General features: G+C 40.3%; 6 protein-coding genes across 9 annotated transcripts in view; 5 read left to right on the forward strand and 1 right to left on the reverse strand.

Moving 5' to 3' along the window:
- The first annotated feature begins 2,259 nt into the window (after nt 1–2,259).
- tpm4a (tropomyosin 4a) lies at nt 2,260–25,370 on the forward strand. Of its 4 annotated transcripts, none has more exons than XM_063892047.1 (9): nt 2,260–2,590; nt 4,409–4,534; nt 19,540–19,673; nt 19,818–19,935; nt 20,027–20,097; nt 20,186–20,261; nt 21,692–21,754; nt 22,101–22,170; nt 22,787–23,018. In XM_063892047.1, the coding sequence occupies exons 1-9, from the start codon at nt 2,477–2,479 to the stop codon at nt 22,867–22,869; spliced, it is 855 nt and encodes a 284-aa protein (XP_063748117.1). In that variant the 5' UTR covers nt 2,260–2,476; the 3' UTR covers nt 22,870–23,018. The 4 variants fall into 4 exon arrangements, with proteins under 4 accessions (XP_063748117.1, XP_063748115.1, XP_063748118.1 ...); XM_063892045.1 differs by lacking the exon at nt 22,787–23,018 and adding an exon at nt 23,975–25,370 and having other exon boundaries at nt 2,262–2,590; XM_063892048.1 differs by lacking the exons at nt 2,260–2,590; nt 4,409–4,534; nt 22,787–23,018 and adding exons at nt 9,063–9,619; nt 23,975–25,370.
- Nucleotides 25,371–25,438: 68 nt separating this feature from the next.
- LOC134870049 (small ribosomal subunit protein eS27-like) lies at nt 25,439–26,927 on the reverse strand. Its single transcript, XM_063892050.1, has 4 exons — nt 26,748–26,927; nt 26,227–26,332; nt 26,027–26,137; nt 25,439–25,740 (listed from the first exon to the last, which is right to left on the reverse strand). Exons 1-4 carry the CDS (start codon nt 26,751–26,753, stop codon nt 25,712–25,714), a joined length of 252 nt encoding a protein of 83 aa, XP_063748120.1. The 5' UTR covers nt 26,754–26,927; the 3' UTR covers nt 25,439–25,711.
- An 818-nt stretch (nt 26,928–27,745) lies between these two features.
- LOC134869470 (ras-related protein Rab-8A) lies at nt 27,746–35,459 on the forward strand. The gene is made up of 8 exons (XM_063891116.1): nt 27,746–28,000; nt 29,072–29,132; nt 29,920–29,980; nt 30,609–30,686; nt 30,788–30,877; nt 30,992–31,057; nt 32,153–32,203; nt 32,992–35,459. The coding sequence occupies exons 1-8, from the start codon at nt 27,877–27,879 to the stop codon at nt 33,079–33,081; spliced, it is 621 nt and encodes a 206-aa protein (XP_063747186.1). The 5' UTR covers nt 27,746–27,876; the 3' UTR covers nt 33,082–35,459.
- A 6,857-nt stretch (nt 35,460–42,316) lies between these two features.
- Nucleotides 42,317–47,203, forward strand: hsh2d (hematopoietic SH2 domain containing). Its single transcript, XM_063890776.1, has 6 exons — nt 42,317–42,403; nt 43,011–43,144; nt 44,855–44,944; nt 45,104–45,269; nt 45,559–45,807; nt 45,895–47,203. The coding sequence occupies exons 2-6, from the start codon at nt 43,038–43,040 to the stop codon at nt 46,318–46,320; spliced, it is 1,038 nt and encodes a 345-aa protein (XP_063746846.1). The 5' UTR covers nt 42,317–42,403; nt 43,011–43,037; the 3' UTR covers nt 46,321–47,203.
- Nucleotides 47,204–48,074: 871 nt separating this feature from the next.
- On the forward strand, nt 48,075–53,674 carry tax1bp3 (Tax1 (human T-cell leukemia virus type I) binding protein 3). The gene is made up of 4 exons (XM_063891622.1): nt 48,075–48,315; nt 50,606–50,725; nt 51,474–51,551; nt 51,896–53,674. Exons 1-4 carry the CDS (start codon nt 48,274–48,276, stop codon nt 52,046–52,048), a joined length of 393 nt encoding a protein of 130 aa, XP_063747692.1. The 5' UTR covers nt 48,075–48,273; the 3' UTR covers nt 52,049–53,674.
- Nucleotides 53,675–59,420: 5,746 nt separating this feature from the next.
- slc1a6 (solute carrier family 1 member 6) overlaps nt 59,421–70,409 on the forward strand; it is a 14,007-nt gene continuing 3,018 nt past the window's right edge. The window contains exons 1-9 of the mRNA XM_063890457.1: nt 59,421–59,603; nt 59,735–59,811; nt 65,543–65,809; nt 66,737–66,874; nt 66,951–67,158; nt 67,715–67,757; nt 68,497–68,625; nt 69,382–69,566; nt 70,269–70,409. The exon at nt 70,269–70,409 is cut by the window's right edge and continues 93 nt beyond it. Of these exons, the coding sequence (XP_063746527.1) occupies nt 65,587–65,809; nt 66,737–66,874; nt 66,951–67,158; nt 67,715–67,757; nt 68,497–68,625; nt 69,382–69,566; nt 70,269–70,409 (1,067 nt within the window). The 5' untranslated portion in view covers nt 59,421–59,603; nt 59,735–59,811; nt 65,543–65,586. The remainder of the gene's footprint in view (nt 59,604–59,734; nt 59,812–65,542; nt 65,810–66,736; nt 66,875–66,950; nt 67,159–67,714; nt 67,758–68,496; nt 68,626–69,381; nt 69,567–70,268) is intronic.

Consider the following 70,409-nt stretch of genomic DNA (forward strand, 5'->3'; position numbering starts at 1 on the left):
GCGTCCAGGTGGCTTCCTCACTAGGTGCCCGAACCACCTCAACTGGCTCCTTTCAGCGCGAAGGAGCAGCGGTTCTACTCCGAGTCCCTCCCGGATGACTGAACTTCTCAGCTTATCCCTAAGGGAGATGCCAGCTGCCCTGCAGAGAAATCCCATTTCGGCCGCTTGTATCCGCGATCTCGTTCTTTCGGTCATGACCCATCCTTCATGACCATAGGTGAGGGTAGGAACGAAGATGGCCCGGTAGACAGAGAGCTTTGCCTTCTGGCTCAGCTCTCTTTTCGTCACAACGGTGCGGTAAAGCGACTGCAGTACCGCTCCCGCTGCTCCCGATTCTCCGGCCCAAAAAAAAATATGACAAGTAAAAGAAGTAACTTGGGAATATGGTTTAAATGTCTGACCTGATAGCTAATCAAAAATACACAATAGGCTACCTCAATTTCCAAAATGTTATGCTAATAGCATAATGATTCCAAGTGTTGGTTAGGTTAGCATACATACAAAAATACATTTTATAAAGTCGAAATACAAATGTTTCAAATAGTAATAATAATACAATAGTCATTTACAACGTTTTCTATTTTGTTTTGAAGACCTTATTGTTTCTACCTCCCCAGAATACATCTATTTGAGGGTGTTGCTAGCTTGTGATGCTATATGGAGCTACAAATGCAAACAAGCAACAGATTTACAAATTATGAAACTGTTTACAATTTGAGACATTTCTTATGTTGTCGTTAAAACCCGACTGACTAATTAGTTAGTCTACTCTAGTTTGCAATTAGACAGTACCTGACACAAAGTTGCTGGTAGGTTTAGCCTAGCTGGTGTCAGGGGTGGGGAAACAGGACCCAAGTGCAGGTAAGGGTCAAAAACAAAAAGCGAGCTTTATTCAAAAGCTGTTGATGAAATCACGAAGCGAGGGGAACACAGGACATGAAAAACACTTAGCTTCAGGCATGAAGGGCGACAGGAACAGGCAGGTAACATGGACAAGATTAGGGAAGAAATGACGACGACTGAACAACAGACAAAAGGGAAACAGGGACTAAATACACAAGGGTAATCACAAGAGGAGAGACAGCTGGAAGGGGGAGGAGAAACACAGGGGCAACAGGTGAACACAATGACACAATCAGGCACAGGAGGGAAACGCAGACAGGAAGTGAAGCTTAATGAGTGACACAAGAGAGGAAAACATTTCAAAATAAAACACAACACAAGGATCATGACAGCTGGTGCAACTCCTTTGGGAAAGGTGTGTCTTCGTCATTGAGTGCATACATTCATATCCATGGATCTCTTCCTTTGAGAGTCATCCATCTTTTAACATAACCCCTCTATCTCTTTGTGACTGTAAGCAATGGTGGACACTGGTCTCCATTATTCACATACACTTTGATTCTTAGTCTGCTTCAAACCATCACTCATCAAACTCAAATATCAGGTGCACAGCATTCATGGCTCACATTTCAGAAGCTGTTTTATAACCTCTTACACCTGATGATAATATTAACCATACAGAAGCTCATAAAACCAAAACAGCTCGGTGGCACCACGGCAGGGGAAAGATATTTCAGGATGTGAAGGTACCATTTCATTACCTTTAGGATACATTTAAGTTACACAAACTAATCCCAGACATACTGTAATAATGCTAAATTAATTCAACCCATAGGTGTCTATGTTTACATACTTTGTCCTCACCTTGTTTTATTTTTTCCCTCAGACCACTTAATGACCTCTGTTTAGGTAGTTTAAGCCTATTTGAAGTAACAGAGGACTTTAGGTCAACACCTACGGCTTTAATGCCCAAATATTATGACGTGTGTTTACATCATGGGAACTCTTTCTCTATATCTTACTCCCTCCCCTTACTTTGCATTTTACACCCTCGTCCTCTAACATACACACTCTTAAGGGCCTTCAAGAGTGTGTATAGGTTAAATGTGGAAACTGGACCTGCACTTCTCTCTCTCTGTGCAGCTCTCTGAAAACACAACAACCCAAATAAGGAGATCAGCCACATTTGGAGAGCGAGTGGAGAGACCTTGGACGACTGGTTTGATAGGCTGGAGAATGAGAGATAGTCAGGGAGTCTGGCTGGAGTGAAGGCAGAGTGGTGAGTGAAGGAGCATTGGATGGAGAGGATGGAGAGAAAGGATGAAAATAGGGAAGGAGGGAGGGGTGAGAGCATGGGAGGAGGGTAGGGGTGATCACAGATTGGAGGCAGGTTCAGTTTAAATAACTACCCATATAGGGATCAACTCTCCATGTCTATCCAAAGCTCTTTCTGTCTCCTTCCTACTTCTCACTCTTTCTGTCTCTCCCTCTCCTTCTCTATTTCTCTGCAGCTTTGTTTGACTCTCTCCGGCACTGAACTGAATCTCCTGCATCTCAGCTCAACAGGAGAGCTTTTTTCGAAGCTGCACTTTCACGTCTAAGAAAGAGGAGAAAATCCAACCAAGCAGCCACCATGGAGGCCATCAAGAAGAAGATGCAGATGCTGAAACTGGACAAGGAGAACGCCATCGACCGGGCGGAGCAGGCGGAGACGGACAAGAAGGCAGCGGAGGACAAATGCAAGCAGGTGGGAATAAAAGAGGAGAGCAGAGAGACATGGATGTGTCAGTAGAGATGTCAAAGACCACTGCGCAGAATTAGGAGACAGACTTCAATGATTCAAATGCTTTATTGTGGTACAGTAGCTACAGTGTATTAAATGCAATGGAAATCTTAAGTCCCAGGCTCTCCAACAATGCAACATAAATATATATAAGACATACAACAATACAAATAGTGCAAAAAGAAACAGAGTAGAAAAGAAAAGTGCAAGAGAATGTTGCAAGAAAGTGATGGATTTTACTTTCTGGATGAGTTACAAAATATATTTGTAGTAAATGATGCATACAAAGAATAAGGCATACTTAAATGTTTCCTATTAGGCTTTTTCTCTTAATCCAAGATAATCATCATACCAGACATGCCTTTGAGGAAACTGTAAACACATTTCCAATTCATCCAAACTACATTCCTCACATCTAATTTACTGTTATACTTGGCCGTGTGTCACAGCTGAAAGAAATATTTGATGTTTCTTTTGGACATCGCTTAGAGACTTCAAGGCGAATTCTCCTAGTGACACTATGTGAAGCAAAAACACGTCCTTACAAGGTCAGGCGATGCTCTCAGGATAAGCTCTCGTAAACTATTGAGTGTACACTTGCTATTAGAGTCAAGCTTTACAAAATGTAAATGCCAACTTTTGGTCGCCATGGTTGATGGTTGATTGTTGTCATTTTTTAGGGTGAAACAACATTTTTCACCACCTCAGTGACTCCAAGTAACAAATACTGTAAGGCACCTGAATGTCAAATAGGTCAGTCTTAATGCTGTTTACAATGGGGCTCATAGAAAGTTCATCATGGTGCTTTTGGCCCCTTCAGGTGATTAGACCACCCAGCATTTGGTCTTTAGGGGAGGAAAAAGTACTTACATCCCTCCCTTAAGGACCCATTTGAAGAGAGTTAATGGAGCGTCTTGCTGTCTGTCATAAAGCCTCTTTGACAGGTGCATTCATCCAACATCCAACACAGGAGACAACTCACAATGATAATAAGCATGCAAATGGTTACATGTGGACACACAAATGAGACACACACACACACACACACACACACACACACACACACACACACACACACACACACACACACACACACACACACACACACACACACACACACACACACACACACACACACACACACACACACACATAATGTCCCAGGCGTCTGTGTGTTCTCACTGATAACAGCCATATTTTTAGACACCAGGAGAGAACGACCCAGTGGAATTCAGTAGGATTATCAGAAGTACTTCTGAAAAGGGAACACTGATTATTGGGAACACTTAGCCTGGTGTGTGTGTGTGTGTGTGTGTGTGTGTGTGTGTGTGTGTGTGTGTGTGTGTGTGTGTGTGTGTGTGTGTGTGTGTGTGTGTGTGTGTGTGTGTGTGTGTGTGTGTGTGTGTGTGTGAGTGTGTGTGTGTGTGTGTGTGTGTGTGGCTATGGCTAAAGGCTATGTATAGGGCATAACCATTTAAAGGTTCCTCAAACATCATAAACACAATTAGACTCCCAAATCAGCATTGCTGCTTTGTCACTGCTCTAAATTCAAACACCTTGGCTTTTACGATGCCCATCAGGCTGAATCATTAATAAAAAAGCAGTACAAACTGACTCTAATATGTATGTATGACTCCATAAGGTTCTTCCCAATTAACTGATTACTTATTAAAAGTAGGGAAAAGTGTTGGTGTTAAAAACAAGGCTAATCAAATATAGTTTGGATAAAATACAAACTAGAGACAGTGCACTAAACTGGACTAATGGTCTCTCCTGTTGCAGCTGGAGGAGGAGCTGATGGACCTGCAGAAGAAGATGAAGCAGACGGAGGATGAACTGGACAAATTCTCTGAGGGCCTGAAAGACGCTCAGGAGAAACTGGAGCTGTCCGAGAAGACGGCTGCAGACGTGAGTGCAGGGTGACACACTAACTGTAGTCACAAATTAACAGGGGGGTCTTTCAACAGATAGCCCTGTCTTTGAAGCCCCTGATAGTGGTGACAGCCAACAGCCTCTGTGCTGTGCTTGATGATGGCACTTCAATGAAGAAACAGACACAACGGATGTTGATTCAAAGGCTTTTATCTACTTAAAAGCAGAACGGGATCTGGGTGAAACAACCCTGGTCTGAGTAAACTATTCAGTATATTAAATTCTAATAAAGGTTTTTTTTAAATGCAATACTAATGAATGATTTAGCTCAACTGAACTAAATAACTTACAGAACCAGATTGACCAGGATTCAATTTCACTTGAAAACTGTCTATACAGTCATAACGATGCAGCACTGTGTCTCATTGAATCCCAATCACAAGTTTGAGTATTGACCAGAGGCTTATGCTGTCTTTTTTTCCCTAAACTTTGACACACACTCACGTAACCATGGTGCTATTAAAGACCAAAGCCCATTAGTCCCCAGCTGGATGGTTCTCAGACAGACCCAGCTGTGGGTTCACTTTGATCCACAGAGAAGAAGCACATCAGAGACAGGTACATTCCTGTGCAGCCACTCCTGATAGATGAGCACACGGATAATCTGTAACCGCCTCAACCAAACAAACACACACACACACACACACACACACACACACACACACACACACACACACACACACACACACACACACACACACACACACACACACACACACACACACACACACACACACACACACACACACACACACATCTTCACTCAAAAGATTTGTTTTATGCTACTTCATACGTCTACTTTTCAAAAGGGAATATTGAAGACTAGAACATTTAAAAAATATTTTGCTAATAATACTTGCACATTGATTTAGAATTACACTCCCAGTGCATATACATACTGGACAGTTGTTTTAAAGATCAGTTTTATTCAACACATCTGCTTTCTTGGCAAAACCTTGCACCTACATTACCCACAATGCAATTCAACACGGTCAACAATTATGTGAGAGATGCGGGTGTGTTATGCTAGTAGAGGTTAATACCCTCAAGCAGAGCAAAGGTAGCCTTCAGAGGTCTGGTAAGCCCACTTCTTTTTAATTCAACACCCCCAGACTTTTTTTGTTTTCAACCAACATGGCCTCAAGTAAGACTCAGGGCCATTCATCAGCTCCAACTTGAGCAACGAAGGCCTGTAGTACACCCAAACACCTTCAAAATCCATGAAGCTCTCCTTTAAGTTACCAATTATACTAACTAACTCTCTATACACAAGTAAAACATTTCAGTGAATTAAACCTAACATTGTTCATGTCTGTTTTCCCTTGGCAAATCATCTGCAATCTGGAAAAAATGATCATATTACAGATAGTTGGCAACGACGCAAACCATACAGTATACAGTATATCTGTCAGCGGCGGTTCGTCTGGCATTTGACTGCATTCACAGACGTGTGTGATTACTTGTGTACGTGTGTGTGTGAGAGAGGGGAACTCATATATAAACAAATTCCTTACCCTGGAGTCAATTATGTACAAGAAAGGCATTCTGATCATACCAGTTCAGCAGTGAAATGCCCCTTTAATGGCAATATAGCAATCCAGTAATTCCACATTACAGAACAAACCGTGCAGGGTAAAGCATCACCAGGAAAATCTCCCAGCTGCCACCAAGATGTGGTATTGTTTGAGTCTTGTGGAGGATATCCCAGGGAAATGCAGCGTTGTACTACACACAAAGAGAAAGGAAGTGTCTGACACACAGAGGGAGGCTGAGACATGCTGGATTACACTCATGCAATGATTAAATAAACTCTGAGTGGTTCTGAGAAGCCTCACGTGTAAAGTGGGTCAAGCGGCACTGGAAAAAGAAGTTGTGGTTTGACTAGGTGAAGCTTTTGCTCTGGGGTTTTGTGAAAATACATATTTAGTATAACCAGAGGTGGAAAAAGTACTCCCATCTTTAACTCTTTTTAGTATAAGTACATAAGTATTGGCGTCAAAATATGCTGAAGTACTAAAAGTAAAGTACTTGTTGAGCTGAGTGGCCCATCTCAGAATCAAATATATATATTATAGAGGACATATATCATGATCATTTCAGGTTCATCTTTGTATTTTCTGCCTCTACTGTGACATATACCATGCTTTAATGTTCAAAAAGCTCTTTATGTTTCTCATACTGCCTGTGCTGCAGCACCTCTTCTCATCCTCTGTCTGAAACCAGAGCCCAGTCTGCTCTGATTGGCCAACCACTTAGAGATGTGTATATTTTGTAGAAGCTAATAATAATTGTCTGAATCTGTAAAGTAACTAAATACTGTATGTTAGAGTAAAATGTGCAATATCGGCTGTGGAAATGTAGTGAAGTTGAACTAAACTAATGGAAATACTCAGGTGAAGCACAAGTACCTCAAACTGAAACTCAATACTTGAGTAAATGTACTTACTCTTTTCCCCCACTACAGAATAAGAGATTGTCAGTTAAGCCGTACACACACTCTTTTAAAGCTGCTCTACTCCACCTCCATGAATCCCCCCTCCACATGTCACTTATTAGAGGCAGCAGTCAAGCCATTACACATCTCAATTCACACAGAAAGCTCGGACAGATTGCAAACCTGGAGGGGGGCTGGGAAAGTAGAACAGTAAGCCATAGACACTGACAAGAAAGCGGTTGTGATTTGTGAAAAAATAGTCCCTGCAGCAGCACTCATAATTAGGTCAGTGTCAGTTCACGTAACCAGACCAAAAGTCTGTTTTAAAGAGAGCTAGGTCAACATATTAGCATAGAGAGCTAAAGGGTGGGAGTCAACCAGGGGGCACCATGTTGTTTTATTACAGGTATTGATAGCAGCAGCAACAGTAACAGTTTTTAGGGGGAAAGCGGTGCTGTGGGGGCGGGCGGGGAAAGTGGAGAGCAGGCAGGGGGGGCTGTGGTATGTGAGGAATGCAGCTAAGGCAAACAGAAAGCCCCACACTCCTCCTGTGTCTAATGAAATCAATGCTTCCAGCTTTTCCGGTGCAAGGGGCAAATCAGACAGAGAGGCTCAATCAACAGATGAGATTGATTGTGAGGGATTTGTTCCCTTCTTCACAGCGAACAGCAGGATTGCATTTGAACCTGAACTGGAGCGAGCTGAGAAAAAAAGAATTTGGCCTACTTACTCGTCCAGCCAGAATGTCCTGCTAACAATGAATGTGAAAAGGAAGGGTAAACACGGGCAGGGCCGGCGGAGAAACATGCAGCCTAAATCTGATTTACACCCACACTATGAACATCCTCTACGAGCACGCAGGTGGTGGATGATGTTTGTTGGCTTACTCCTGCAAGACAAGACTGTCACACAGATCCTCAAACATAGAAACATTTATGAATCTTTTAGCTAATGCATGATTATTGAAGTTCACTTAAAGTGGAACTGACCTTTTTAACTCTTCCACCCTATAGGGTTTCTAGGTGGTCATATTGTTGGCCAAAGACAAACAGATCTGTTTCCGTTTACCTCAGAGAAAATGCAGGACACACTGCATTTGTCTTCAAATCATTTATCTACTTATTCATAAAGTTAGAAACATGGCTTCCCCTGCAAGTCGAGCTAACATCACTTTTTAAAGCAAGAAACAACTGCAAGAATCCTAAAAATACTGCTCAGTGATATGATGAAAAGATATAGTAAACCACTGTTAGTATTAAAGGGGTTATGCTCTTTTCAGGTTCATATTTGTATTTTGAACCTCCCCTAGTTCATGTCTCCATGCTTTAGTGTCCAAAAAGCTCATATTTGTCTCTTACTGCCTGTGTTGCAGCCCCAATTGGTTAGCTGGTTGGCTCTGTTTTGATTGGTCTACCGCTTAAAAATGTTTCGCCCCTTAGCCTATCATGTACAATGTGTTGGAGCGCTGGCCAATAGAAGAATGAGCATTACATGGTGATGTCACTATATCGAGTAAGTCCAATGGAGGCGTTTCAGGCAGGGGGGGGGGGGGGGGAATTCCCTCTGGAGGGAACTTTGTCTTTTAGGCTCTGCAGACCATTTACATGCACAGAAACCTATATCACACACTACAGGAAAGGGAAAACCACCCCAAACAATAACAGGGCCCTTTTGGAGGATTTTAAATGTTCTGAGTTGTTCAAACACTCAAAGACACATTTCATATGATGTTTTCAAGTAGAATGGAAATGTTAAACTTCAGTCTAAGTTGAATTTCACTGTCAAATCAATCAGTGTGTGTGTGTGACATTTAAACTGTGGGCACCTTTTTAACTGAAAGTAATACATCCCGGTTTTCTCATTTTTTCAGTGGAGCAGTGATCGCATCAGTCACAGGGATCAGTTTTTACACACACTACCACACTACCACACTACCACACACACACACACACACACACACACACACACACACACACACACACACACACACACACACACACACACACACACACACACACACACACATATACACGCCCCGCCCTCTCTGACCTCATCATGCCGATCACTGCTCTCCTCCTCCGGCTCTCAGTCTGGCGCTCTCCGCTCTCCTCACCGCTCAGCTTTTCTAATTCCTCCTCCTCAAAAAAAAAAGTGTCCGGACCAAAAAACTGCAACATTCCTGAGGACTACTTTTTAAAGTGCTGGTGAACGTATCATTCCCACAGAGCAGAAGAGACACTTTGGACAAACACCTGGGCAGCGTTTACTTCCTGGTTATATAACTTTTTTCTTTGCACTTGAACGACTCCTTTACATTCCAAAAAGACTTTGGACCAACATTTTGTCTTTTTCTAAATCACCAGAGTTCTTAGTGTTTGATTTAAAATAAGCAGGTCACTGTAGCGACTTTTTTGTATTGCACAACCCAGAAATATTCTTAACTGCGGTTTTTTCCTTTGCGCGTAGTGTTAAATTAAGTGACCAAACAGGCAATAATGGCAGGTTTGAACTCTCTGGATGCTGTCAAGAGGAAGATTCAGTGTTTGCAGCAGCAGGCCGACGATGCAGAGGACCGGGCTCAAGTCCTACAGAGAGAGCTGGACAGTGAACGCGAACTCAAGGGGAAAGTGAGAAAAATACTTTTAAAACATCTCTCTTCCTGGGTCTCTAAACCCAGTTTCTCTCTATTATCACCTGTCAGACTTATACAATGGTTTCAACTTCTCCATGTTGATCTCTCGGGCTGTAAAAATGACTTAAAAGTTCATGTCATTGATTCATTCGCGGGCGTGATTGTGCCACAATGCAAGGCGTTGGTCTGCACTGAAAAAAAGTTTGGATTCCTGCAGGTCTGTTGCGCATGCGCAGTGGGGTCTGATTCACAGGCCGCTGTACTGTGAATATTGTAGACCACGTAGACAGCGTTGGAGCTATTGTGCAATTTAATTAATCTATTAAACTCACCAGATTACTGCTTATTAATACAGATCATATAAATATTTAATTGTATTACACTTTAAACTACTTATTAATGAGGTTTTAGAATCGTTTAAGTGCTAGAAACACTTAGATTAAGGGGATAATGTGGTGACCCTTTGCTCAGTAGCACTTCAGCAGAGGGGCTGTGTGCCAGCAGCAGCTGCCTGGTTAAATGCCCAACCACCATCCTGTCTCCATCAATGAATGGAAAATAAAAGGCATATACTTAAAAGTAGGCCTACTCTGTTATTAGGGATTTAAGGAATAGCCTGGAAATTGGGCCATTTTTAACTAGAGCTGAAGGCTATTGCTTGCTTAATCGAGCTACAGAAAGTGAATCAGCAACAATTTCAAACTTTTAGGGAGTTTAATAAAGCCATATTGTCATAAAGATACTGTTCCCATGTTAATATGTTCCAGTTGTGTTATACCTCCATGAAGATAAACAGAATATCATTGGGTTTTGGACTTTTGGTCAAACAAAACAAGAACTTTAAATATGTTGCTTTTGGCTCTAGAAACTTGGAAAGTATATATTTGTTTGCTACTGACTGACATTATGTAGATAAAACTGTACATCTGAAGATCAATCAATCAGATCCGCAATAAATTTGGTGATTTTGATCATCTTAAAAGTAATTCTAACGCCAAAATGGCTGTAAATGCTGTTTTTAAGTGTGGACATTTCTTAATTGCACGCGTAATTTCATACTGAAGTGAATATCTTTAGGATTTTAATTGACGGAGCAACAGATTTTAAGGCATCACATTGGAATATGAGTAACTAGGATGGCCGTTGTTTTGTGTTTAGGCTAAAGAAACAGAAGCATCTGAACCATTCAGGCTGTAGTTGGCACATGTCATAGCTTTTTTGAAGTTCCACAAAAATGTGGTTTCTCGAAGTCGGCGCGGGGAGGTTTCCAAAGTGACTCATACGTATTCACTCATGTCTGTCACCTGCCTGTCTCTTGACTCAGCCCACTTCCGAGTATGGTAGCTTCACGCAGGAAAAGGTGTAAAGCTTCGGTTGGAGAAAAAAAAAATGCTTAGCAGCACAGTTAGGCAACAGTCTTGACTCGTTTCTCGTGCTGCTTTATGGCATTCGGAGCCATATCCTTTTGCATAGGAGCCGGTTAATGACAGGACAAGTGGCGAGATTGAAGGAGAATGGGAGGGGAAGGTGTGGCTGTAAAGATATGGAGCTGAGATGATGAAAGGAGCTGGCTGCCTGTAGGATTTACCCCTTTGTTAGAGACTGCCTATTAGGTAACATGGCAATTTGACAATAGGGCGTTTGGTCATCTTGTGAGTAATGGTTCTATATGAACCTATATAAATATACATATCAGCGTCGTCAGTCATCATCATTCATACTAATACTGTGTTCAAATTCAATGGCATAGTTTTCTGGGACAGAGTTGGAACCTACCTTAACTCTATCATTAAGTATTGTGATGGTTTCTTTGTTTGGTAGATGCTTTCTCAAGGGTTGGTTATTTTTGTCTTGTTGGTTTTAATGAACCAAGATTTCTTTATTCGATTCATGCTGACGACATGAAACTAAAGCACACATCTCTGGAAACGCATGTTTTAAAGCCGTCCTTTTGCATTATTATTTCTCAATTAAATCCACTTATTGATTAGTTGGCAACATTTCAATTGACTAAAGGATTTCTTAAGTGGAGGACAGCTGTTTGTCACTCATTGAGTGTCATGGAAGTGTTTGTTTTGTTTAGTGAAAATCCACAACTTGCATCTGTTGGGATAGAAAGGTTGACATCTACTATCAATTTCAGATTTAAATGCTGCTTTTTTGTGTGAGTTTTGAGTGATATACTGCTTGAGAGCCAAACGTGGTGACACAAGAAGTTTGTATTCAAACAGTATACCAAAATGTGAGATTGTAACCCCTTAAAACTTGACACCAAACCTTTTAAGGACCATTTGACAATTCAGATGTGGATTTTTAGAGATATTACAGTAACTGTAAACACTTATAAAGACATTCAAAGTATTTTCAACAACACCTTTACCACACTTCATGTAGCTTAGTTACACCTGTGTTGAAAATACTAGTGCCATTCATTGGATAAATGTGTTGACCAATAGATCATTAAACACTTAGATAGAGCCCATATCAGCCACTGCGTTAGAGTATGTGTCTAACCACGACTTTGTATTTCGGAAGAAGTGTTTCCATTTTGCCTTAAAGTGTAAAAGCAGTTTCAGCTTTCACACTTCTCACTCCATTCAAAGTGCATGCAAAGTGAAACAGAGCGGGGTGTTTGTGTGGCGAGGCTGGTGTGGTGGTCCCAGATGTGAATAATTAGGGCAACCTGCAGTTATTCCTTGGCACAAAAACCCTTTTCATCCGAGCACAGGGTGATCAAAACACTCGCTTAGTGTTAAAGTAATGAATCATTGTTTGAAAATCTGGAGGCAGGGAATAAAAAATACACTACTTGGCAACATATCTTACTATCGAATGTAAAAATGTAATTCCTTCGTGTTATTTCTTTGTGGTTTTGACGCCTCTGGAGACGTTACTCAACCGCTCACTACTGCTTCAAGGCTCTGTCAGATTTTAGAAGACACATTGTTTTATAACGCTCTTTTGATTGCTAAAATGTGTTTTATTTACGGCTGTTAATCTCAACAAACTGTTCATTCTTCATCGTGTTCACAGCAGCTGCTTGTTTGAGTTGAAGGTCAAGCTAAAGACAAAGGTTTGTTCTTCATTCATGACCCTGAGAGAAACACTGATACTAGCTTGGCTGCTTTTTATATAATCGAAGCAAATGGTGTTGTAGTTGACATATTTCATTACTGGGTTCCCATACCTTCTTGATCATCAAATTTACAGACCTGTCATGGACTTTTCAGACCAGTTTTCCCCCCCAAAAAAATCAAACGGCATTAGTTCGAGACGCAGATCAAGAGTTTTAATGTCAGAGGAGTTCACGGAGAATAATTTCAATTTCATAAAGTCAGGCACTTTCAATGACCCATATCGATCTACATCTATTTAAGTCCTTCATTTCCCCCCTCAAATTCACAAACTCTCATGGATTTCTGAAACTGTCAGAAGCATGTTTTTTAAATTGAGATAAAATAATGACTTGGCTAATTTCAGAACAATCAGATGTTTATAATCTACCTTTAAAAGAAAATAATTGCTGATAATTCAACGTTTTTAAAATGGATTTCCCGTTTCTTCTTGCCACTGTCATAATTGAATAAAATGCAGAAATAAAGTTTAAACTCATGGAAATCTAACGACAGATAAAAGGGGAAGTGCGACTCAAATCCTCCATTGAGGTATTACCGCCCCCCACCCACACACACTCTCTCTCACACACACACACACACACACACACACACACACACACACACACACACACACACACCCAGGCTGCCCCTCCCAGGATGTCGTCTGCCGACTCTGGTCCAGCACTTCCTGTGTTTCTACTCCCAACACTTCCTGTCCCTGAGCTCCAGCCCTGATCAACAGGAAGATTACTGTGTGGACTGGGCTTACATGGATTCCAGTTTGTGGTGTTCAACTTCCGTAAAAAGTTCAGAGTCAGTTAATTTTTGTATAAATATGTACTCTTTTATTCTAGCGTCTACCGTACCATAATGGCATTTACATTGGATTTTCTAGCAGCATTACAACTGTTCTCCTTTATTCACTAGTGCTGCAACATACAGGGATTTCATTATTGATTATTCTGTTGATTATTTACTAGATAAGTCGATAAACAGTCTAAAAGAAAGTCAGAAAATAGTGAAAAATGTCAACTCCAAAGTCTCTCAAAGTCCAAGCTGATATCTTTAAATGGTTTCAAAGATATTGACTCGAATATGATATGAAATAAAGCCTTAAATCTCCATATTTGATGGACTGAAACCTGAAGTTTCTGACATTTCTGGATGGAAAATGACTTGGCAGTGAGTCGATTATACAAATATTTGGCAGTTCTATATATATACTACTTGCAGCTCTCTTCTATACCACTTACACCAAATATTGAAAGCTAATTGTAGGAAGTAATTTAGAAGTACTTCTCTCAGCTCAACAGTTTGTCAGAATCAGCGAAAGCTTTCATCTGTTTGCTTCTTATTGTGGTCCAGTGGATTGAGGGTTTTTCTGCTGGGTCTTTAGCTGTCTTTGGAAAGATTTACTTCCTGGTTAGAGTGTTTTCTTTGGACCTTCTCCCTGGGAAGAGCCCAACTTTCCAAATATAACTGCCACATGTTGATACGTTTTGGCAGTCGCTGTCGACATTCTGGAGAAAACTCCCATGTTAGTGGTTTGTGGAAGTTGTGGCTTGGCTTTTTTTTTTTGCAGGCCAAGGATGCGGGTTGGTGCTAAATCAGCTTTAATGTCATTTAGTACATTAAGAGTGTGGAAATTATGCAGGTATTTGTTCTCTGTAGATGCGTTATTGGTGTTGTTTATGCCAGAGCAGGATCTTTGTATTTGTTAGCATGTTAGCACTGCAGAGAGCTGTTTGGATGGTACTGTAATGCTAAATGAATACCATTTCCACTATTGTTTAAGACTCAAGCAACCAAATAAACAGTTTTATTTAATATACAGCTACTAGGATTGCTAGTTGGACTAAACCATTGGATACATATGCCATTTTTCAGTGTAACATTTATGCAAGAAGGACAACCGTCTTAGTAACTTTGTCATAACTATGAATTCCTGAAGGAACATTTTTCACGTTGCAATGAATCCCATGTCAGGATAAGGCACTTCTGTATGCAGCAGGGCCTGAACGACACACTTACCAGCTCCCCATCTGTCCTTCTTTGCACAGAGATATCTCATTGAGATGCTTGTCTGGAAGTTTAATGACCTTCTTTTACATATCACGCCTCATGACAGGCCGCCTTGTTACACTGAATGCAGCTTTCTTTGCATGTCAGATCTTCATGGGAAAAGATTACACACTCGCAGACACACACTTGCATTGAGAGTAGTGTTAGCAGCAGTGTCAGGAATAACTTCCCCTGAACAGTATTGTGCAGCTCATTAGCCCACTGCCCTTGAATCAGCTAGTAATTAGATTCCTCTTTCACTCGTCCTTGATCTTGTCTCTAATACATTCAGATATTTCTTAAGTCACTCCCCGTAGAGCTGTGCTGTATCTTCAAAGATGGTACACTGTTTACCGAATACACACCAATAAAAGTGATGGAAAGAGAGTCTTTAATTCTTACGTGATGTAGTTTGTGTCACTTAGTAATGCTGCTTAGAATAAAAAGGCCTCGCTGAATGTTAGAGGAATGGTTTGACATTTCCAAAAACAAGCTCACTTCTTTCTTGTCTCTCGATCGATACCACTCGCATATCTGTATGTTAAATGGGGAGATTCATTAAGCAGCTGGTTAGCTTAGCATAAAGACTTGAAACAGCTAGTCTAGTTCTGTCTGCGTACAGTACCAGCCAAATATTCACCAGTTTACCTTTTTACTTCTATTCAAATGTGTCAAACAGTTCAATTGGATATTACGGAGTGTTGTTACTGTGGTTTGTCACGCAATCAGTCAAGCATCTAAGGCCTAGTCCACATGTTCACAGGGATTTTGTTGATGAAAGTACCTTCCACACAACCACTCTTGATGAAAAGGTGCAGATGAAGGCGTGTTTGATGTTACATTGTAGTATTCTGACGCCTCTGTTTCTCAATGTAGTCGAAGGGAAACTGTACAATAATGAGTAAGCTTGCATGTTTAGAAAAATTGTACCATGTCCTCTGTTTGCATGTATTCTGGCCTCTTTTGTGACACCTGACAAAATAACATGTGCACACTTTGATGTGACAAGCCAAAAAATTTACCGTTCGACACAGAACCTTGACTCTGGATGGAGTTTAACAAAAGCTGTCTTTTCATGGACATAAATCCCCATGTGGGTGTGGCGAAAAGACCCAAACACATAGAAAAAGTGCCATTTTTTAAATGCCAGTGTATGTGGGGACTGAGCCAAGAATAAGTCTGACACATAACCCCCTGGGAAACCACTAGAGCTGTTACAGTTCAGTGTTTGCATGGATTAATCCAACAAGATATAAAAGGTTATTGGTTTGCTTTAGAGTTACAGGAAAAACCTAAGCTAGCTGTTTATGCTAAGCTAACCACATGCTGGATGTAGATGTGTATAAGCTGTACCGAAATTCCCCCAAATGTCAAACTTTTTTATGAATATTAAAATGAACGTGCTTTAGCAAGGCGCTATCTAGTCAAGAGGAGCTGAAGTCAGCAGTTAACTCACTTTTTTAGAAAGCTCTTGTGTTACATATTAAGCTAACTTGATAACAGCGCAGCTACAGTATATTTTACGTGTGTGTGTGTGTGTCTGTGTGTGTGTGTTGGTGTGTGTGTTGCTGCCTCCATCGTCCTGATACTCGACCACAAACATTCTCCATAGTTTGTTTTACCATATAAGGCGGTGTGCGTCCCTGGCAGCCGGAGAATGCAAAGCGGTTGCTAAAGGAAGGGGCATGGCCATGAGACAGAGAGAAAAACCGGCTCTGAAAGAAAGAACAATCAAAGGGAGGAAATGAAAGGATGTCGGGCAGCTCACTTCCTGTCACTTCTTTTGAGATCCTCTTTTGTAAAGTCACATTTAAAGTCTATTCTTAGAGTTAAAGGTTTGTCAAAAGACTACAGTTCTTGTGACCTTTACCTGAACATTACAGTTTGTTATCTTTTGACGCAATCTCTGAAAACTAGAAGAGCTTGTGTTTGTGTCTGTTAAGCTTCAGAAGGGAATGTACTTTCAAACATTATCTTCAGGACTTACAGGAAAAGCTTCTTTGGTCATGGATGAATGAATTAGTGTCGTGAGAGTGTGTACTTCACTCTTTCTTACTTTGCACAAGGCTATATCTGTCTGAAAGGGGATTCTCCATTCTGTGATTGTGAACATTTGATAACAGAAGGCACCCCAGGTTGCACACATTTGATGAGAAGCTTAGATATGAACCACCATCTTTGTGGCGTTAGGGAAGACTTTGGTTTGTGTGTCATGCACTATGCGGGAAACCTGCACGGTTGCTAGCTGATGGTGTTTGTTTTAGAGCAGCAGAGATTGACAGAGAGTGAGAGAGACTGTTTGCATGTTTTTGTGTGTCTGCAAGTGCATTTACAGCGTCTGATGTGCCTGTGTGGCTCACCAAACGCTCATGAATAGCATGTTTGTATGCAGACGGTATGCTTTACAGTGCATTGCTTCCCTCCAGACTCAGGGCGTTACAATACCTGTTATTTCAGGCTCTGCTTTAATTCAGTTTGGCGTTTCTGAACGGCGAGATGAAGTGTTGACCTTGCTCATGAGATTTCAAGATGTTTGACCGATTTATGACTTTTCATTCATTCCGTTTTGGGTTTGGTTTTTCCTCCTATCAACTTCTGGCTGTTTTAAAGCATGTCAACGCTCGTTCGGCAGACATTTCCTGTCTCATATCAGCGGCCTCCCCCTGTGGGTGCAGTAGGGCAGGACCTTGGAGAGGACAGAAAAAGGGAGAGAGAAGGAGAGCTGGAAAGACTGACTGGCTAGTCAGCAGTCTAGGTTGACATGGAGAGGGAGAAAACGTGAAAAATTAAAATAGGGGCCTCTGCCAACAAGCAGGAAACCATGCTTTCATTTCCTGAAATATGGAGTCTATGACAGAATGGAAGAATAAACTGGTCTATTTATTCCCTGCTCAAACAGAACTTATTTTCCATTCTTTCTGAGCTCTTCTCTCCACAGTGTTACCTCTCCTCCTCACTGCCGATCCTCTTTTTTGTATTTCTCTTAATGACTTTATCTTGCCAAGATCATATCATTAGCATGACTCGCATACCTGTAGGCTGAAGTGCAGACGCTTTGACTGGCAGCCTGGCTTTTGGCTAATGAGTCACTGACCTACAAACTGCTGCCCTGCGACTGAGCACAGAAAAGCCTCTGTTTGTCTAAGAAATCCCCAGCTGCTTCACTTTAGTAACGCAGGGAGTGAACTTGTGTGAGTACTCGGGATTGAACGAATAATTCAGCCGGTTCGAAAGTGCAGTTATGTGCTGTTTGAGCGGCCTGGTTGTAAACTTTTTAACAGTGGACGCTCTCTTTGTGAAACAGATTTGGACTAGTTTCCAGTTTGAAAGCGGCTCCCTAGGAGGATAATCTCTGTGTCCAGCAGAGAGGAAATGCCTGTGTAGTTGTCTGTTTGCTTTCTTTTTCCTCTCTCAGCCTTTTGTTTACAAAGCGCAGATGAGAAGAATCCCATTCGTCCACCCTACTTGGCCCAGTTCTGGATTCACAGTCACCGGAAATTAAGTCTTTGTAAACGTTTCATTCACATCCAGAGTCCCTCGATGTTCAGATATTAAAAAGGATTACTCTTTCCAGGCGGACTCAGCAGTTAGTGGTTGTGTTTTTGCAGGTAGACCCCGCTTCTATACAGAACATTCTCCAGCTGTCTCCAATTCCCTCGTCATTTGTCAGCAACACAAGCTGATCTGTGAAACATGAGCATCCCTAGAGAGCACGAGGGACAGATATCTCACAGATGGAATTGACAGTATTTTAGTTCACGTGTAATCAGACTTCCTAATTTGTATTTAGTTCTTGTGTCCAGACACAGTAGAGCGATGAGGCAGAGTATCTCCCTTTAGTCAAGGCACTATGATTATAATCAGGGCGAGGAAAAGCAATCTTATTTCTGTATCACATTTTTACAACTGGGCAATTAAAGTGCTTTAAAGACATCTTTGAAGAGGAATTACACTAAATGTTTGTGTAGCTTCCTCAATCCATTGTATTGCATTTTACCAGCTTTCCAAATAAAATGCAGTGTTACTTTGCAGTGGTGAAACATTGGGGAACACTATAGTGAATTTTTTCCTCATTACTAGTTTGAAATATACAAAAACAATACTAAATCATCCTGAATTTTCCCCGGGATCTTCTTTACTTTCATCATAAACTTAAGAAATCAGTTGTTTTCTAAAACATGAGTGGGGTTTAGAAGTGGAACATACCTAGGTGTAGCATAAAAGGTAAAAAAAAATACCAAAAAATGTGTGCTTAGATTTTCAGTTTTAGACATTTTGATGAGACAAGACACTTTCTTTTGTGATTGGCTGTTGCTCTGAGAAGCTCATGGATAAAATGACCGGTTTAAGCTTCCACATAGTGGCCGCAGTCAGGAAAATAGGACACGAGATCACGCAGGATTCCTTGAAAATAAACTTTGATCCCAGTCTTATTTTTCTTTTATTGCTTTACTACATGATCTCACAAAGGGCTTAAAACGATTAGATACTAAATATGAAAAGTTAGACTAAGTTAAAGTATTAGCTTTAATTCCCTTATGAATTCCCAGGTTGCTGTCCATCTTTTCCTTCCATCCATTCATACTTTTTCTCGAGCTCCCCCCCCTCTGCCCTCTTTGTGCCTTTCCCTTCTCTTCCTGTTTTATGATGGGGAAAGAGGTGGAAGGGGGAGAGCAGCTTGGATGATTTAAAGTTGAATGAATGACTAAATTTCTCCCTTTTTTCCCTCTGTTCTCAGGCGGAGGGAGATGTAGCCGGTCTGAACCGCAGGATCCAGCTGGTGGAGGAGGAATTGGACCGAGCTCAGGAGAGGCTGGCCACGGCGCTGCAGAAACTGGAGGAGGCTGAGAAGGCCGCGGACGAGAGCGAGAGGTCGGTTTGAACCTTATTAAAACCATATTTAACCTACATTTTCTTCAGATTCAAATGGTGTATACATGCCTTTATGTGTGCAATTGAATGTGTGTGAGAACATGTGTTTCCCAACTTAATTAAAAACCTTTCTTGTCCAATCAGAGGGATGAAGGTTATTGAGAACCGAGCAATGAAGGACGAGGAGAAGATGGAGATCCAGGAGATTCAGCTAAAGGAGGCCAAACACATCGCAGAGGAGGCCGACCGCAAATACGAGGAGGTGAGACTGGAGCAAGACATCCTAATTCAAGTCTTTATTCTGATCTACTCTTTCCGTTGAGTCTAAAAAGTGTTAATGTTTCTCGTCCCAGGTGGCCCGTAAGCTGGTGATCCTGGAGGGAGAGCTGGAGAGAGCCGAGGAGAGGGCCGAGCTCTCAGAATGGTAAAAAAAATCATTTGCCCAAGAAATTCTCACATATCCTTACCATTACCTCCATTTACACTACGCGTGTGTCGGCCTCTCTCCACAGTAAAGCCGCTGACCTGGAGGAGGAGCTGAAAAATGTGACCAACAACCTGAAGTCCTTAGAAGCCCAGTCTGAGAAGGTGAGGGTTTCATGTGAGGCATATGCATGGTGCTGACCTGACCCTCAAACCGAAATATATACAGCTATAAGTAACATTACTTCTTTTGGCTTCATGAGGGGACGGATCAGTGAGGTTGTTGGGTGAAGCAAAATTATTTTAAGTAGTGTTCAAGTTTCACATGTTAACCCTTTGTATAAGCGTCTTTGAGTACCATAAAAAGCGCTATATAAATGTGACTTATTATTATAAGCTAGCCAGAAAGCCAAATAAAAAAAACTAAGGAAGTGAATCCTGGCATGAAGAAATGGCTTTAATTTAAAAAAGGAAATGCATAGAGCTGCTGATTTCAGAATCTAGTCTGCTATTTTAAAAGCTGTGTGACAAATTATAGTGTGTGTACGATCATAGAGTTTTTACATTTGTAAAAGTTATATCAACTGTTTGCAATAATGGAAACATGCAAAAGCAAACCTAAGACAAAGGGTGACATTCGGTTCTCTAAAACAAGTGTCAGTTCAACCAACAAAAAAAATGCTCCCTTTTTTTAATAAATATTATTAGTTGCTTTAGTTCTCCTTTATGAATTTAATGAACAGCTTAAATATATTTAACTGTGTATACTCCCATCACACACTCCTCTCCCCTGCATCCTGTCATTGAGGCTGCTCTCAGGGCTCAGTGGACGGTCATTAAGTGAGCCGGGAGGGATTCCACTTCACCAAAGTATTGTTTCATTCTTCCTCAATTATAACCGTGAATCATCAGGCCCTGCCTACAACGCAATTATTTATTTCCCAGCACGTTGTTTAGATGACGAAAAACTCAACGTATCAGATCTGAACTCAGCTCTGTTTGCACAACAACTTAGCAATAATTATTTAATATCATATTAATTAACTAATTAACTAACCGTACATTTTATCAAAGGGGCAAAACAATTTGAATCTTTCTTGACTTCTTTAGAAAAAATCACAGTGAAAAACAAACATCAGTCCCACACTGCATTAGAGCAGCATTATGCCCTGAGGACGTTTCTTTGCATATGCAGGGAGTGGACCAGCAGCCAGTCGAGACCTGCTGCACATTCTTCCTGTTTGCTACGTTACATTCCTCCCCAGGCACGGACAGGCTGTACGACAGCTTGCCAGCCAGCCACATGACCGCTCTGCCGCAGCATAATGCCAGCTTTGCTTTGTTCAGTCAGGCCTGCCATGCATGGCATCACAGCACAGCCTGTTCCCAGGACGGGCAACACCTCGATCTGTTGGTCCTCCGCCTTCCTCTTTACATATCGCTCCTCACAGGGAATGCTGCCAGAGCTGTTGCTGCAATTATAATTATCGCATGACTGTGTGTGTGTTCAAATTGTGAGCATATGTAGGGGAAAGCATGTGTCGGCATGTGTTTGTGTTTCTGCCACTGATATGATTTTCTCTGTATGTCAACAGTACTCAGAAAAAGAAGACAAGTACGAGGAGGAGATCAAAGTCCTGACTGACAAACTGAAGGAGGTGAGATCCTGACTCTACTGATCACACTATCTGATCGTATACTGCATGTTTGTAGACTGAAACAAATCAGCAATGTGGAAATGCATGCACTTAAAAAAACACTGGGACAAGCATCAAAATTGGGAAGCCTGCACACCCAACATTTTCTATTGGCCCTCTGCTGGATACATCTCAAACAAGTGCAAATTCCATATACGCACAAGCATCCAGTATACCAATATCTGCATGCATTAAAAACCTATATTTACAGATAGGATTGTTAATTACGCTAGAAGATACAGAAAGGCTGTGTTGGTGCTTGGTCCTTCACTTTGTAACATGCTGTGTGTGTGTGTCTTTCCATCAGGCTGAAACCCGTGCAGAGTTTGCTGAGAGGACAGTGGCCAAACTGGAAAAGTCCATTGATGATCTGGAAGGTATGAGATCAGCAGCACTCGCACGTCGTGGTGTTGCAACGCTTTGTTTGCATCAAAATATGCTTATTTTCAACACAACTTTAAGACAAAGGCCATTAATTACTTGCTGTAAATGAATAACCAGGAGACTTTTGTTGATGACACACAAGGGGGCAGTTTATGGGAGTTTCCTGCAGGTCAGAGGCTCTAATCCTGATCCATGTTAATGCACCATCACACTCAGTTTTACATAGACTTCAGAAGGAGTGTCCTACTTCAGCAACAGTGGATATATGTTCTGTGCAAGGAAGGTGCTCCCTGCTAAATATACTGTGTGTAAACTCCTAGAGGACAGAATGTGCTCAGGTGTTTCCAGGTCAGCATTATTTAGTTGTTTAACCACAGGAAGCTGAGCTATTGGACTGTTTATGAGACCTTCAGGGCAGGTTTGAATGCATAAAGCTCAACCAGGCTTAATTAGATCTGCATCGTTCTTTCTTCTTTGCAGTTCTGCATCTTTAAAAAGCCTGACCTGTTTGTTTTTGTGTCTTCTCTTTCCTCCCTCTGCCTCCATCTGCCTCTCATTCTTTCTGCTTTCTGTGTCGCCGCTGTCCCTGTTCTTCCTGCCGACCTCCAGATGAATTGTACGCTCAGAAGCTGAAGTACAAGGCCATTAGCGAGGAGCTGGACCATGCCCTTAATGACATGACATCTCTGTAGAAGCTCTGACTCTCTCGCTGCCTCTCACTTCCCTTTCTCTGCCAAGTGCTTCAAACTCATGTTCTCTCTCTGACCGTACTGTACGTGCCTTCGTCCCATCTCAATCTGCAGGAAATGATAAATGATAAATATGTTTCTTTCCTACTTTACAGCTTTTGTCTTTCTGTTCTTGTTTATCCATTCAAGCTTTATTTCTTAGTAGAATATTTTATGCACAACTTGAGGCCCTATTATGCTAATGTACATGTATTTGTATTCTGTTCCTCTACTGGGACATGTCTCCATGCTTTAATGTTCAGAAAGCTCTTTATTTTTCTCATACTGCCTGTGCTGCAGCACCTCTTTTCACCCTCTGTCTGAAACCAGAGCCCAGTCTGCTCTGATTGGTTAGTTAGCCAGCTCTGTTGTGATTGGTCAACCACTTAGAGATGTCCCGCCCCTTAGCCTATCATGTTCAATGTGTCTGAGCGATAACCAATAGAAGCAAGAGTGTAACATAGGCTTTTAAGGCAGGGGGGAATGTGTAGGAGAGAAAATGGAGTCTTTGCAGACCATTTACATGCACACAAACCTATATTACACACTACAGGAAAGGGAAACCCCCCCCCCAAAAAAATGATAATAAGTCCCCTAAAGCCAGCACAACTGGTGTTCAATGTACATGTTACTTCTAGTGACCTGCTTATGTGAGACAAGGTGAGATTTACTGTTATTTGTGTGAATTAATGCAGTTTGAAACCCTTAAAAACACTCTTTTGGTTTTATAATTCACTTTTTCTGATGGTTTCTGATAGTATAAATTCACATGAGCCCATAAAGTTTGTACTGACATCTCAACAAATGTAGCTCACATACCCTTTTTAAAAGAAGTCTAAACTGTAATCTACTAACAGAGAATGACAGTCAGCAGTTTAAGCATGAAGGGCACAGCGATGTGGTTGAGGATTTTGCATGTGGCACAACTTTTAATACAAAGGTTATGCAAAACATCTGTCCAGTAAAACTGTGCCGATGTGCATGGAATGCTGTTCGACTGAATTTAAGACGCAGTGTTTTGTTCTGATGTTTGAGGCCTCATGTGTCACTTTTTCTTCTTCCTCTCCAGAGAAACTATCACAAGCCAAAGAGGAGAATCTTGGCATGCACCAAGTCCTGGATCAGACCCTGCAGGAACTGAACAGCTTATAAACACACAGAGAGGAAGCTGGAGTGGATGAGATCGTCACGTAACATTCCTTTTAATGTTCGATTCCATTCCACATTTCGAGCTGTAAAATCTCTATTCCCCGTGTGAAGGGGGATTAACTTAATGCTTGTCCCTTGATGTTTTTTTTTTTTCTAAGGCACACATTTGTTTCTTTTTTTCCATAAAGATGGGAAATCACTTCGACCCCATGTCTTCTTTTTCTTTTATTTTTGTATCTCCACCTGTGATTGCAGAAATTGTCCCCCAGAAATTATTTTTTTTGACCACTTTATTTAGAAACACCTGGCAACTTACATACCCAAAGAAACCTCCAATTTCGGTCACGCAACCACTTAAACTGGCTCCATTTCACATGTTTATGTGCACATACATTAAGCCTCTGTCTGATTATTGTAATGCATGTGCTACAGATGGTGTTGGGTTCTGCTCCGGCTACATTAGCTTGGCTCTGAAGTGCCACCTAGTGGTGATGGGGAGTATGTCAGCTGTTTCTTTTTAAGAAGCTACAGACAATAAGCATAAGTGTGCCTGTCTTTTTCTCCTTAATCTGTGTTCAACAGTATGAAAAGGAAGGCTTTCATTGATTAATAAACTGGTCAAGGTACATGCTCAGTCACTCTCAGCTTCTTTCCATGTCCTTAATGCCTCTTTTGTCAATCTCTAATCATCCTGAGGCCTTCATGTTGCAGATGCACTATATATTTCTGTGCATCAAATGTTTTATACTCTATGTTTAGTCAGGGAATCTGCAGAAACTGAGAGCTGTGCATGTACATTATCAATCAGTGAAGCTGTACTATCTTGACCTGACACTACTTCATTGCCAACTATGCGCCATAATGTAGCCGATGTATACATTATATTGATTTACAATGAGCGAGCTAAAGCCCAATCCACTGGAAGCTCACATCAAGTCTTATCAACCATGGATACTTATTGTATATAGTAGAATAATGTTAGGTATTTGAGAGATTGTATTGCTCTGATTATTTTTTTGGTTTTGTTTCATTTACACCACTTCTTATTTTTGTGCCAGGGAAACTCTCAAGACCAAAGAAAACACACACACACACACACACACACACACACACACACACACACACACAGACAACAAATAAATACTTAAAATGTTTTGTTTTATTTTTGTTTGTTTATGATGGACGTCATGGTTTCATCTCATGCCAGGGCCATGAAAAGTGCATCACACGTGACCGATGCCATTTTGACTTATTCTATTCACCCCCCCCCCTCCCCTCCCCCCTTCTATGTCAACCTAATAAATGTTTTACAGAAATCACGACTTATGAACTTTTTGTGCATTTTGAATTTTGCAAAACATGCTTTATTTTTTCTTTGAAAGTATTAAAAACTCCTTCAGTGCTTCATCATATCAATCTGATTAATATCATTCAATCAAAGAAGTGGAATGCATGCACTGTATATGATTTCAGTTTATCCCCCCCTGCTGTGTTCAATGCAACCCCACAGGGGGGATGACATATTGCTCCATATTATAGTGATACAGATTCTCTACGTTTTAAAGCTTGAAATCAGGGATTGAAAGGCTTGGACACATTTCTTCATGCTCCATTCTTCCCTTCTGCTTCTTGTCATGGATGTTTTGCACATTTCTGCTCAGGAATATTTCTTTCTGAAGGCACAACCTAGAAGGAAAAAAAGCAAACATTTCAATATCTCATCACAAAACAAAAGAAGTAAAAAACTGAATACTTTCCTCTTTTGTTTTGTTCAAACTTTTTCATATACAGTTTATACTTTTGGGGGAAAATGACCAATATATGTACATACATTTGTAATGTATCTGTAAGGTATAAACCCAGTGAAGCACACACAAAGAATACATAAATAATTCATACATATTTATTCACATGGATGTAAATATACCTCTAATGTGAAATGGATGTCTTGAACAAATATATGTTTGTTTACCTTCTGTTAGTCTGCATTTCCCCCCTGCTGGTTGGCACAGGATTAGAGAGCAGCCACCACATGGCACCACCGTCTGAGCATGGCTGAAGATGGTAGTGATCTTATAGCAGCCTGGGGAGTAGGGATTATAAAATGCTTACAAATATACATACTTAACCCAACATCCCTTTAGAAAATAACCAGTGTGTTGCAGTCCTCACCTGTGCATTTAACATCCATGAAGTAGGAGTTGGGACTCTGCACTTGCCTCTTCTTCTTGTGTTTCCTCCTCTCCTTGGCCAGACTGGGGTGGAAAAGATCCCTGTCCTGCAACCGAGGTCAGAGCAAGATCAGAAATTTGATTTACTTTTGGTATTATTGTTATATATCTGTTTTATAAGTTTGATTTGAATGATGACGTGATGATAGTTTGTCTGATGTTTTGATTACACTGTAATGCCCCCTACAGTCTTGTAAATGAAGTTATACTAAGAGCAAGAGCACAAACAAGTCTGGGCAAGTCCCTGTATCCTTTCTGGGAATATACACATGCATACTGTACGCATATTATTATTTTTAAACATTTCAAAAACATATTTCACCACATGTATTGGCACTAGATATTTCTCTTATTTACACATACTGTGTTTATCAATTGAAAACGTACTATTTCAGCAGCTTTCTGTTAATCACAGCTGTTCTACAAGCAGTAACGGTTTACCCCAGAAAATACATCACTTACAGACATTATGGCTCCAAACACTCGAGTTGTTCGTCCAATGCAAGTGCGATGAAAAAAAGTGGTATTTTTAGTGCGCTTCTCTGAAACCAGCTGGAGTGTGTTGTTGTTCTGACGGTTTAAAGCGTCTCTATCAACGGAACACACCGAGCATGCGGGCGGGGTCTCTCTTTAGGGGAGGCGCTTCCAATGATATTACTGGGTGAACTGGTCCATGTTTACATAATGATGTTATAACTAGTTTTGTAAACGGTACCAATGAAAGCTCAATAATCCAATTAGTTGTCACTGTATCTAAACTGAAACAAACTCTTTCAAAACAGATTCTTAAACTCCCTGTAGGCTGTTTTTATGATATTTAATACCTGTCTTATATTTTAATGGTGCAATAACGCCTGTCAATGATTTCCCCTCATAACTTTAGAAAGAAAAACGTCATGGTATTTTTTTGTTGAGATGGTCCAAACATTTAATAAATGTGTAATCACTTCATAAGACCGTAGAAGTGTTTAAAAATAAAAAAGTACTATTTTTTACCAAAGTCTTTCATATTTACTGTATTTAATTGTTATGTGCTGTATCTGCAAACCTTTTACACACCCCTGCTGGTCCTCGATATGGAGTACATAACCTGACAAAATAAAAAAATTTAAAGAATTAAGAATTAAATTAATATGACATCAACTGTACCAATAATAATATATATTGGCATTATTTAATTAATGAAATTCGACACCAAATGATATTTCTGTTTTATTTCCTTATTTCTTATTTATCTTTGTCCTTGAAATATATTTATTATCACTTTTTTATCTGTATTTTTAAGGTTATTTTTCAGATATTTTTTCCTTTATGTAAACATTCTGTAATCTATTTATTTATTTGTTTTCTGGAAGTTTCCGCCCTCCATACCCAATAATTAATTTGTCAAAAGACTGATTAACAAATCTTGAACTTCGGGTGACCCAAGACAACAAAACGAACGAACACAGCGGTTCTTCAGGGGACTTCCGGAGCCACGACGACAGAGCAGAGTGACAGTTGACTTACCCAAAAGGACAGCTCACTTAGCGGTGACGTCTCTGTTTCTCACGACGGGCGGGATATCCGCAGTAGTAAGCTAGCTAATAACATGGCGAAGACTTACGATTACTTGTTTAAACTACTTTTAATCGGCGATTCAGGCGTCGGAAAGACCTGTGTGCTATTCAGATTTTCAGAAGATGCCTTCAACTCCACGTTTATCTCTACTATAGGTGAGTAAAAGCGGTTTTATTAAGACTGTCTTTGCTGAAAAAGTACAGGAGCAGCCCATCCCGTCATGCTAATTTATTGCTAACTTTTTAGCATTCATCTTGTAGGGGCTAGCCAGAAAGCCGGTTTGTTAGAGGGGCTTTCCAGGATACGACAACTGTATTTCAACCAGTTTATATACTTAAAAATCCTGTGTATGTATGCAATGTAAGACTGTTTACCTAATGGAAGCTGTAACGGTGTTTTAAACTTAATATTTTAAGCTGAACTACCTAGCTACAAAGCTGTCAGTTAGCTAGCTAGCAGTGTCACTTTTCATTAGAACCCCAGGAAGTGCGCCGTCTGTTGAAGCCGATTTTTGCGAATGGCCGTAGTGGTCAAACTGTAGTACTACAGCTTCCGTGACGTCTTTCGAATCAACCGTATTTTTTCCCGTTGACTTACATTGGGAAAGAGACATCTGTAAATCAGCGTATGCTTTTTTTTCAGCTAAATTAACTATCCAACTAGAACACTTGTATTATCGTTGTTTAAATCATTAGGATCTAAAACTTGTGAAAAGCTAAAAGCTGAATACAGAGTTATTTTACCTCTCCCTTCATTTGACTGAGGCTCAGAGTTTCCTCTTAACGTCTTTTAACAGCAACGTTAAAAGGAAACTCAAGTGCGCATGCTCTCTGGGCAAAAGGCCCCGGATGAGTCGTTTCATTTTGGGCTTCATGCGCCACTGAGCAACTCGCATAGGAATGAACGCGGCCCCGCCTCCTGCCTGTACTTCGCACTCTTAAGTAGCCAACGTTACACAAACAGTAATGAAGCTTCTAAAATCAACCATTAATGTGACTCACTGGGATGTTTAGTGTAATGTCTGTCCTAGATGTGCCTTATTTTTTAAAATCAGAATATCTTAATTCTCATCATCATACAGAGGCTTAAAGATGTTTCGTTGGCATCTCTCACTGCATTAATACAAATAGACACACATTTAATAAAGCAGTGTTTGTGTATGTTCACAGTTTTAATGTGTATGTTGTTAGACAGCGATGGGAGTCATTCATGTTGTTTTTCCTCAGGTATTGATTTCAAGATCAGAACAATAGAATTAGATGGCAAGAAGATCAAGCTACAGATATGGTAAGACTGTCACCATCCACTTTCACTTTGCAGCTTGACTTGTATGTGATGATTAATGATGGATTGTAACTACACTAAGATGACAATTTATTCGGGTAAATCTTACTGAAGTTAATGCACACTAATACAAAGCCATTTTCTATATTATGGTTTATTGCGGGCTGGTTGTTTATACTTTATTTGTTACCCTTGAGTGTCCAATTAAATGGCAACTAGGGTCATTTTTCTAGGAACCTTGGATACCTGGCTTAATATCTCTACTATTACAATCTGTGTCACACGGTTATCAAACCTTTTATGCATCCTCTCATGGCAACACAAATTTGAGGAATTCATTTAGTCTTAGCAAAGCTAAAATGAGAAGGTTCTGCATTATGGATGCTTTCCATACAACAGTATCTTGTAGGTATATTCACTATTTACAAGGAGACTGGAATCAAGGGAAAACCTTTGACCTAGTGCTGTCAATTCTAAAGTCTCTAAAGCGAACATACGCTATACACACTCTGTATTTGTGTCTTTAAAGAAATAGGTTTAAAGGTAGTAAGCATTGAACCTTAATCATGGCTAACAGCAGCTGTGCCCTGTGTCTGCATGAGGCATTTCACACATTCTGTCATCATTGTCCTTAAATACAATGGCACACAACACTTTAAAAAAAGACAGCTATGAAGTTGATCATGTATTTTATTAAGAACTTTTTAGAGACTTAGGCTATAACCCAATGTTTCCAGGCTGTTTTCCCAATAAACAAAGGCAAAGTTAATAAGTGTGTTTTTCTATGTAGGGATACAGCAGGACAGGAGAGGTTCAGGACCATCACGACAGCGTACTACAGAGGAGCCATGGTAAGTCGCTCTATCATCTAAACAAATCGTTCCATAGTGTATTATTTTTGGGATCAGGATGGGTGAAGTGTCGGTAATCTCAGGTGTCAGCTCTCTAGAACTACACCCAGCATTGTTGGTATTGTTGTACATTTTGTACACACCTGGGAAATCAGAGGTGCGCATTGTTATGCTATTTTCTTAGCCTCTCCTTTAGTTCAAGTTTAACTGGTTGCCTGTGATTCCTTATTTCCCTTAAACAGCAGTGTCTTTGGTCTTAAATAGGGTAACATATATTTAAAAAAACGGTTATGAAGTTAAAATGGGTTGCCTTTATTGAAGTGTGTAGATTTGGTAGTTGTCAATGCTTCATATTATCAGCTATGCTTATCGGTCATAATTTCATTATTGAAATGAATGCATGATAATATATTTCCCCAGGTGTATCATGCATTCATAGTATTGATTGCCATGCCTTTGCTTGGCCGTACACAGTCATGTGATCCTTCACTAGTGAGGGTTAAATGAACAGCGTATGTACATTAGACAATGCATTTCTAAGCCTGTCACCATGGATTAATTACAATTGTTAAGGAATGATTTCATCTTTTTCTCGCTGCTCAATTGTGTCTTGTCTTTCCCTCTCTAGGGCATCATGTTAGTGTATGACATAACCAATGAGAAGTCCTTTGACAACATTAAGAACTGGATACGGAATATAGAAGAGGTAATGTCCGTCTGTTCAGTTTGCAAGTGTGTCTTATGTGTTTACCTTCTTTCTTTAAAAAGAGTGTATAAATCTTCACTTTGCCAATTTATCTTTCCCAGCATGCTTCAGCAGATGTGGAGAGGATGGTCCTGGGGAACAAATGCGACGTCAATGAAAAGCGACAGGTGTCCAAAGACCGAGGGGAGAAGGTGGGTCGATAACACATTACTGTACTTAATTTAATAAGTGCACTTCTCCGAAAAGGTACATATTTATTATCTACTATACTGACACTGATTCGTCTACTTCTGTCCTGCTGTCAGCTGGCGCTCGAGTACGGTATCAAGTTCATGGAGACGAGTGCAAAGGCGAACATCAACGTGGAGAATGTGAGTCCAAGCTTTTTCTGCGGTTATTCATTCACAGCTGGAAAACATGAGTTATGATACTTTGGTCCTTGTTGTCTGCGTGCTTTACAAGAGTCTTTTCACAGAGTTTAAGTCATTCACTGCACAGGGGGTTACATTAAGTCTGGGTGATAGAGACAGTATGTTGGTTCTTTGTGACGAATGGCGATGCACTATATATCCTTTCTGTATTCTCTCTGGAGGGGGCTTAATGTGAGATGCACTTTTATTAAAACGGAAGAGTCATATGACATGGTTAAGCTACATTTCAGACAAAAAAAGTCACTGCTTTAATTATAATAATTCTATTTTCCTCTATTTGTAGTTTTTGATTAATCCTATATAGTGATATTGTGTAACCATTGTAAGTCTGTTAAACAGCACACTGTTTCCAGATCTATGAGACTTCTGAACATGCTTTCAGGAAGCTGAAGTCAGCGTATAAATTTAGAACCAGCCCAATGCTGGTAATGTATGCAAAAGACCAGAGAATGCACTTCACTCCACAGCCAGAAAAACTATTTTTATCCATAAAGTTGACAGCGAAACTTCAACATTTGTCAGCCATTAAGCCAGTGGACAAAACACGTGATATACTTAATCACTTCTTCTACTCAATACTAAATATTTGTGTGTATCAAGAGGATACATGTTTTATGCCTTGAGAAAAAGAAACTACTTTCTGTAGTGAGGAAGTGGGTCAGTTGATTAACAAGAGGCAGCAGGAAACCCTGTCACTGAGTCTGAGGATGTAACAGTCAGTCACTGGTTGACAGACTTTGCATATAAAGGGCTGAAAGACAGAAAGTAGACCATGTGAGCAGAACAAAGTAGAACGTCTTAATACCCTCACATACACGAATAGGAACTTTTCTTACTTGGTGACATTTGATGTTTTCTTAATCATCCCCATTATCTGAACTATAATCAGCCAGTCCACTTATAACACAAAGAGAATAATCATAGTAAATTAAAGGTATAATTAGATTGTAACCACATTGTTCTAAATAATCAGTCCCACCCAGATAACCACCATTAATGTGGTTTAATTCAATTTCAATACTTTTTTCCCCGCAGGCCTTCCTAACCCTCGCCAGAGACATCAAAGCAAAAATGGACAAGAAGCTGGTAAGAGAATGGAAACTTTAATCAAACTATAGCTGTGGTAATGTCCTCTTTTTATTTGGTGTTCTCGTAACAAAGAAATGAATCACAGCATTTTACTCAAAATGAAACTGGCACTCAGACTCCAGTGAGAATGTGAAAAAAGTCCAGGCAGGAATACCCTCTGCATTTAAGTCTTTGTATCTCAGCAATAAAATAGCTAAAGAACAATGAAAATGTCTCCAATATAGTGTAGATGCCAGCACTGTGAACCCGGAACTGTACCCCAAAGTTTTATGTTAGAAATGTATAGTACGTGTCCCCAGCATATAAGAACTGCCGGATGCTTACTTGCATATGTTGAGTAATTTGCATAATCATTAAGTAATTTGGCCCATTCAGAGTTTTTTCTAGGACGTTCTTGAGGATGCTGAATGCAGTGCTGACATTTTCAGGATCCAAAATTGGCAGTGTTAACCATTGCTTAACTATTGTCTGCATAGGTCTTAACGAAACTTATGCTAATTGTGAAAATTGTCCATCATATGCAAGTTAGCATCCACCAGTTCTCTTTACATTTCTAAAACTTTCGGTACTCAACATTTCCTGGTCCATAATGCGACTCTAGAGATGGGAACTGCCTTCAAAATAAAAGCATAAAGAGTTCATTTAACAAAAATAATGACAACAAATAACCATCAGTTTAATATAAACAGAAACGGGTTGAGAATAAATGTTTGATTTCTAAATAAAATAAGTGTGTAGCTCCAACATCATATCTAAATGTGCTCTCTCCTCTGTGTGTGTCTCAGGAGGGCAACAACCCGCAGGGCAGTAGTCAGGGAGTGAAGATTACAGAACAGCCGAAGAAGAGCAGCTTCTTCCGCTGCTCGCTGCTGTGAGGAGTCGGAGAGTCGGCATCCACCATCGCCTTAACTGAGTCCCGACTGGACACAACTGGACAGAGCACACTCTCCCTTTTACCTTCCTTCACTTCGTCTTCCTCCCCTTTTCTCCATATTAGGAAAAACAAAAGTGTATCGCTCCCCTTGACAACTGTGAATCTAACTCCTGTGGCCTCCGTTAGTAAATCCCTTTTTTTTTTGTACGGTTGCTGATTAGATTCCAACCTCGTTAGATTTTATTGCCTATTTTAAAGACTTCTTGTGAGACGATCAAACCACTTTACTTCTCACGATCGTGTCTCCTCCTCCTTCTGAAGTCTTATTTATACGACCCTTATCACTTAAAGTAGCCCAGATTATACCTCCAAAAAAAGGCTTACTAATCCAAATGGGCTTCCTAATTTTGAATATAATCCATCTGTCAGATATATACTGTATATCCACGGTGATGAGAGTCCAGGTGTGTGTGTGTGGGTGGCCTCTTTGGTATTTCAACATGAGGTAAACATGTAAATATATATCACTGATTATGATTCACCATATGTTGTGCCAGCACATCTTTACTCATCATATCCACTTGGATACCTTTTCTACTCTGTTGAATTCTCACAGCCGATACATTCCTCTTGTGAACTCTTTAATGTGCAATGTGTGTGTGTGTGTGTGTGTGTGTGTGTGTGTGTGTGTGTGGGGCCCAGATTAAGCCTTTCTTTAAGTATTCACGTGGTTGCAGTAAGACCGGGTTGTGCTTGTTTTAAGGGCTCGCAGATTCCTTTTTTTGCCTCATCTTTTTAGGTATTGCCATTTCTATATGATAAGATGTAGATCATGTGATGCACTTCGACTGACAGACGAGCAATACCTAACTCTGACACCAGGAGGCGACAGTTACACAGGAGTCTCAGCGGTCTTTTTCTTATGCATTTATACTTCCGGTTTTGACGAGGGGGCATGCACACAAACTGTTCTCTGGGCCTCGTTGGAGGAGGCTTTAGCAGTATTTATGGAGTGAAACAAAACATAGCACCAAAATGACAAAGTGCCCTTTTATGTTCTTATTGATTATTATGCACTTTTTCCTTTTTGTTCTTTCCTGTGAAGTAAAAAGTTCTTAACATGTTTGTTGCAAATCTTAAAGAAGCCCTATTGTGCTTTTGGGAATTCCTATTTCCTGTGACAGGGTTTTTTTTGCCTTTCAATCAAATTCAAATCCTCAAAATGTCCTTAGTTTACTTCCAGAACATAGTGACATCACAATGGAACACTTGCATTTCAATTGGCTAGCGCTCCCAACATATTTTACATGATAGGCTAATGGCGGCATCTCTAAGTGGTTGACCAATCGCAACAGAGGCAGCCAGCTAACCAATCAGAGCAGACTGGGCTGTGGCGAGAAAAATAAAGAGCTTTCTGAACGTTAATGAATCAAACGTATCACAGTAGAGAGAAAATACAAATATTAACCTGTTTTTGCAAAAAATGGCCCCTTTAAACTGTTAGCAAAAAATATTGATGCACCCTGTCTGGAATTCCTTAAAACAACCTGATCACTGAAACCTCATTTTTTAAGGTAGTAATGCAAATACACCGAAGGCCTTTAATTTAGAGATGCTTTTTGTCCTCTTACAGCATATCTAGTGTTTGATATTGCACTTTCCCCTGCTTTTAATGCATTTCCTTCCCCTATTGATGCTTTAGGAAGCACCTACCCCCTACCCCTCTTTTCTCACGCTCTTACTCCCTCCCCCTTCCTCCTTTTATCCACATTTCATTGGTGTTGTTTTGACCAGGTGAACTATGCACTCTGGGTGCGTAGAGATCATCAAAAAGCGTTGCACATTTGACGTGACAAGCATTATTTGAGATTGTGCAAGGACCCTTTGCTCTTTTACTTTCTGCTCGTTTTGAGCTTTTCAGAAGAAGGATTAGGAAATGAATTGGAAGCGGACATAAATCGCGTCTGATGTTTTACAGTGTGAGCAAATTGAGTTGTTGAATTGAGTATGTAACTGCGTAGGTGTCGTCCTGTGGATCGTTGCTTTTAACATGGCTTTGGCAAAATGTCTGGCTCTCGCAGAGTAAGTCGATTCATGTTCTGATGAAGTTGCAGATTTCCGGCTTATTCTGTGAAGTAATTTGTTATTTCATCCCAAGTATAATGTTGCCACGTCCATGTTAACATATGTTCAGCATTCCCCAACTTAGCTTGGATTTCATCGCTGATTATTGATGATTTTCACAGGGAACAAATAAAATAACTCAGCAGTTGTAAATAAGATCAACAATGATTGTACTGAAGGTTCAAAAGTCTTATTGATATACACATTTTGTAGATATGTGTTTTGATGATTTATTAAAAATGAGATTCTTTAAAACATGTGTTTATTTGTACCTTTTTTTTATTTATGTAGACTATTTTCTTTTTAATGAAGTGTTTGAAACTGTTTAAAATGAAGGCTTATCAAGGATGGCAAGTCTTCAGTGTTTTCCAGAAATGACATTTAAGTTGTTTAAAGCAGAATAACATCTAATGTAATGTGTCACAACATCACTTACCACAACTGACAGGTGGGAGAAAAGCTTCAAAATGCTCTTTAAAAGTGCTTCATTTTGACTTTTGCAGAAGATCTTTAGGAACCAGTCCCCTAAAGCAGGCGTGTTTTCCTTTTCTGTGCAGCACTACACTTTCGTTTCCCTCTGAAACCCGAAAACGTTGCAACGATGAAGTTTTTCCTATGGTGATTCTGGAGCAGTGGGCATGTCGTTGTTCTCTTTTTTAAGGACATTTATTCTTACCAAACATATTCTACTCACACTTCCTTTTCTTCCTTACAGTTATAAAGGTGTCCTCACAGTCTGAGCTGCGATACCTGTTTCAACCACCTGACAGCCAGCCAGCTCCTGCACACCTGTCAATGTGCCCGCTTTCCACCCCTTCCTGATCCTGTGGCACCTGTAGCTCACTGGTGTAACAGCAAGCATGCTTAAAATAATAAGCGAAAAGCTAAACGTTGCAGGGAATCAGTGCCGCTGCTAGCCATTTTGGTGCCCTAAGCATAATTCCTTCATGATGCCCTCCCCCCCCCCCCCCCCAATAAAAAAACATTCGCGGAAAAGTTTAACTTTTTTATTACCAAACATATAAAACAATAGCAGCAGCAAACACACAGCAAAACAACAAACTTTTGACATTTGAAAGTGCAAACTTTCCTTCAGTAACTTTGAATAAATTACACTAAATAACATCAATAAGTACAATCAATAAAATCTTAAATAAAACAAAGATTTAGAGGACGAAAAGTCACAACTTTACTTACTTTGTAAACAGTAAGGCTTTGTAGAACAGCTAAAACACATTCAAGTAAAGTGCAAAAAAAGTGTTATCAAAATAAATCAAGGACATCCTTTTTGAGAGAGCATAATGCTATTCTTTAACAATCAAGCATTTCTCTATAAAGACTGGAACACGTCTGCATTTCCTCGCTGCAAAGTCATTAATTAGGTCATCATAGGACAGCCTCTGAGCCACTTCACCATTAATGCTGATGACAGCAAGACCACTTAGACGTTCCTGCCCCATTGTTGAACGTAAGTAAGTTTTGATGAGCTTCAGTTTCGAAAAACTTCGCTCAGCAGAGGCAACTGTAACAGGGAGAGTCAATGCGATTCGAAGAGCAACCCAGAGATTTGGATACACCTCTTGAAGGCGATTCTCATGGAGAAATGAGAGCAACTCCAAGGCAGTTGTTTGTGGTGGCAGTTGAGGAAGGTTGATGATTTCCTGAACCATCTCAAGTCCATCAATATCCGAATTTCCTTTCTCAGTCAGTGTCTTCTGCACTTCGATGCAGTTTTTTTGCAGGTTCTCCTTGGACATTCCGTGCACTCTGCTGAAATCAAGCAGCACTCCAAATTTGTCTCTGACCTGGGTCATGGTCTCAAAACGCTCCTGCAGTGACATCAAAGCGGAGTCCACAACACTGTTGAAAAAGGATACCTCAAGCCTTTTGAGGGCATCACTGAAGGGCTCGTCTGCAGCCTCATATGCAAACTGCTTTCTTGTGTTCCTGAGCCTTTTCTCCTTGAGCTCTGGCTCTATGTTCATCGCCTCGCAAAGGTCCTTGGCAGTTGACACTGCCTGAGCAAACCCAGAGTGCCTGTATCTGGAGAGGGAGGTTTTGGCATTGTCAATGAGCCCGACGGCAATGTCAAGCTGCATTGAACTTGTCTGCAGGAGCTTGTTTACCTGGTTAGTGGTTGTAAGAATTTCACACCAGACAACAGAACAGATCAGAAATCTGAAAGAGGCCACTTCTTCTGCCAGGGCTTGAGCCTCTATTTTTGCAACAGAGTCATTGACAGTTTCCCTAGCCTCGATGAGCGCATTTTGGATTTCTTTGATTTGACTTCTGACAGCTGTGACACTCCTAAGCCTGCTCTCCCACCTCACATCACTCCATGATTTCACAGTTAGGTTGATGTGTTTTGTCAAGATGCTCCACCGCTTTGTAGCTCCTGAGAAGAAACAAAATAGCTTCTGCAAATAGCCAAAAAAGCCAGTGGCATCCCTGGATGACTTCGCAGCATCAGCTATGACAAGGTTCATAGAATGAGCTGCGCAAGGAACAAACAACGCCCTCGAATTCAACTGTAGCAGTCGGGCCTGAACTCCTTGCTTTTTCCCCTTCATGTTCGCACCATTGTCGTAGGCCTGTCCGCGGCAATCATCAAATGGAATGTCGAGTTCCTTTAATTTGTCTAAAAGGACAGTAGACAGGTTCAGGCCAGTTGTTTCAACCACCTCCATATACCCAAGGAAATACTCCTTGATATTTGGCTTTGGCTCCAATTCAACAATGCGCACGATGAGGGACATTTGCTCCTTGTGGCTTATATCAGGTGGACAGTCAAGAATTATGGAGAAATATTTCGCTTCCTGAATCTGTGTGTGGATTGTTTGCAATGTTTTGTTGGAGACGATCTGGATCAGCTCATTTTGTGTCTGCTGACCAAGATAATGTGTTCGGGAGCTTTCATCGGTTATCTTGGTCAGGTGGTTCTCCATCACAGGATCAAAACTGCCTAAAAGTTCCACTTCTTTTAAGAAGTTGCCATTGTCTGGTTCATACAGACACTGTGAAGAGCCTCTAAATGACAAATTCCTTGAGGCAAGAGATAGGGTTATTTTCAGTAAGCGTTTGAGAACATCTCGCCACCTTCTTTTTTCTGCCTCCAGCAATGTCTGTTCCTGGTAGTCTATTGTCATATTTGTCTGTAAACGTGTTTCCAGTTCTCTCCATTTAAACATGCACTGGGCATGGTCTGAGCTACATTCATGACTTATCAAATTATTGTTAATGTTGGACCAGTCACCGTTGCCCTCTGCAGTGAGCTTTATAGCTTTCAAACTGAAAAGCTTACACGCAAAACAGAATGCAGCATTGTTCTGTTTCGAGTAAACAAGCCAACTTCTCTTGACTTTCTCTCCATTTGAGAGCGTTTTGAAATGCAGGCTACTATGAAACGCCCTGCCATCTAGTCCCTTTGGAAAATTAAAATCTGATGGGACTCTAAATGGACCTCTTCGTACGATCTCAACACGATCCGCATCTAAAATCCGTAATGGCCAGAGAGCAGGATCAGTTGGAGAGGGCAAACCCGTTTCTACCTTGTCACCTTCTGACGGACTCTCAGTGACAGGACTTTCAGAGGTGGTGGTTATCTGCTGTGTATCTGTGGTGGTTGAGGGTGGTTGATCAGGGCTTAGTACTGTTGCGGGGTGTACAGACCTGCTTGCTGGCTGGGGTTGATTGGGTGAACTTGTCGATGGTTCTTCCTCATCTGTGTCCTCTTCTTGGCCTCGTGCTCCCGCTTGAACGTATTTCAGCATTGACCCTGCATTAATTTAGAAATACGAAGAAAAAAGATCAGTATAGAAAGAGACAAAATATTCAAATAAAGAATCTTATACCAAAAAAGAAAATAAAGATTTAAAACTGAAAGCATGCAACCAAGGAGCTCTCCCCCTTTATTACTTATATATCAACTATTTGATCAATCTTATCTAATCTAATATAAAAACATTATAGAATGAGTTGCAATATTGTACACAATTTAATAATAATGTTTGCTTTATATCATTCATAATGGATATTTTATATTTATATCTTAACAACAGGAATAAAAGGAATAAAAGCAAAATGATACACCTTACACAAGACTATTAAACTCTACATTTAATTGAATACAATATGGTTAGGAGGGCATTTTGTTTACTACAAAACGTTTTTCTATTTCACCGACAGATGTCGTCCATGCCTTTGCATGATATAAATGCAATCAAAACGCCAGTTAATTTAGTCATGTATCTTCTGTCACTCTCAGATATAGCTAAGCTAGCTGTAGCAGTAGCTACAGGCTTCACATTATCACGAACCCTTTTCTGTCCCATTGCACATAGAACACCTAACCTTATTTATGTGAGACTGTAGCCTATTTTGCTGAATTCTACCGAATGACAATCCTAAAGATGGCCGTGGGTTTATTATGCATTGGCATTGCAAACTCCAAAATAAAATATACTTTCTCAAATGCTATGTAAACTTTTCTAAATGCCTGGCTAAACACTATTAATTTCACGCCACACAGTGATAAATGGTCTGAAGCCAGAATTGTTAGCCTACCTAGTGCAATGACTGCTAACTGTTACTGAGAAAGTATTGGCCACCGTCACGTCAAAATAAACCATAAACTGTCTACTATTCAATATCTAAAGTAAAGTAACGGCTAATTGGCATCAGTTACTTGCAAAATGCAGTTATAATTTTTAACAGCAAAATCTCAATTTAGCTTGCGCCTAAGTTATAACACATATTTGAGTTTGCTAACATTAGCAATAACGTCAGCTAGTTCAAGGTGTATGCATAGGCTAAGCTTTACACTAGCTGCACATATTTCCCGTATTTAAGAAAGATTAAACGTGGACACTTACCTGCAAGTGATGCACGGGCATCATCTCGCTGTTTCCTCTTTTTTCTTTTTTCTGCTCCTGACTCCTGTTGCCTTTTCATTTCCAAAAATGTCGAGTAATCCAAAAGACCACTGACAGCAAGGGCACCCACAGGGCGCTTGGGACGCAGATTGTGCAGATTGTGTTTTCGTTTGTGTTTGTGTGAGTGGGGAGGGGAGGGGGGAGGGGAGAGGGGGGCACCATCGGTACCTTTGAGTAGTATGCCTAAAAAGTGCCTCATATTTCTATAGTCTACTGAAATAATTTCGGCCTTATAATTATTATGACGATTTTTCATTAGGCTATTTTTGGTGGTGCCCCCTCGACACTTGGTGCCCTACGCACAGCGCGTAATGCGCGTTATGGGAGCGGCGGCACTGCAGGGAATTATTTTCATGAGGAGATGTAACATGAGCAAAACATGTTGGTGGACTCGGAAAACTCACATGTTTGCCTCTTCTCAGGCACTTTGCATCAGGGCTCGTCTGCAAATGAAGTGCAAATGTAGACGGCCCGCACCAAAACATTTCCACTCCCGCTCACATGTGACTCAAAGCTAAGATATTCAGGTCAAAATGTTGGGATTCATTATAATGTGAAGCACAAAATAACCCCTAAAATATTAAGAGATCCGATATTATTGAGTAAAAGTTGATAATAGGTGATAATATGTATATACAGAAGAGCGTTGAGGTTCCTCTGGAGCCAGCGAAAGGTTTATAGAACATCCTCGTGTGGGGGGAGCATTTCCCAGATTATTATGGTTATTAAACATTACCAGAAATTGTTAATGAAATGGTTCTCTAGTAAATAAGTCACCACCAATAATGCCGTCCAAAGGTCGTGAACCTCACCGTCGAGATAGTTCCTCTCAGTGAGAGCTTCCCCTCCAGCCACTTTGTACCTGATTAAAGAACAGCTACCGCCAAATCTCTGTGGAAAAATACAAAGTAAATCATTTTTCAGTTTACATTAAATTGAACCATAGTTTTGTGTGCACTCCTATATCTTTCTGTCTATAATATTTGCAGCACATGTGTGGTTCAAACAGCCTCTGTCATTTCTATTAATACAATCTAGTTGACATACCGCCTACAAATACACACTTGGAACCGGTTAAAGCTGGAGAGTTGGTAAATATTGATAAGTCTCATTGAATTATATCCTCATGTGGACTCCAGCCCAGTAATATTAGCTGATACCTATGTAAATACAACGTTAGGCAACAGCTGATGAATGGTGTACTGACGTCTCACATTTCCTCTGAGCTGGCTGCTCTCTGATAGAGAAACATTTACTTTAACCTCAATTTTGATATCAAAAATGTGTTGCTTTATGATGTACCCAGTGGGGGAGGAAGTACTGAGATCTGTTACTTTGGTAAAAGTGGAAACTCTACAAAATCTATTTTAAGTACAGTAGCTCACTCTGGAGAATGTCTGCTTTGTATCAGAATCAGAATCGGTTTTATTACCATGTAGGTTTACACATACGAGGAATTTGCTTTGGTTATAAGACACAGAAAGAAGAATACGAAACCAAAAACAAAGTACAATTATAAACCTATTTAACTGAGTGTAGTAAAATATAATGAACTATAACAATGTACTATATTCAAACTGGAGAGCTATGCTGATTTTAAAAAGCCCTGTCCGCCTCAGGGTCCTTCAGGTGTGCAGGTCGTGGTGGGATGGCAGATTGCAGGGTTACATGTTTGTCAAGATTAGGCTGATTGTATTAATATTCTCTTGGTTGGTTTAATACTGCATCATATCAAACAACCAAATCTGTTATTTAATGTAAAAACTAATGAGTACTTTTGGTGTCCAATGAATACAGTTGAGTAACTGGTGCAATATTTTCCTCTAGTATGTAGTAGTAACAACATAAAGTAACAAACAATGGAAATACTTAAGTACAAATGTGTCTAAATTGTTCTTAAGTATAGAAACTTGAGTGTGAGAATGAGAATGAACTTTCCACCCCTGAATATCTGATTGACTTTTATAGATATACTTACACACAGATAAGCCATGTTGGATAATGTGTTACCCGCAATATATGACAGTGTTTCTCTCTTCCTATATGCTCTTTCCGCTCACTGGGATGTGTGTGTGTGTGTGTGTGTGTGTGTGTGTGTGTGTGTGTGTGTGTGTGTGTGTGTGTGTGTGTGTGTGTGTGTGTGTGTGTGTGTGTGTGTGTGTGTGTGTGTGTGTGTGTGTGTGTGTGTGTGTGTGTCTCCGCCCACACACAGGTGTATCAGTTGAGACAGAACTGCCGTGTCATTTCCTCCCGGAGCTGCAGGACAAGGTGAGTAACCCTCGATGTTGAGATGCTGAATTCAGAAGAAATGTTATTTACAAAACCAGTCACAAAGTGTTTAAACTACACCTTGAATCTGTTTGATGTACCAGTCAAGTGAAAGCTGTTCTTCTAAAATGAAAGGACATTATTTGCCTGCTTGCTTTGCATGTCAGAGCACTCTGTAGACTCTGTTATACTGTGCTACATGAAGGCAGTATTACTAATAAAACCGAGATTAATGGAATCAAGCAGTTTTAATTGCTATGTTGTTAAAAGTGTTAAATCAAAACTTCTCTAAGATACATTTTTCATTGTTAACTGTTTTTTAGAAGATGATTTAAACACAAAACATGTATTATGGGGTTTCTCTCTGTGCACAAGTCTAACTGTAAAACAATATTCACATTATGTCACAACATAGATGTTATTCAGTGTGTAATTTAAAGTGGAACACAGTGGAAACATATGAATTTATTAGCATTATAGTGCATAATCTGCTAGGTAATTATCCTACAGCAGAACTCTTGCTGTACAGTGTGTACTCTATGTACAAGTAGCTGATGTATGGAGCTGTAAATAATTCATTCACAGGCCTTTTTTCCTTTTCCAACAGAGGATTAAATGAGCCGAGTGCCAGATAATGGAGTGTCAGCGCGAGTCTTTGGTCTGGTTCAAAGAGTCACAGCTCGGGGCTGTGATCAGAAACGGCATCGTCCCCGAGTGGTTTCATGGGATCATTTCCAGAAAGTGAGTTTTCTAAGGGTATCACCGTCTGACATCTGCGTCAAAGGATGGCAGGAATGTGCAGAGTGATGTCAAAACTGCACGTGATGAAGATGGCAGGGTTGGGTTACAGCATGCAAAGTAAACATTTATTTAGGATGTATCACATTTTTAGTGCTCCGCTGGATAGATAATATTACTCTCGGGTAAAAAATCGTAAAAGTTTAGGATTAAAAAGTTATTCCTGTAACAGAGCAAAAATAATGAATGAGTTGAGAGCCTAAACAAAGTCAGACAGAGGAAGCTCTGAAATGTCCAATTTTCAGGAAGTAATTAAAACTTTTGAGGAAGTTCTGGGTTACCACGTAAAAATAAAAGGTTGAAATCACTCAACCACTATTTAATATAAGGTTTCGTGTCTTTAAGCTGTGGTAAAACATCAAATCCACCAAAAACTAGCCCACTCTTTACTCCATATTCCAGGAGAAAACGTAGTATTGAGTACCTTACCTTTTGAAACTTTGACTTTTGTATTACGACTCCGTGATTCCAGTGCTTCCACCACACCCAGTGTACACATTTACAGCTCTGAATAATGGATGATATATGGGGGTTGATATTAGACATGGTGAACTTCATCTGACAAGACTATAAAGGCCTTGATTTATTGTACTGTTCTTTGATACGTCCAGGCATAGTAAGAACATTTTGTGATGCTTTGAAAAGTAAGCCTTTAACCCACAAGATGACCATCTGCATATCGATTACTCACCTCGTGTTATTTTTAAAGGAACTTTCTTGCAAAACAGCAGAAAGACTGGCAGGTTTAGCAACAGCAATATAAATATATCAAAACAATACTTTAAAAACTCTAATCATACAGTGTCATTTCTCCAGTGGTATGCTCACTTATTCCTGAACATCAACATTTTTGCTAAAAGCTTTTTCTGTTTGTTTACAACACTCCTGCATAGTAGCTGTGCCGGTGCTGCTCGTCTAGGCTAGTCCAAACTGTAACTAGGAATGTCTTGTGTTTTAGGAAGTGGTGAGCATGCAACTGGGTAAATGAGATTTAAGATTAAAATGCATGAGTAGTGTGAGTTTGAAAAAGTTTTATAGGTGTTAAACACGCTCTCTCTTCACTTAATTATCAAGAATTTGCTCACTTCTTTGAAGATAGATAGATAGATAGATAGACAGACAGACGGACGGACGGACGGACGGACGGACGGACGGACGGACGGACGGACGGAGGGAGGGAGGGAGGGATGGATGGATGGATGGATGGATGGATGGATGGATGGATGGATGGATGGATGGATGGGTGGGTGGGTGGGTGGATGGATGGATGGATGGATGGATGGATGGATGGATGGATGGATGGATGGATGGATGGATGGATGGATGGATGGATGGATGGATGGATGGATGGATGGATGGATGGATGGATGGATGGATGGATGGATGGATGGATGGATGGATGGATGGATGGATGGATGGATGGATGGATAGATGGATGGATAGATAGATAGATACTTTAGCTCATAGACAGCACACCCAACCTACAACATACAACATAAAAGGATGATATCAAAATTGTAAGGTGCTCAGGGAGAATGTGTGCCATGGTGAAGTACACCATGTAATAAGTCAAATCATTGACAGATTAAAGAGCATGTGTGAAAGGGTTTTTATCTTGTTGTAATTTATGCTTGTTCATTTTTTTTTTTGCAGTATGTCGGAGGAACTGCTGATGTCCAAGCAGCCGGGATACTTCCTCGTCAGAGTCAGTGAGAGCCGGATCGGTTACACTCTCTCATACCGGTGAGGGTCTGCAGGATTATATCATTTCCCTTTCCTGTAGTGTGTTATATAGGTGTTTGTGCATGTAAATGGTCTGCAAAGGCTGTCACAGTAGAGGCACTAAATACAAATATGAACCTGAAATAATAATGAGGACACCCCTCTCTCTTTGCTCCGCAGTGCTGGGGACCGATGCAGACATTTCATGATCGATGCATTAGAGGACGGTCAGTACATCATAGTTGGAGAGGACATATTTCACCAGGGTCTGCAGGACCTGATAGACTTCCACCGTAGGACTCCCATCATGCCTTTCAGCGAGTTGCTGACTGTCGCTTGTGGACAGGTGAGGAAATTAATACAGGTGTATACTTAATATAATAGATTTGAATGGTTTGTATACGACCAACTGTTTGTATTCAATGTCCGAACTTAGTTTATGATGCAGAAATACTTCAATTTGACTGTGTAAATGTCAGTAACACAACTCTTTTGCTTTTGGGCAAATTTCTTTATATTTGACTGTAGTCACCTTTACAATCAACATCTACATTTGCTTATTTCCTTCCGCTTGCTCTTCATGCAACAAAAACAAACAATAACAACCTGTTCTGCGTCTCTCTCTCTCCATCCAGGGATCCAATGACAAGTGTGACTATGCAGAGTTGCTGTTTCCCCAAAAACCTGTAAGTACCCACATCAATTGGATAGAGAACAACTCGCTGCCTCCCAGCGTAACTCTCCCACCATCAGAAGAAGACGTCCCCCCCGCTCTTCCTTATCGACCAGATTGCTTTAAGAACTCTGCAGTCCTGTCTCCAAACAGACTCTACCCTAATCTGAAGGAAGAGTTTCCATGCGGCAGCCCTCCTCTTCCATCACTGGTAATAATAACAATCTGTTTTTCAGTGGTTAAGCGGCCCTTTTATTTTCTTACAATTTGTATGCTGTCTCATGTTTATGATCTCCAGCCTGTGACCAGAAAGAGATCGGACCACCCCACATCCAACCAGCCTCCCGAGGTCCCCACTCGAGGCTCCTTCCCTCCACCGAGGCAGAACCAGGCTTGCATCAGAACAGTTTCTGCACCTGGGATCCCCCTCTCTCCCACAGCCACTTTCACCCAGCACCTGAGGGCCCCCATGCAGTTTGTAAAGAAGCAGGAAGGGATGCCGTCAGTCGTCTCCAACCTGAAGAACCTGAAGAAGAAGTTCCAAAAGAAAGGCAGAACGTCGCAGGAGATTCCTGTGAAGGAGGGGAGCGGAGACACTGAGAACGAGTACCAGGAGATCACAGGGGAGCATGCTGGTAATGAGTCGTCATATTCCCTCGCTTATGATGAGGATGGGTTACCTTATGAATACCTTCCTCCTCCACCTTTTGCTCCAGGCTACTAATACACTGCTCCATTAGAGAATAATGTGCAGATTGACCCAACTACAAATGGGTGCAGAATCAGGACAAAGCGTCGTACAAAGAAAAACATACAACATTTTTAAAGGAGACACTACAGGTGAAAAGGTTAGAAGAACTTCCCCTGGGTTTCAAAAAATGCATATTTAAATACAGTAACAAGGCATAGTGTTGTTCAATATGTGCTCGTACATTTTCATAGATGAAGCCAGGATCAAATTACGTTTTATTTTGTTGACATATAAGAGTCAAGGGTTTTTACGGAGGGGAATTTGAGAGTGTATTTTTATTAGGTTTTGCCATGATTTTAGGGAATTCTTTAAATCTTTATCAGGTCATGAATGAAATATAAAAGAACCCCTCGGTTGAAAACCTTCAGAATATACATAGGAATAAAACTGGGAAGCTGGATCTCTCACATGAGGCTTTAATAAGGTTTTTGGGGTCTTAGCTAAGTCAAGAGTATAACATTTTAAAAACCGTATTATAGTCTTACTGCCGTGAATGTGATAAGTGCCACTGACTTGTGAATGCTTAGTTTCTTTCTGTTCAATAGAGAGAATACAAATGCATACTGGCACATACTAAATGTATATATATGTAATATGAAAGCGTCTCAGTGAAGCTAAATACTAGCCTTTTAAACTCGAGCAGCAGGAGGAAGTTTGATGCAGCGTATGTAAATATTAAACACGCTGTATGTCAGCTGCTTTGAATAGAGGACGCTTACTGTAGCATCAGATACAATTATCAGAGACATGAAAGGTGAAGTCTGGTCAAACTTGTTTCACAGGTAGAAACACACAGGTGAGTTACAAAGCATTTCAATATGTTACATGAATGAGTTAATAAAACCTTTGAAAAGTGTGTGTGGTTTCTGCAGACCTTTGTGTCAGGGCAAATATTCCTCATGACAAATCACTTACACACAAATGTTTCAACCCATACTGGAAATGTACATCATCCCTGTTTCTGCTCCACGCAGTTCCTCCTGCCCATTCTCCTCCTCTTCCTCTTTTTTTTCTGCACTTCTGTAATGACTCCTGTGATGGTCCCCCAGTGGGAGGGTGCATGCTGTGGTGTAATGACCTAATTTGACCAGGAATCCGGATAATGTTGCAGCATGTCTACCCCAGACTGTTTTTCTTCATAACATTGTACATAGAGATGTTTGCATGCTTCCATTTGCATGAAGTTGCATGAAGTTTTTTATAGCGTTAGGGTTGTCAACAGTATTCGCATAGAGTTACATTAAAAAAAAAGACGTATTCAGATTGCTGGTTCATTTGTAAAGAGAGTTTCTAGCAGGTTAACAAAGTGACAATACATTTTAAAAATATAGAATCATTTTGAGAAAGGTGTCTCCGGTAAAACCAGCAAATCTTCCAATTCGTCATTATGGCCTCTCTTCTTTTGTACTGTTCTATTTCTCTGTCGTCTTACATGAAGCACAGTTTATTCATTCGTTAAAATTAAATCACAATAGACATCTCGATCAGAGGTTACTGATTCTTTTACAGATGAATCAATTGCAACTTAATACATTTTTAATGTAACCCTCCTAACAATGTGCATCATCACCAGGAGTTGGCTATTTCCCAGTTCCTTATAAGGGCAACACCCATACTTGTCTCGGAACACAAGGGGGGGCCAACAATACATGGAGAGTTTGATTTGTAAAGCATGAGTCAAACCCGACGGCCCACTGTTCGGCAACACCGCCCTCACCAGCTACCCCGTGCTACAAAACGGGCGGAGCTGATAGGCTGGGAGGCGAGGTGACGTCATCTGGGAAGCAGTTGGTCTTCCAGCCTGGGACCCAGGGAGTAAATCTGCCAAGTTGGCCCACTATCGAGAGCTTTTTACCACACAGTAACAGCCGGTGGTAGGTTTTTAGTTTATTGTTTGTTTATAACTCTAGAAATAGTAGCTGCACAATGTCGAATTTCATGCCGGGACAGCCGTTGGTTGCAGTTGTGGTAAGTTTGGGAGTACCGTAAAGTGTTCATTCCACGGGTCTCTTTTGTTCTGTTTCTTGTCTAGTGTAAAATCGCGTCAGTACAAAACTCTAAACTAAATTAAGTAAGCTACTTATAATGAGCTCAGTAATGTTAACTAGCTTTATTAAACGTAGTTTGTTTGTTTAGCAGAGGTGCTACAAAACGAAGCTAGCCGGTGGACAAACTAACGCCCCTCGAGTTTGAGTGCACCTGTGCTTTACGGTAAACGCCTTTTTAGAATCGGAGGATGAACCCCTCTTTATTGTCACACACTTGCACACAGCAGAGCACACACAGTGGAATTGGTCCTCTGCCCGGGGAGCAATGGGGAGGGGGGATTGGAGGTGTCCGGTGCCTTGCTCAAGAGCACCACAGCAGGGCCTAGGAGGTGAACTGGGACCTCTCCAAGTAGCAGTCCACTTTCCATATTTCAAGTCTGTTCGGGGACTTGAACCGGCGACCCTACGATTCCCAGTCAAAGCCCCTACTGACTGAGCCACTGCTGGACTGCTTTTAGCTTTATGCTGTAATTTTTCTTACTTTTTAAGGATTTTTTTTCTGCCTTTGTTGTAAATGCATGTTAGTTTACACTGTCCATGTTCTAACTTTTCAAGGACATATTCTGATCTATACGTTCATCTGTAAATGTTCTTTCTTTTAAAGTAGATATTCGTAGCTTTACGGTAATTTTTTACCACGTTAACGTCAGCTCTAGTCTGTCATTGTTCTTACTTTTTAAGGAAAGGTGTTGCGCTATGAAAGTTTAACTTAAAGAGAGGCTTCTAAATATGAATGTAAGCAAACCATATACAAGGTAATTCATGAAAGTGTCGGGACTTTCCTCGACCAGCTCGCTGCTCTTGTCTCTGGCCGTCACCTAGAGTGTGATTCAGCCTTCCTGGTTGACTGAGATAAAAGATGACGCATACATAAGGCTAAAGAGCAAGGTCTTTTTGGTGGTGTTCTCAAATGCTGCATGAATTCTCACAAGTGGATCGTCCATGGTGCCTACACAATTGCAGATATATCTTTAGGAAAATGCCACAGAGGTGTGTAGGTGACTGGGTTGCGCGGTTCACGTGAGGGGTGGGGTTCACGTGCTGGTTCACTTTTATTGTATGTCCTAAATGTACGTGGTCAAAAAGACATGGTGTTTGCACATCAATGGGTGTCTGTCTTGATAATGTATTGTAATGTTCTTGGATTCTAAACATTGAAGCAGCAGAGATCTTACATTTTATAAGGTTGTGTTGTCATAAGAGATGTTTATTAAAGCCTAATGCTGTATTGTTTGGGAAACAGATACCAAATATTGCATTCAAGAACTAGGCTATATCAGCTAACTCATTATGATCAGGATGGCCTACATTTTGTTGTCAAAGAGTTGTGACCAAGATATGTACTAAATGGGACACCTAACAGTTAAATCATAAACATTAAAGCGCTTCCTTGTTGTTACTCGTTGCCTGACGTGTTCTCAAACACTGAAATATCAATGTATTGCCAATTCCAAGGAGTTATCTATTTATAGGGCAGGTGATAAGTATAGAAAGTTTACAAGTCAGGCCTATAAACAACTTTTAACTGGGTGACAAAAATGTGTCGTTGTGCCGGCCAAGTCCTGACTGACTGACTTGGTGTTAACAAAGTTCCAGACATCCCCAGACTTCATTGTGTCAGCGACAGCACTCAGTGAACGTCTGCTTATTCATCAGCACACACACAGGCCGCCTTTGTCTGGAGGAGTGTTGTGACACTCATCCATCCATCTGGTCTGGGAGCCTGCAGCTGCTTGTCAGTGTCGAGGGCAGGGCTGCTCTAATAAAGTCTTACTGTGCTACTGTGGACTTCAATCACCAAGGAACCGCCTCTGAAGCCAGCCATTTGTCAAGTGTTGAAATGTGTCTGTGGAGGGTAAATCAGTGCTCACTGGCTGGTGACAGGGCTGCATTTTAAATGTTTAGCATGAGAATATTTCGGACAGGAAGATCGTGACATGAAATATTCTAATGTCCTATGCCTAGTGAGCATGCATGTGTTAAATCAACACATAGATGAACAAGAGGTTATGTGGCAGTTACGATTGATGGCCTTTACCAAATAAGAACATCCAGACACACTCCCTTGAAAATGAGGTATCTTTTTTGTGCTTTTTATTTCAGTTTGGGAGATTTGGGGTCAGGATATATCAGTATTTATAAAATACAAAATGAATTGTGTGTGAAGCTTTATGGAGATGGACCTGACTTATTTGTTTCCTGTGGAACAGCAACGGATTGAGATCAAGAAGCTACGTCAGGGAGAGAATCTGATCCTGGGCTTCAGCATCGGAGGAGGGATAGACCAGGACCCCGGACAGAACCCCTTTTCTGACGACAAGGCTGACAAAGTAAGTGTGTGTGTGTCCTAAGGCATTCAATGCGCTGCAACTGTTTGCAACACATACTGTCCCAGTAGAACAACATACCTATTTATTTATTTATCAAGACGCACGTATTCAACATCGAACGGGAAGAAGTTTGTTGAAGCACAGTGTTACTACAGCAGTATCCTTCTGAGCTGAAGAGGAAGGACAAGCCAGAACACATTAACTACAGCCTCAGGGGGCAACAGCCCAGACTACTCACTGATGTAATCGCAGGAAAACTGCAGGTCTACACACAGTCTCCCTGCTGGCTGTATACAGTGTGAGCTGCAGAGAAATGTACCAACTGATGCCAGACACACACACACACACCTGGTTTCAGAGCCTGTGCGTCAAAATCAATTTCATTTTTCCAACTCTGGGGAACAAGGTTAATATGAAGGGCTAAACATGTATAGGAAAGTGAGATGCTACAATCACATGTGTGTTATCTTTCATTCTTTTGTTCCATGTCCCATTTAGCCTCCTCACAAACAATTCAGTCCACAAAAAGTCCTAAAAAGTCAACAAAACCTTGCTAAGCAGTTTCAGCTTTTATTAAAGCAGATGGATTATAGCACGGTTTATCTTGTGTGCTATTTATTATATGTTTTTCCTCTATATTTCTGAGGTGACAATGTATATATTTTTCATTGCTTTGTATCGGTATTTGTCCCGTAATTGATATATATTGGAGGATATGTAATAGAAGCTGTGTTTGTGTCGTCCACAGGGGATCTACGTGACCAGGATAACACCGGGAGGACCAGCAGATGCGGCCAACCTGAGGATGGGAGACAAAATAATGCAGGTGTGTAGAAAAACTAAATCTAGATCCACAAGATGGCACTACATGTACACTACAGCACTCACTTGTTTTCCAGCCAAGGACCCAGTGCATGATAGAGAACATAACTCTGGAGATCCCCTCATGTTTGATCCTTGGAGTAATTTGAGCATCAGTTATGTGAAAATGCATTATGGAGATATTTGTCATGTATAACAAAACTTGCACCACTCAACACAGCATACCCATAACACTGAGCTGTGCATCGGGGCAGTTCTCACCTTGTCCCAGTGTTAATAAACGCATATGTAATCTAAAAATATCTACAGCTATTCTGAAACACAGTCCTCCTCCTCTTCTTCCTCCAGGTGAACGGCTACGATATGACCATGATGACCCACGACCAGGCGCGTAAGAGACTCACGCAGAAGAAAGAGGACGTAGTGCGGCTACTGGTGACCAGGAAGTCTCTAGAGGAAGCCGTCAAAACATCAATGGGGGGTTGTTACCCCCGACAGTAATGTAGAGACACCGCCTGCAAACACAGACTCATGCAATACTCTCAGGTGACGTCACCGTGGCCTTTCTAACTGTGTCAATGCAAAGCGTTAAGTATCTGGGTCTTCACAGGACTGTCGTTGGACAATAAGATGGTGCTCTTTGTGTCCACACACACTCGTACTCATCTTATCTGCTTTACCTTTCGTATATCTTTGTACCATATCGTCTGAAATAAGGAGCAACCCCAGAAAATCTGATTAACAGGGCACAAACAAATGAAATCCAAATCATTCAGTAAAATGTTCCTTTTTTCCTTCTTTTTTAAAATGGTTTCTGTATAAAAACATATACTGATCAAATGTACTTTACTTAGAGTTAGTCTGTTCTGATTTTTGAACAAAAAGGAGCTTAAATGTGTTTGTTTTTCTAACGTAATGCTTCCATATCTCTCTTTCTGATCTCCAACACCTTTAACTCATTCCCACACTGGAGCTGTTTGCTTGACGAGTCATTTGGGAGCAATCTTACTCTTTGATCCTATTCACCAACAGCTGATCAAATGTTGTGTGTCATTTAATCATCAGCCTTTCATCTCATTAAAAAGAAAACAGTCTTTTAATTACGTTCAACGCGACAGCATTAATGCCAAAGTTAAAGCCAAGGCACTGTGAAGCGATCAAAGCCGTTTTTGTCATTTGTTTCTAACGGTACAGTTTTCTGTACAACAAATCATATTCCAGTATGCAGCATGTATTCACGCATACTGATGTCTTTTCCATAACTTCTTTGTGTTTTATTCATCTTGCTTTGTGTTCACGCGTGTTAAAGTCATCATCTTTTTTTCTGCATTTGCTAAAATAATGCCGTTAAAAATGCTCATTTAGTCACACGAATCTCAGACTCGCATTCCAGCAGCAGGACCGACTTTAGCGTAACATCTGTCATTTAATTTTCAATATATCACCATAAATCCTCCCCTTGATACAAGCACACCTGCTAGTTTCACACTGGAATCAGCTACGTTCAGAAAACTGTCTCGAAGTCGTTCATTGTCAATGATGCAACTGTGAACCTGAACACAGCAGCGGTGAATGTTGTTTGATAACTGGGAAAGTGCACAGCAGCCTTATTGGAATACCTAATACCACTAAGGGTAATCGTATTACCCATTTGTTTTCCACATCGATGTCCTGCTTTTTATATACACTTCATCACAACATTTACAACACTAATCTTATATCCTTGGGTGATCCTATTGGCTCTTTGTGTTCTTATACTAGTGCTATATAATATACATTTGTCTGTTTACTACCATCGTGTGATTTGTATGAAATATATAACCTGATCTAATTATCAAGTGTTTAATTCTCAAAGTGATATATCCACTCTTCAGCAGGAAAGGTATCATCATACCAATGACCATAATGAATGTTAAAGTTTAAGTCCGTCACAAATCTGTGTCATGATGTAGTACAAAAGGTCCAAATATTGAATTGGTGTTATGCTTTTACAACTTAAAAAATACCCTCTGCAATACCTCTCGAGTTTCTTTAACAATGCACCTGCTTTGAAATATCATCTCTGCCAAATTCCCCCTGACTGTCCCCAAACCTTTTTGATATAAAAATAAAAACCTATATAAATAATTACAGTAGTGTTGTCATCTGTGTCAGATCGATCATAACTGAAAAACACTGCATTATAAACAACAATCTGTGCGGTAACCCAGAGACATCGATATAGCTGCATCCTCTTGGTAAATTACAGTTTTAGTAGTGTGCATCACAATATTCTTTATAAATAACCTTTATTTAAACTCTTTGATAACACCCTGCAGTACCCCAGATAACCACCAGGGGACCATGTACCTACATTTGAGATTCACTTCTTTACAGCTCTTCACCTCAACCTTTTTGGCCTCTTAGACCTTAAAATGAACCCATATCTACTTGTTAACCCTCACCAAACATGGCCTTAATTTAGTTTTTCTCCTCAGTTCATTTAATTTAAAGGATCTGTAATGGTCCAGGAGAGAATCTAGTATATGGCAGGAAAATAACCCAACATTTAGCTACACAAAACATGATTTGAAATCCATAGCTGTGGTTTTTTCACATTTTCTTTTCTTTACATCTGAGTTTGGAACCACTGCTTTACATAATGTCAAAACAGTGATACATTTAGACATGGGAGTACAACATTAAAGAAAAACCACTTGCAGAAGTATACTTGTGTCAGATTTTGTAAATGTAAACTGCGTAGAGTGAAAACATTTTATTGTATGAATCTTTATAAGATCTAAAAAGACTGAAGATAAAGTATGCCCTCTTTTGAAGCACCTCGTGTAAAGCCATTCTTTAATCTTCACACCCTTCAAATAGCTTCATGTCGCCTGATATAAAGTAATCAGCTGACATTTCAAACCAGAGAATCTATTCCCTGACCTTTGGGCGTTTTGATACTGAGAGTTTTCTCTACTTTCATCTCCTGAATATGTGAGTCTGCAACCAATCACTCTCCTTTTGAACTGAGCACTCTGGGAAACGACCAGTCCATGATGCTGCAACATTTTGAAACAGCTATTTGAAGAAACCAAATGAAGAAAAGGAAACTTGTGGGAGAGTTTCATTTTAATGTGCTGCATCAGTTCATTTTGGAAGCACTCGTTCCTCCTCTCGTAAGCAACTGCAGAGTTACAGCTGAAAGACCCGGCTCATTTCCAGTTGTTTCAAGTCTAATGGGAGCCTGAGTTTCCAATTGCTAAGCATTCATTTGTCTTTGATCGTGTTCTTTGATTTAAAGTGTCTTTGAGTACCACCGCAGTTTGTAAGTGTGATGATGAAGTTGGTATTTAGCGTAATGGTGGCAGTAAAGTGGTCAAGTGACGGTGGAGGTCGCTTTATTGGTTTTAAATGGTGTTTTATCTTCCTATATTCATTTCTGTGAAGGAAACTAATCTAAATAGTTATTTTTAAAGTTTTAATTATTATTATTATGTATGATTTATAAAAAAGAAAAGAAAAATAACCTTATAAAGAAAGGACTTTGTATTAACTGTTCTTAAAAATACAAGGAAAACTGATTTCTGATGCAGTATTCAATAATCTGCGCAGACTTCATCTCAATAGCGTTCCTAATTTGGGTTAATTGTGCAGTGTATTATTTTGATCTGCGCCGTTATTGCTACGCTTTGCATGTAATACATTTAATAGATAAAAAAACGTCACTTCTTCAGGCGTTGTCAGTTTGTTAAATGATAGGAAAGGGTCGTCCCTAACGGAAAAGGTTGTGAACGACTGGAATAATATAATGAACCACCCCTTATATTTACACCCAGAAATATCTTCTTCTCGGGTCCAAACCGGCGATCTGAATTTGCTGTGTAATGTTTAAAGTCTTAAACTTGTGTCCCATCATGGGAGAGGGTCGATCCAGGGCAACGCTGAGCTAATATCCCCCTTTTCAGAAATAATTGATGTGTGTGTGTGTGTGTGTGTGTGTGTGTGTGTGTGTGTGTGTGTGTGTGTGTGTGTGTGTGTGTGTGTGTGTGTGTGTGTGTGTGTGTGTGTGTGTGTGTGTGTGTGTGTGTGTGTGTGTGTGTGTGTGTGTGTGTGTGTGTGTGTGTTCTAGCAAACACAAAGGAACCATGCTCCATTCCACTTTGCCCGGGCGCTATAGTGCTATTACTCCATGTGGCGAGACAATAGAGCGGTTGCACATCTCGGCAACTGCTTTATTCAGCCCGCGCTCACCAATACCACAACACGAACACACATTGCACGTTGCTAGGTAACTAATGGGAAGCAGTTAAAAGTGGGAGTAATGGCAACTTCATTACAGCAGGAACTGTGCTATAATTAAATCAGCATCAATTTCGGCTCATAATGTTGTTGCCATGATCATCTAAGGAATTTAAGTCATTGGTTTGACCCTCAATCTACTTAAAGAAACCCTATTATGCTTTTAGGGGTTTCCCCTTTCCTGTGTAGGTTTTGGTGCATGTATATGGTTTGCAAATGCTAAAATCCGAGCATAGTTACATGATTCTCACTTCTATTGGCTAGCGCTCCGACACATTGTACCTGATAGGCTAAGGGGCGGGACAGCTCTAAGAGGTTGACCAATCAGAACAGAGCTGGTCAGCTACCCAATCAAGAGCAGACTGGGCTCTGGTTTCAGACAGAGGGTGAAAAGAGGTGCTGCAGCACAGGCAGTATGAGAAACATGAAGAGCTTTTTGAACATTAAAGCATGGAGACATAGAGGCACAAAATACAAATCTGAACCTAAAAAAAAGCATGAAAGGGACCCTTTAATTACATTTGAATTAAACTAATAATTCACACACTTTTAAAACACACAACAGCCGAAATCACACCAAGCTACACAAGACTTGTTGTAGCAGAAAATGCTATTTCTGTAGGAAGATAAATGTTGCTTTCTGCAGGCGTGTGAATAATTACTCTATCCAACCGTGGATCATACGTGATCCTCGCCTCCCACGTTATGGCAGTGTAATTGTGTTTCCATGGCGATGCAATCTGCTCCCATCACTTTGGTCCTGCACCAGATTGGTACCAGAGGGAAGTCCGCCGCCTCACATTGCATCTGAGCGTTGGGTGCAATAAACGGCTTTCAGAGTGTCGTGCAGTGAATGTGCGTGCACGCAGAGGTTAGCTGTGTGTTTGTACTCTGTGGATAAAGTGTGATACTGCTATTCCAGAGATGCAACATTGGCTCAGAAAAAACAAAAAGAACATTGTAGATATTTCCATGTAATTAAAGTAATAGCTGCTGAAGTTGACACAATGAAAAATCGACACGAGGTCCATTTAGTGTCTCTGTTCTGAAGCTTAAAGGGATTCTTGACCATCATGGTTTGCTGGTCCAAGCACAAAAATCTCATAGTGCTGTAAAATAAGAGGGAAACTGTGGCTGTGACGGAGTGCGGCCGCCGATCAACCAGAAGGTTGTGGGTTCGATCCCAGCCAGTACAGTCAACATGTCGATGTGTCCTTGGACAAAATACTGAACCCTGAGTTGCTCCCGATGGCCAACGGTGTGTGAGTGTGCATGAACGTTAGCCTCTTTAGAGCAAGTTGTACTGCTCTGTATAAAGGAGGTGTGAATTGGTGAATGAGTCAGAGTACGTAAAGCGCTTTGAGACCTGATAAAGTGATATAATAACATACACAACGACAGTCCATTTTCCATTGAAAAGATAATACAATTGTTTTTGTCTGTTACTTAAAACATTTAGATTTTTCTCAGAAATTCTGTGTAAAACAGACAGCTGTTCTCGAGCTTTCCCTCTTATCACATGATCTTCTTTTGCAACCTCTATTCATGACGTTGTCTTTTAATCCAATATGGTCAAGAAGTCAGCTGTGATTTCACATGTTCATTCTGCGGCCCGCCTCCACCACAGCCACCCCATCCACCTCCTATCTTCATGTCCAGTGCCCACGAGAGATAATCCAAACACCTCATCACACCTCCTCTTCATCTTCATCAAATCCAGATCTTCATCATCACCACCATGTTTCTATATGGCACATGGGTCAGTAGATGTTCTCTAAACTAAAATGAAGTCTCTCCTGATTGAACTAAGCTTTCAACCTTTGATGGAAAGCTCAGACACAGATTCTGTTTGGACCTTGTCGTGTGGTTCAGTCTAAACTGTAAAGATATTGTTAGGATTTCAATGTAAGAATCCACATTGTACAATCAAACCCTGAAACATAAAAATGCATGCTTTGTTATTCATTAAGTATCTTCTTAATTCCCGATATCAAAAGGGGAAAATGGGGAAAGTGCTTTAGGTCATAGTTAGTGATGCATTCATCATTTTCCTGCTGCAGATGTTCAAATACTTTCTACATGATCAATTTACCTCTGCATTGTAGTGGAGCCAGAAGTAAAATGTACCATGATGTTCCATTAAGTAAAAGTCATTAGTGATATTTAATTAGTGTTGTGTGTTGTGTGTTGTGTGTTGTGTGTTGTGTGTTGTGGATTTTAAGTGGGGGGTTTTTTTGGTGATAATTTCACCATTACGTATAGAGTCATTGAGTACCATGCAAAGCTATTATTAATATTACCTATTTCCTCTTCAAGATTAACTGTGTTTGTGTTGATTAAAAACACACACATATGGTGCAGCTTTTTTCAGTTTGTTGCTGGCTTCATGCATATCAATGCAACTGGTTTGAACATAGTGAGTGGGTGGTGGAGTGGAAAACTGGGCAGCTGGGGGCCAAAGGGTTACACACACACACACACACACACACACACACACACACACACACACACACACACACACACACACACACACACACACACACACACACACAAACACAGATCCCCAGAGTGTTTCAGAGCAGCGAGTACTACTGATTGTTTATTCTGATCCTCCAGGACCCACAGTCACTCTTTAGGAAACATGTCAGATTTTGTTACTGCAGCCAATTAATTAACATTAGCATAAAGTCACACATGCAGTGGTGAAAGAACACATGTTATACTTAAGTAAAACTAACAGTACTAAATTGTAAAAAAAGAGAGCTCTAACTCTATCCATCTCTTATTGATCAACATTTTCAAAGACAGGAGAAAAAGGCTCTTCACAACAATGAGTTTATACTGAAATCAAAAAGGGCATCGTGGACAGAAAACAGAAAACCCTTTTTTTTTAAATTAAGGAGCATAGAAATGTGTGAATGTTTTTTAGTACAGCAACATTTAATTGATATCTCATAAGAAAACCAATAAAATACTGGACAAAGAGGAAGGGCTTAAGAGTACTTATCTTATGCGTAATGCCCCTTTCAGAATCATATTTACTATATTATGATTATTAATGCATTAATATGTTCATCACAGCTGGAAGAGATGGAGCTTATTTTGATTTATTTTGTATTAGCCAATAATCTAAATATGTAAAGTCACTTAGCTGACAGGAAAATGTCGCTAGATAGATGGATAGATATGTTTTTATTGATATTGGAAGCTGTTTTTTCACGGCAGCATTTTGACAGTCAATTTACAAGAATTACAAATAGAATAAAATACAAATAAACATTTTAAAATATTCATATTCTCACATACATTCACACACAATATAATATACAGAATCAATTTGAATACTCTCTAAAATACCAATCTACTAAATGAACAGAAGCATATAAACATAAATAAAATGTAGTAACTTTTAATTAAGACTAAAATATGCCATGTGAGTTGCTTCTACGTGTCACCCCTGCATTTATCTAATTGAATAACACATTAAAAGGCAGTTTATAAGCAGTATTTCACACAGGCTGTATTGTGATCAGGCAGCAGCTGGTTTATCTGTTTTTTTTCCTGGAAGACGCTTCACCTCTCCAACCCCTCCCACGCAGACCTCTCCTCTCCGCCCGGGGCTTCATGGAGGAGCAGAACCGCTTCAGAGTGAAACTGAAACAGGGAGACTGATGAGAGGAGCCTCAGTGTGTGTGGGCTGCTTCATTACCAGCTGCGAGGTGGAGAACAGACCGAGAATCCACATGACGGAGTGAGCAGCATCTTGGACAGAGAGGTAGGGAAGATTTTATTCAGTCATTTTATTTTTTGCAGCCTGGTGATAATTGATTACTTTCTATTTGAGTCTGAAACGGTACGAGTGAAAGTTGTGTGTACGATTGTAAAGTTTGCTTATGTTTTTTGCAGCGTCTTCAGGGTGGACACGGTGAAGACAGATAGCCCCTCTTCATGACGACTTGAACACAACTGAAGCAGAAAACAGGGTTTTTGGATTTACGTTTTATTTATTGTCCTGCAAGTTTCATGAAGCTGATGCATTATCATAAGAGAATCACTAAAAAAATACCAACCATGCATTTGTAAGAAAAGCTCTCCATCCATCCATCCATTCATCCATCCATCCATCCATCCATCCATCCATCCATCCATCCATCCATCCATCCATCCATCCATCCATCCATCCATCCATCCATCCATCCATCCATCCATCCATCCATCCATCCATCCATCCATCCATCCATCCATCCATCCATCCATCCATCCATCATCCATCCATCCATCCATCCATCCATCCATCCATCCATCCATCCATCCATCCATCCATCCATCCATCCATCCATCCATCCATCCATCCATCCATCCATCATGACATTATGATCATGTTGATGCTTACTGAGTTGTAACAGAACAATATTTCAAATTGAAGGGATATTAAATAAATGTAATATTGCATTTCCATAAATTTAAAATGTCAAAATCAAAGCAGGAGTCTCTCAGATATCTTTTAGACATCTCCCACTTTGCATCCAGGGAACTGTGAAGCTCGTAGGCGTGTTTAGCGTTAATGAAATGTGATACTCAGGTCTGATTGGACAGCTGATGTTTCCTGAGTCATATGTTTTATTTCTCTCATTTGACTCCTGCACATTGTTTAAGTCATATAGAGATTTGGAAACTCACTTTGCCTCCTTTTCTTATCAGCTTGCTAGTGTAGAAAAAGACCATGGCGTTGTTGATAAACGACAATTCAACTGATGTGCGATTCTCTGGGATATGTTTAGGCTAGCCTGTGTTGTGGTCTGCGTGTAGCCTAGTGAAAAAAGTAGTGCAAAAGCAAAATTTGAACATACCCTCGTTGAGGTAATTATAAAAGGATTATACCTATTTTATCCAGCTGCAGTTTTTAAAATTCTTGGAAGCTGGAAAAAACACATTGAATGCCATTTGAACATTGGGGGTGGTTTGAAACGCAATGCTAATCAAATTTCATCAAACGCGTCAAAACAGATTGCATAGTGTATTTTGCGTCACTTGCAACGAGACAAACCCCAAATAATCTCAAATCCAGAGTTAGCTCAATTTGAAAACAGTCGAGGCTGCTGCCGAAGAACATTTGTGAATGCATTGTGATTTGACAACGTGATGGTTTGTAGCTCCGTGTGAGCTAGCTTCTTCGCTTCATGCTTTTTGGATTGGTTCAAAATGCTTGTCTGTACTTTAGAAGATACAACAAGTTTTGTGTTTTTCTCAGTTTTTTGTCAGTGTATGTTGAACAAAAAATATAAAAGAGGCACTTAAAGCATCGCCCAAGGATTAGCTTCATGTCCTTCTGTGGTTCAAAAAGTGTTACAATGCTAGCTAGCGGTTGAAAAAGACAACCCAAGATATTCTCTTGTTTTTTAACCAGCCTCACTCTTTGCGTTTTTGATGCTGTGGGTTGCAGTGAACCCACTACTGTAACATCCAGGCTACATACCCACTTTTTTTCCTGATAAGGTGACATTGACAACAACAAATCTGGGTTGTAGGGCTAGCCAAGGTTAGCTGTTTGCCGCCAAAGCGATTTCAATAGAGTTGCACCAGGATGCGCTCACTGCCCTCTTCAGTAGCAATTGCTATGTTTGAGTTCCCAACAAGGAACATTTTACAAACGGTAATAACGTAGAACAATTAGGTTTTTTAGCGTGGTATCAAATTGGTATTGAGAAATGTGCAATCTCCTCAGTATTGGTATCGACTACTAAATATCTAGAGTCATGGCATGCCGTGAATTTGAGGATGGTCACTTGATGTCTGGGTTTGACTTTGATGGACTTGTCATGGACTGCGAAAGGTTGTTCACTGCATGTGTGCTCTCACGTGTGTGTGTGTGTGTGTGTGTGTGTGTGTGTGTAGTTGTGAGAAGGTCAGGCCTTTTCATGTCTGTCTGCTTAAGAGAGCAGAGCAGTGAGACGCTCTGTCATTGTGTCCCTCGGCTCCGGACTCACACACTTCGTCCTGACCCTTTATTCTGTTGAGAAGTTTGACTGGATTGTTAGACACCATGAGTGGTGAGTAACTGAGATTAGAGGTATTTTGTTCTTATTATATTATGTAGAGAATACATACAGGACAGAAGAACTGATACTTCCTTGAGACATTTTTCAGATTATAGTATAGAGGTGTCGCAATAAACCAGAATTCACGATAGCCGTGAAATTAAAAAGTGAAATAGAGACATCATGTAAATAACAAACATATTATAACACTGTTTCATTGTTGTTTTGGTTTACTTTCATTCAGATATAATAACAGACTCTTTGCACACTTTCATACATTCAAAGTTAAGTGTAATTAATTAGACAGAAGCGTTTTATACTAGACAATTGTTATCATTAATTATCTTTGCCATAATAATCGTTAAGTGAAAAGCTGATATTGTTACAGCCCTATTATAGTACATGTATAGCAACATGTAAGGTGTTCCCTTTATGACTTCCAGGGGACTAATATTGTTGAAAACAGATCATGCTTTGTGCAAACATGATAGACAGTAATGCATAATTACAATCGTGTGAGAAGAGGTCTCCGGTCCCTGGCACATTTTGACATGTCGGTCTGAAGAGGCTTTCTGCTGAGGTGTGAAATGTTTGAGTGTGTGAGTTCAACTTTAAATCTCTGCTAGTGTTTGGTGCTGCAGGGGTTGTAGATTCAGTGTTGTTTTATATTTAAAACCCTCTCTCTTGGTTCTTTAAGCTTTCCATTCCTATGACAGACCCTCATTAGCTTGCTGTTTAATGTTAAGATGTTTATCTGTCGTCATTTACCGCTGAATGTTAGGGTCGTCAGACAGAAGAGGAGTGGTTTGAGCCGGAGTTTGTGGCTTTAGACTGGAAGTAAGGTTTTCTGCTTTGGCGTGGCACTGGAGTTGTAAATTAATACAGTGGAGATGAAGTTAAACAACAGTTTTCCACCCACGCTGTAGAGAAAAAAAGAAAATAGCATTTATAATATGTTCAGTCGGGCAGCGTTTCAAATGGCATGCAGCTAAGAGTCGTCCATACTGGTTAACACTATGATGATACAGCTAGTTTCATATCTTGATAACAATAGCCATCATTATTTAAGGTATTTAAAAAAGAATATATATATTAAATAACCAAAAGGTAAAGCCTGTTTTGGTTTTCTCCTGTGTGAATTGATTACTTGACAAATATTTAATAATATTTTGTCATTCGGGTTAGAACTTTACTGAAAATGTAAATATTGAACAAGTGAAATGAATTTATTGAACAGTATACAAATAATAAATAAGAGTCATTGTGTATCTAGTTTGATCTATAATTGAACTTTTTGTTTCATTTGCTATAAAGTTCTTGATTAAATGAGAAATATTAATCTAATATCTCTGGAAAACCATAGATATTTTTGATATACAGTATTGTACAAGCAGTAAATACATACATTAAAAACAGGCAGCCCTAATAAAGCATGGCTGTGTTCTGTCTTCATATTTTGCAGCTGATTGTTTTATAGCTCATAAAGACATTCTTTTTTCTTCATCGGTTTCTTTCTGTATGATATAAAACATGGCATTGCATTGTGTTTAATATGTGGCAGTCCATTTAAATTCTAATGCAAAGTTGTACACTTACACACAATTATGAATGATATGACTTCATGAATCTGCCTTTTCATCCTTTCGGCACTCAGAAAATGGGGAAACAGAACCATTAAAGCTCTCTCTGAAGTCCTTCCCACTTGTTGTACACACACACACACACACACACACACACACACACACACACACACACACACACACACACACACACACACACACACACACACACACACACACACATAGGCATTAAGTGTGAACAATGCTGTGAGAGAGCTACCTATCCTGCTTCTGACATCGAGCTATTGGATTGGATCATGCGGGGTCGTCCTACAACAATGTCTCTTTAACACCGTTTGTAGGATGTATGGATCAACATCAGAACAATAAACAAAAGAAAATCAATAGAGAAGAGCGATACAAACACAATAGATAAGGTCTTTGGAGATTGTGTGGTATGTGTTTAACCCCGAAGGCGGAATAAAGATATAGGAGTTGAAGCTCAGGGGGATTTATGGATTGTAACAGACGCGCAGGTGAAGAGGCTGGCTGTTTAGTTAATTGTTCTTTGAGCGCAGCTCTGTTTTAGGGTCATTGAGAGGAAACACTGATAAAAACCCCTCCATAGATAAGGAGAAGTGAAAAACAGCCACGTGTTACACAGACTGCTTTGTGCTCATGCAGAGGGAACACGGTAAGACTCACAGAAGCTCAATGAATTCAACTTTTCCTTTCTTGTTTCAGCTTTTAAACTTAATTGAAAATGGTCACAGTTAAGACTTACTGTAGAAACAGATGTGACCTTTAGTTTGATGCTCATACAGTCGTTGGTACAGCTTTTGTTGCATGATTAAGTTAAATAAAAACTGCACTTGCTTGTTTGTATTCAAGGTCATGCTGTGTTATTTAAAGTTGGTCTCTGTTGACTTTAGCGTTTGCCAGTATCTCTCACTATGTTTCATTTTGCATTGATCAGTAAAAGTTACATGTTCATAATTTAACTTTACATTTGTGAAGAAACGAGGACAGAGGTGTTGTACAATTTGACATTAATAAACAAGGTTTATTTGTGATACTTAGGTCATAATGTCAAGAACTTAAAATCTACATTTCTATTATTATATTTTATTTTTATCATAGAAATCTTCAACAGTTTTGGTGTCCTAACATGATATCTTTACAATGCTTACGTGTTTAATGAATAATGAAATATATTTCAAATGCAATGATATAAAACAAAGCTTCAATAGTTCCTAACATTTGATGGTTGATATGAAAAGGGTTTTCATGTATTCTCTGGCACACACAGCAGTCGATGCAAATGTGCCTAAAGCCGCATTCTCTCAGATATCCAGCAGGGGGCGACTCCACTAGTTTCAAAAGGAATCTGATTGTATAGAAGTCTATGAGAAGATTAGCCTAGTTCTCACCTGATTTAGTACCCTGGTTAACATTTTACCATTGAGTTTATGATCTTAATCTCTTGTTTTAAATCTTCTTCAATACAGCATGATGTTCATTTTATAAACCATGGTCCCATTTCTTTGTAAAATAGACGATAAAGCAGCATGTGCTTTCTACCTTATGACTGACATGTTGCTACCCTGGTGTTATCTGGTTGGGTTGATTGAAGTGTTTCTCTCTTTCAGCTATAACCCTTTTGAGTTTTTCATTTCAAGAAAGTTAATTGTCGTCACCAAACATTTATTTTCCAGGGGTTGGTTGTACTCGACCTTATTGTGTTAAGTCTGAAAACCAAGATGGAGACACCAAAAGACCAAACCCAAAGCTTTAAACAGTTGTCCACAAATCTATAGATGCCACTTCTTACGTACAAGATTTGCAATCTTAAACAATTTGTTGAAGCATTTCAAACACAGCAGCCTTTTGAAGCTACTCTCCCTCCTGTTTACACTCAAGGCATGTTCAATCTCCCAAACCATCTGATTTTGGTTTGGGAGCAGATGCTTTCTGCCTTGGAAATTGGACATTATCAATGTGTGTTGACATTTTCCATATTCAGTTAAGGCATAATCTACATTGCCACAGATTGCACATGAGTAAAACTAAACATGTGAATGATTATCTCTCTCTTTTATTTTCCACTCCCTGCACAGCTTCCCACGAGACCCGCCTCCTGGACCAGGTGCTGGAGCTGATTATGAGCGAGAAGCCCCCCAACAGTGCTAGTCTTTTCCTGAACGAGGACGCGGACAAACCCCCCCTTCCAGAGAGAGGAGACCTGAGGAGACGCCTTCGCAGGGCCATGGAGAAGAGAGCCAGCAGCATGAAGGAGAGGATGAGCTCCATCGGCCGGGACAGCGTCAAAGGTTTCCTCAAGAGGAACCTGTTCGTTCTGTTCACCGTCGCCGCCGTGGCTCTGGGTGAGTACAGACGGGAGGTGGACGGCATGCTCATCTGGATGCAATTGACTGTGTATGCGGGGCTGGGCAATAATATGAAACAACATATTGATTATAACATGAACTCATTACATTGGTTCTTTGTTTCTTGCTACTTTTTTTTTTACTGGTTATAGTTTAGCATCATGAATCCAGCTTTTCTAGCTCTCCTAAAAAAAAGGAATACTTTGCTTTCTGATGTTTTTCTGACCACAGCTGACATTACATTGCCCAAACTTTTTACTGGGGATTGATATGACTGCACATAGTCCATTGAACAGAGTGTCCCTGTTTGGGGTTTTCCGTTCCACGTAGTGTGTTATATAGGTTTCTTGTGCATGTAAATGGTCTTCAATTGCTAAATCCCCCCCCCCCCCCCCCCCTGCCTGAAATGCCTTCATTGGACTCCTTTGTTTACTGCTGTTGTGAGATCACTATGTACAGCCATTTTACGGAATAGGCATTGGGGCGGGACATCTCTAAGTGGTTGACCAATCACAACGGAGCTGGCCAGCTAACCAATCAGAGCAGGCTGGGCTCTGCTTTCAGACAGAGGGTGAAAAGAGGTGCTGCAGCTCAGGCAGTATGAGAAAAATAAAGAGCGTTTTGAACATTAAAGCATGGAGACATGTCAAAGTAGAGCTGCTTATTACTGATATGAACCTGAACATTTGCATTATAGGGCCCCTTTAAGTATATTATATGTAACAATATCCGTGGGGAAAATTCTCATGGCAAAAACTAGGCTGTAGCTATTGTGCATATGACAATACAATCTTTAAATCTTTAGCAGGAACAGTCCAGTATGTTCTAAAAATAACAACCATTTAAAACCAGGATAAAGACAGAAAATCAATGTATTGCTCGGCCCTGTTTGTATTTTATGCTTTTATGTGCAATGTCTTTCAGGTGTTCTCCTTGGATTTGCGCTTCGCCCCCACAACCTGTCCCTGAGGGAGATCAAGTACTTCTCGTTCCCAGGGGAGCTGCTGATGAGGATGCTTAAGATGCTGGTGCTGCCGCTGATCGTCTCCAGCCTGGTCACAGGTCGGGTTTTAAATGAGCACATTGAAAACAAAATTCAAACCTGCAGGATTCTCAAATCAGTTTCCCTCTGCTTCAGGTATTTCCTCTTTGGACAGTAAAGCCTCAGGTAAGATGGGGATGCGCGCGGTGGTCTATTACATGGTGACCACCCTGATCGCTGTGTTCATCGGCATCGTCATCGTGGTCATCATCCAGCCGGGGAAAGGCAGCAGAGACAGTCCTGTGTCTAAAAGTGGAAACATAGAACCGATTCAGGCCACGGACGCTTTCCTGGACCTCATCAGGTAACAGCTTAGAAACTTTACTTACTTATTAAGGAAGACAGCTGTTTCTGCTTTTATCAACAGTTTTGAGCCACAATTTGACATCTTTCACATTCAAAGTAATAGTTTCACATGTTAAATTGAATGCGTTGAATGAGAAAGTATCAAAACCATCAAGTGGAACCAATCCTGAAGAAAATGAGTGTATTTTACAAAATGTCAAACTTTCCCTTTTAAGGTTATATTTAGACATTGGAAACAGCAAATGTGGAAATCTACACATCCATTAACTCAAGGTTATAATTAGAAACAATTACAAAATTAAGATTAAGATAATTAATATTTAAATGCATTTTACTTTCGATTCTTTGTTGTTGTTTTTAATTTCCTATAAGCATTAATTTAACTGTGTTTCTGACAGTGAATGTACATTTTGTAGTAAATTCATTTGGATGATGTTTCAGCTGTTTTAAGGGAGGCACTGGTAGTTTATTAAGACATATTGAAGTGTTACAAAATGTCAAACCTGCTGGGGTTTTTCAGCACAAATATAATACTTTTTCCTTTTTTATCCCAGGAACATGTTTCCTCCAAATCTGGTAGAGGCTTGTTTCATTCAGGTAAGGCTTTCCCATCAGTCATAAAAAAATCCTATTTGATTTACATTTTCAGAGACAGTAAACACAGATACACTGCCTGGCCAAAAAAAAGTCACACACTAATATTCGTTGGACCACCTTTAGCTTTGATTACAGCACGCATTCGCTGTGGCATCGTTTCCACGAGCTTCTGCAACGTCACAACATTTATTTCTGTCTTGCATTAATGTTTCGCCAAGATCTTGTATTGATGACGGGAGATTCAGACCACTGCGCAAAGTCTTCTCCAGCACATCCCAAAGATTCTCAATCGGGTTCAGGTCTGGACTCTGTGGGGGCCAATCCATGTGTGAAAATGATGTCTCATGCTCCCTGAACCACTCTTTCACAATTTGAGCCCGATGGATCCTGGCATTGTCCTCTTGGAACATGCCCGTGCCATCAGGGAAGAAGAAATCCATTGATGGAATAACCTGGTCCTTCAGTATATTCAGGGAGTCAGCTGACCTCATTCTTTGGGCACATTGCTGAACCTAGACCAGACCAACTGCATCAACCCCAGATCATAGCACTGCCCCCACAGGCTGGTGACCCTTTTTTTGGCCGGACAGTGTATTTAATGTTATAACTCCCAATATTCATCTCAACCAACGAAAAAGGAAATATTTCAAATACAAAAACTCCAATTATTTGACTGTGAAATCAAATAGTTGCTTCATATTCCACTGAGATTTCATTGTCTAATTGTTCTTTCTTGCAGTATAAAACTGTGTATAAGAAGATGGTGCACATCAGGAACGTGACGGTGGCTCTGAACCTCACCGACGCTTTGAACGTGACCGAGTCTGACCTGAGCGTGAACCTCAGCCGGGTGCTGCACACCATACAGGTGGGGTATACATATAACACTTCTTCATGACACCTATGTCTATAACGCAGTATTTACATACATAGAATGCATTATAAACTGCTAATTGCACGGTTTATTTATAGCTATAAGCCCTTAGAGTAACTTATAATGCATTAAAGCAATGATTATAATGCATTATTTGGAACTATGATAATTATAATCAGTTGCCATCAATTATTCAGTACATGTTAAAGCACGTTCATCACTGTATAGTGTGATTGAAACCTCTGAGGCAATGGAGACGAAACTCAAGAGAGACACAGGAGAGCTGGAAGGTTTATTATGAAGTTAACGGCCGGAGAGCTGGAAGACATTCGCTACAGCCATGAGTTGACACAGCGGTTGCCCGACAAATTCTGAAGACCTCTTCCGTAGTTCAAGGTTTAAACCAGTTCAGAGTGTATCATCAACATTCCTCATCAGTGAGACTAAACAAATATGGATCCTAAATCTAACTAAAGCGGTTATTCATGGCAAAAGAATGTTCGGCAGATAAGAAGGGCTTCTAGATGTCCCTTAACAATAAACTATCTCATGTTAGCTTGTGCTTGGTCAGAAACGGGCAACAACAAAGCATCCAAGGCCTATGAACTATGCCATGGGAAAGAAGACCGAGGAAGCAGAAAATGATGTCAAAGGATAAATACCTAAGCGAAATATTCCCTAACATACAGTTAGACATGGTCGTCAGAGAAAGTGTAACTAAAGTTTCCTCACACGTATTTCCTCTGACAGGAGACGGTGGTGGAGACGGTGCCGATGTCCGGCTCGTCCAATGGAGTGAACGCTCTGGGTCTGGTGGTTTTCTCCATGTGCTTCGGGCTGGTCATCGGGAACATGAAGCAGAAGGGTCAGGCTCTCAGGGACTTCTTCGACTCTCTGAACGAAGCCATCATGAGGCTGGTGTCCATCATCATCTGGTCAGTAAACAAGCTCATTATAAATGAACTAAACCCCATTGAATCAGTAGTGGGTCTTTTAGTTGCAAAAATAAGCTGGTTTCAACCCACAGAACTTTCATTTGAAACACTATTTGATACCCAACATTTTCAAATACAAGTACAGAATATTTCATTTTGGTGGACAGGTGCAGCCATAAAAACATCTGGCTTGCTTCAACATTATACCTCGTCGGACTGAGTTAAATATGAATGATTGTTTTTCTTTTTAAAGCTACTTAGGGAAACATATGGAGGGAAACCTGAGCTGAACACTGAATATTAAACGCAAGAGGGCACACAAACTAAATATTTAGTGAGAATCATTACCGGTGAAAAGGCAAATACCAAACATCCAGAAGAGAAGTATTCCCATCTACTTTATTGCGTTAATACAATCCCTGAAAAGAAAGTTATCAAATATTTTGAACTTAAATGTATTGTAGATTAAACAAGACCTCCTATTTCTATAGCATTTAAATTATATATGTCTTTCTAAAATCCTGAGACATGTTGATAGCGTAATGAAACGTATTATTCTACTTATTGATTCGGGTAATTTGGTATATGTGAATTGGTTCCAGGAAAACATTTTCGCTGATTGAGATCATCTAGCTGCTGCAAACGAAAACATTTCCCAATTTGAGATCAATAAAGTATATGTTATCTTATCTGACCCCTCAGGTATGCTCCGGTCGGCATCATGTTCCTGATTTCGGGGAAGATCGTGGAGATGAAGAACCTGGCGGAGGTAGGGGGGCAGCTGGGGATGTACACAGTGACGGTCATCGTGGGCCTCCTCATCCACGGCCTCTTCGTCCTGCC

Source organism: Eleginops maclovinus, chromosome 9 (assembly GCF_036324505.1).
Source record: "Eleginops maclovinus isolate JMC-PN-2008 ecotype Puerto Natales chromosome 9, JC_Emac_rtc_rv5, whole genome shotgun sequence".
Lineage (NCBI taxonomy): Eukaryota > Metazoa > Chordata > Actinopteri > Perciformes > Eleginopidae > Eleginops > Eleginops maclovinus.

What these genes read in the sequence shown, in the direction of transcription:
- LOC134869470 (XM_063891116.1), top strand. Translation starts at nt 27,877, where the DNA reads ATGGCGAAGACTTACGATTACTTGTTTAAACTACTTTTAATCGGCGAT. An exon ending in CGAACATCAACGTGGAGAAT is followed by an intron (nt 31,058 to 32,152) that starts GTGAGTCCAAGC and finishes TTTTCCCCGCAG; the next exon opens with GCCTTCCTAACCCTCGCCAG. An exon ending in CAAAAATGGACAAGAAGCTG is followed by an intron (nt 32,204 to 32,991) that starts GTAAGAGAATGG and finishes TGTGTGTCTCAG; the next exon opens with GAGGGCAACAACCCGCAGGG.
- LOC134870049 (XM_063892050.1), bottom strand. An exon ending in CATGGATGTTAAATGCACAG is followed by an intron (nt 26,138 to 26,226) that starts GTGAGGACTGCA and finishes CCTACTCCCCAG; the next exon opens with GCTGCTATAAGATCACTACC. An exon ending in GAAATGCAGACTAACAGAAG is followed by an intron (nt 25,741 to 26,026) that starts GTAAACAAACAT and finishes TTTTCCTTCTAG; the next exon opens with GTTGTGCCTTCAGAAAGAAA.
- tax1bp3 (XM_063891622.1), top strand. Translation starts at nt 48,274, where the DNA reads ATGTCGAATTTCATGCCGGGACAGCCGTTGGTTGCAGTTGTG. An exon ending in AGCCGTTGGTTGCAGTTGTG is followed by an intron (nt 48,316 to 50,605) that starts GTAAGTTTGGGA and finishes CCTGTGGAACAG; the next exon opens with CAACGGATTGAGATCAAGAA. An exon ending in TGGGAGACAAAATAATGCAG is followed by an intron (nt 51,552 to 51,895) that starts GTGTGTAGAAAA and finishes TTCTTCCTCCAG; the next exon opens with GTGAACGGCTACGATATGAC.
- tpm4a (XM_063892047.1), top strand. Translation starts at nt 2,477, where the DNA reads ATGGAGGCCATCAAGAAGAAGATGCAGATGCTGAAACTGGACAAGGAG. An exon ending in CCGACCGCAAATACGAGGAG is followed by an intron (nt 19,936 to 20,026) that starts GTGAGACTGGAG and finishes TTCTCGTCCCAG; the next exon opens with GTGGCCCGTAAGCTGGTGAT. An exon ending in TGACTGACAAACTGAAGGAG is followed by an intron (nt 21,755 to 22,100) that starts GTGAGATCCTGA and finishes TCTTTCCATCAG; the next exon opens with GCTGAAACCCGTGCAGAGTT.
- hsh2d (XM_063890776.1), top strand. Translation starts at nt 43,038, where the DNA reads ATGGAGTGTCAGCGCGAGTCTTTGGTCTGGTTCAAAGAGTCACAGCTC. An exon ending in CATGGGATCATTTCCAGAAA is followed by an intron (nt 43,145 to 44,854) that starts GTGAGTTTTCTA and finishes TTTTTTTTGCAG; the next exon opens with TATGTCGGAGGAACTGCTGA. An exon ending in GGTTACACTCTCTCATACCG is followed by an intron (nt 44,945 to 45,103) that starts GTGAGGGTCTGC and finishes TTTGCTCCGCAG; the next exon opens with TGCTGGGGACCGATGCAGAC.